Source organism: Danio rerio, chromosome 2, assembly GCF_052040795.2.
Source record: "Danio rerio strain M-AB ecotype USA chromosome 2, GRCz13ab, whole genome shotgun sequence".
Taxonomy (NCBI): Eukaryota; Metazoa; Chordata; class Actinopteri; order Cypriniformes; family Danionidae; genus Danio; species Danio rerio.
Window position 1 is genome coordinate 23,084,763 of NC_141022.1, and position 72,089 is coordinate 23,156,851.

At 37.0% G+C, this 72,089-nt stretch overlaps 1 protein-coding gene and 1 long non-coding RNA gene across 5 annotated transcripts; both read left to right on the plus strand.

Annotated features, from left to right (window-relative positions):
• The first annotated feature begins 30,542 nt into the window (after positions 1 to 30,542).
• On the plus strand, positions 30,543 to 48,995 carry ptbp2b (polypyrimidine tract binding protein 2b). Of its 4 annotated transcripts, NM_001100007.1 has the most exons (15): positions 30,543 to 30,650; positions 31,314 to 31,344; positions 31,543 to 31,603; positions 37,459 to 37,631; positions 37,799 to 37,942; positions 38,050 to 38,211; positions 38,333 to 38,443; positions 38,776 to 38,974; positions 39,661 to 39,720; positions 40,387 to 40,502; positions 44,257 to 44,290; positions 44,838 to 44,930; positions 46,964 to 47,180; positions 47,523 to 47,600; positions 47,677 to 48,915. In NM_001100007.1, the coding sequence occupies exons 1-15, from the start codon at positions 30,643 to 30,645 to the stop codon at positions 47,804 to 47,806; spliced, it is 1,617 nt and encodes a 538-aa protein (NP_001093477.1). In that variant the 5' UTR covers positions 30,543 to 30,642; the 3' UTR covers positions 47,807 to 48,915. The 4 variants fall into 4 exon arrangements, 2 of the variants coding, with proteins under 2 accessions (NP_001093477.1, XP_087095844.1); XR_015477849.1 differs by lacking the exon at positions 44,257 to 44,290 and having other exon boundaries at positions 30,570 to 30,650; positions 47,677 to 48,995; XM_087239718.1 differs by lacking the exon at positions 39,661 to 39,720 and having other exon boundaries at positions 30,570 to 30,650; positions 47,677 to 48,995.
• Positions 48,996 to 49,677: 682 nt separating this feature from the next.
• On the plus strand, positions 49,678 to 53,777 carry LOC147837070 (uncharacterized). Its single transcript, XR_015478413.1, has 2 exons — positions 49,678 to 52,260; positions 52,427 to 53,777. It is a non-coding gene; the product is annotated as an uncharacterized LOC147837070 (long non-coding RNA).
• Positions 53,778 to 72,089: the final 18,312 nt, after the last annotated feature.

Genomic DNA, 72,089 nt, shown 5'->3' on the forward strand with positions numbered 1-72,089 from the left:
ATGACCGCAGCTCGGCATTCTGGGAAAGAGTGGACCACTGTCCTGCACTCATCACTATCATGTCATCAGCTTTTAATGAGTCATTTCTGCTCGACACCATTCTTTTCTGACAGCTCTCTGGGGGTCCATGCGAGACCATCACTAACAGCTATAAACAGCTGTCATCTGAATCTGCTTTCATTTGAACAACACTTGAAGACTCCGAGGTCCAATTTTCAGTTTAGTTTGTAATTATTGGTTTGCCACAATTTAGCTGCTCTCAGCCGTCATTATGACACTTGATGGGATGCAGACTGAATGTATAGTAACAATCAATAAACAGTAATATAATATAATATAATATAATAACATAATAGAATCTTGGTGAGATATTTAGGCTAGATTAAACATTATTTAATATAATACTACTAAGAATATCAGTATTATTAACAATAATTTAGAGGTAAACTGCAATTTAATGTATTAAATTATTAATATAATATAATATAATATAATATAATATAATATAATATAATATAATATAATATAATATAATATAATATAATATTAGGGCTAGAAAAGATGTTTATTTCTTTGATTAATACTGGATCATTTGTTTGTTTTTAATTGATAATAAATTTGTCGGTACATGAGTAAGTCATATAAGTGAATGCAATAAGATTCATATTTCAGTTTGCCTTAAATGTCCAACATTTTTTAGATATTTTGATTTTTCTGTGCCCACTGTATCTACTAAGCGGATGTTTTGGACTCTGGACATCATTCACAGAGACTTTATAATTATCTTCCATCAGGCAGCCAGCTGGACTGTTGTCTGAAACTTTGGCTTGAGCTCTTGACCATGGAGTCAGTTTGTGCTATTTGTGAAACTACGAGGCCTGTCTCTGGAAGGTTGGCTGCCATCAATGGCAATTATCCCATCCCTCAGTGCGTATGATTGCCTCTGTGGAAACCTGAGGATTCTGGGGTGAAAAGATTAAACCAGTTGCCATCTGCCCATGTCAGCCTACTTGTAATGAATGGATTTCTTTGTAAGTGCTCACAGTAGGTGCATATAAAGCCGTTATAAGTTTGATTGGAAGTGAGAAATTTTCTACCTTTATATTTGGCCAGCTACTCGTTTATTATAACTTACAGAGGCAAAGGTGAAATACATGAATTATTTCTTCTGATTGGTTAGAGTGCTGTAATGCCGGCCTACTTTTACAGCAGCCATATTTTCCCCATTTCATTGTCTAAAGGGATCTCTATCTTTGCTAAAGTGTTATATGCCTTACTCTTGAATCAGAAAAATGAATAAACTTTCATTTGAAACAAAGTACTTGAAAATCTGACTGTAAAAGAAAGGTACAAAACTATGTTCTTTACATTGCATCTTTAAATTTGACCCTGGATTATAAAACCAGTCTTATGTTGCAGAAGTATATTTTTGGCAATGGCAAAAAATACATACTATGATCAAAATAGTTGATTTTTCTTTTATGCCAAAAATCATTAAAATATTAAGTAAAGATGATGTTACATAAGGAGATTTAAAAAAATATCCTACACTCTTTAAGATACCAATATAGACACTTCAGGTACAATTAAATTACATTAAAGGCAATGCAGTGGCGCAGTAGGTAGTGCTGTTGCCTTACAGCAAGAAGATTGCTGGTTCGAGCCTCGGCTGGGTCAGTTGGCATTTCTGTGTGGAGTTTACATGTTCTCCCTGCGTTTGTGTGGGTTTCCTGGGTTTTTCGTGGGTGCTTTGGTTTCCCCCACAGTCCAAAGACATGTGGTACAGGTGAGTTAGGTAGGCTAAATTGTTCATAGTGTGTGTATGTGTGCAAATGAGTGTGTATGGGCTTCCCAGTGATGAGCTGCGGCTGTAAGGGCATCCGCTGCGTAAAACATATGCTGGATAAGTTGGCGGTTAATTCCACTGTGGCCAACCCAAATTATTAAAGAGACTAAGCCATGAAGAATATAATTAAATTAAATTAAATTCATTATGGACCCTTCAGGTAAAATACAATTCAATTAAATTAATGTTTATTTCTACATAACTTTTACAATGTAGATTGTGTCAAAGCAGCTTAACATAGAAAATTAAACTGAAACTGTGTCAGTCCTGTTTTCAGAGTTGAAGTTCAGTTTAGTTCAGTTCAGTGTGGTTTCATTTTTACTGCTAAAAGTTCAAACACCAAAGAGCAAATCCATCAATGCGCAGCTCTACAAGTCCCAAACCAAGCAAGCCAGTGGTGACACTGTATGTACCTTTTGAAAAGCACTGCCCCAGTGACAGCACTCCTTTATTACTGTCTACTTTAAATATATCAAGATGTTATTAATAATTACTCCTAAGAACTTAATTTGTTCAATATTCTCAATAATAGGATGTTTTGAACACAGATTTTTAAATAATTGTATTTCAGCCACATGTCTGATCCTAACAAACCATGCATCAATGAAAAAAAAAAGTTATTCAGCTTTCAGATGATGTATGAATCTTAATTTCCAAAAATTACATGGTTTATGGTCTAAGGTCACCAATGAAGGAAATAACTACAATGCCATAAAGCATTGTTTCATACAATGGAGCCTTTTCTCAAGACTTTAATGGTCATCATAATCTTAAATCCTTCAAAGTTTGTAACATCTTATTAAAAAAAAAAAAAAAAAACGAATTATCGCTTATGCATGGTGTTTCTAATGGCGTCTAAGGGGCTGAGAGTAAATTTGATGTTATTCTCTGGCAGCGATCATCAGTTTCACAATATTGTTTTTCTTTTTTTTGAAAGTCTTGACAACACCATTGAGGAGTTTTTATATTATTATTTCAACACAAAGGATTGTAAAAAAATGTAGTTGTTGTACTCTCCCATTTACTGCGCTCTAAGTTTAACCAACCATGATGACTTCCGCTACTGAGAAACCCGGAAATATGAAAAGGGTCCGTTAAAATAATACTTTTATTGAATAAAATAAAAAAACTATTTACTATTCAATCGATTTATTTAAAATCTATTGTAAAATATACATTTTATACAGTATATGCACTCCCACACATTAAGAACAAAAGAGTATTTTGTGAGCATGAGGATGTGATTTACATTCACAGTCCTTCATACCAGTGGGCGGAGCTAATGAGCTCCTGATAGGTGGACTTTGTCTGTACATTTTCCTGTAGTTCTGCTATGAAATGCAAAATTACACATTGGTGAAAACATGCTACAGTGTGTTCTTTATTTTTCACTTGTGCATACTCAGTGAGTAGCTAAATCCTCTTATTTTGTGTAAAATTTGATCAGTTACTGTTAAAAATAAGTTTTCAAATGGAGGAAAAAATGAATGCACTACACTTCCCTAAACACACCATTGCTATATCAGAGATAGAAACATTATGATGCTGCTTACTGTCAATGTCGAGGGTTATTTGTTTTCTGACCAAATGATGTAATTTGGTTTATTTGCAACGTTAATACTTATGTTTTTATCTTTATGTATATTGTGTTTTCACTATTTTAAAAAGCAAAAATGTACTCAAGACATGCTGTATTGTGAATATAATCTCACATGGTGCCTAAAACCCCCTTCAGTGGCAACTTTAATACTATCCCTTGAACATTGCTTAAATACAGAATTCTTAAATTCTTGATATATGTAATTTTCGCCGTATTTAGCAGTGAATATACTTCTAAAAACAAAGAGCATAATTGTAAACTCTCTCTTTTGTGATAAGATAGTTTTAACAGAGCATATGAGAAATCATTTCATAAGGCTGGATGCTGTTACACCTGCAGTTATAGAGAGAATTCTGCCTAGTCAGCATCAGCTGTGAAATAAATCTCCATGTGAACACTCAGCACTCCTTTCCCCCATTTAAATAATGTTTTTCTGCAATCTGTGTTTACACCACAGTGACCACAGGGGAACAAAGTGGACAATTTTACACTGTGAAGGAAGCTCAGATCTACAGATTGATTAGGTTTAGCCTTCATAAACTGCACAGATTCTTTTCAATGGCCATCAGTGGAAAAAGATGCTAAATGCCAATAGCCAAAAATGACAGTTTTAACAAGGGCATTTCTTACTTTTTAACAGAACTGTCTTTACATGGAGCTCCTAGTTGTTGACCGGCTACATTCACAAGTAGTTACATTTATATGGAGCCTACAGCTCAACATTTACAAAGATTGAAGACATTTTGAATTTTTCTGGTTAAAACTATATTCACCTTTTTAGGCACTTTTTCGTGATTGAACTGTCTAAATTAATTGCATTGGAAACAATATTGATTTTATCAAAAGAGTGATGTGTGAATCTGACATTCTTAACAACTTGTAAAACAAATCACATGATTGCTAAAAAGTAAAAAAAAACATTTCATGTTACAAGACAAAAATAGTGAAAATGATGCTAAGATCATTATAAGAATTTACTGATACACAAAAAATATTGTACTAGAGCACAGTGCTATTTTACTTTATTTGTTTAAAAAAAATTCCATTTAAGATTTGATGTAGTGATGGGTTGTTCTTGAACAATTTATTCATTTTGAACGAATCTTCATCATGACTAGGGAACTACGAGTCTTCTCAGAGAGTGATTCGTTCATCTGCACGTGCGCACATTTGTGCAGGTGGTATCGTTCATTTCAAGTCTTTCATCGCAGAAAAGCAGAAGCCAATCATATGCATTTAAAGCCGGAAAAAGAATTGATCCGTTCATCTCTCGAGTCCTTTATCGGGTTTGAGTCATTCGTTACTCACGGGCCAATCATATGCGTTTAGAGCTGGAAAAAAAATTGATCCGTTCATCTCTTGAGTCCTCTATCGGGTTTGAGTCATTCGTTACTCATAGGCCAATCATATGCGTTTAAAGCCAGAATAAGAATTGATCCGTTCATCTCTCGAGTCCTCTTTCGGGTTTGAGTCATTCATTCAGACTGTGTCACTGTCACTGTGAACGAACCACTGACATTTGAAGACATGAAGAGGTCAGCTGAGCAAAGAGACAACAATACCTTCATAGACAAAAGAGCAGGTAAACATTGAATTATTATTTTCTCCTTCTTATAGTATTCTGTTTATGACTTATTTGTCATGTGATCAACCTTTTGGGCTAGTTGTAGGTGTGTTTGGAAGCAATTCGTAACATTATAATAATATTTTGGCAAATTGAACTAAATAAACGAAATGATTCGAAAAAAGATTCGTTCATCTCGATGAACAAGATTCAAAGATTCGAGTCAGTAAAATGATCCAAACTTCCCATCACTAATTTGATGTAGGGCGAATTTGGGTAAACTACACTCTCAGAAATAATGGTACAAAAGTTGCCTCTGGGTTTGTACTTACTGGTACCTCAAAGGTATAAATTAGTACCTGAACATTTCAAGAGTTACACTTTTGTACTTTTTTGGTACTAATATGTGCCCTTTAGTTACAAATACGCTTTTGAGAACACTCTCAGCTGTCACGGGGGTGGTACCTTTTCAAATAGTACACATTTGTTTTTAAAGGGTCCATATTGGTACCTTAAAAGTATATATTAGTACCTAAATATTTTAAGAGGAACATTTTTGTACATTTTAGGTACTAATATGTACCCTTGAGGTATTATAATGGAACTTTAAGATACAAATATGTACCTTTTGAAAAGGTACCACCCCAGTGACAGCTCGAGTACCTTTATTTTCAACCCAGGCTCATTCTGATTACTTACCCCTATATACATTTCTGGAGAGAGCAAAATAAGGTCCCAGGAATTACTTTTTTTGCAGTTTTTGTTTTCGCAAATCCACCAGAGAACGCTGTGTGCGCTTTTTCAGATTTCAAATTTCTCTCACGAATATGAGTCGCGCCTGCTGTTCTTGTGTAAATCCACTAGAGGCTGCTGTCGATTGACTGACAAACCAACCGAACCCCCCACCCTCCCCCTTCCAAACCAATAATGTTTTACAAAACACAGATTGACCCAAACCACCCTCTTCCCTAAACCCAACCGCAGTGTTTTGAAAAGCAATCCAGAAAAAGAAAAGCCTCCTTTTTACCCCGTTTTCAGATTTTACCATTTTCTCACCCTGTTATTTATTTTATTTTTTGGCTTTTGTTTTTGTCTTACCTGCTTCCTGAAACTGTTCTTTTCTGGACTCAAACCCTGTTGTCACAGTCAACGTCACTCTGTGTCTCAAGTCTGCCGACATACAGTACATGTCGAGCTATCAGACAAACTGGTAACAGTGGGAAAGCTGTTTATACAGAGGTAAGTGGTCAGCTCGTAAGCGAGAAAAGAAATACTGCCCCATGGCATTTGTTTAAAACATGAAATGCAGCCATACATAGCTCTGGCTACATAATTCGCGATCTCCAAATAATGTATAGTGGGCTACGTTTTTAGAGTGAGCCTATGTTGCTTATTTCTGTGTGGACTTTTTTGTTTTTGCAATTTTAACTTCTGCCATTTAATTCAATGTCTAATTTAACACATTAGAACAACACATTAGACTTCAAAAATCAAAGATATTTAAACACTCACTAAACACACAAGAAAAAAGATTATGTAGATATGACACCCAAAAGAGCCATGTCATTATTACCTTTTTGTGCCAAAAAGTTTGAATTTGATAATTTGGGACATGACACTTTATAATCTGGGACATATGTATTTATATAGGCCTAAAACTGCTTACATGCCTAGGCTCACACAGAATCTGTGTGTGCAGAAATCCGCAGATTTTTATCCCATCGTTGAGTTTATTTATTTACTTGTGTAAATGTAAGTGACGTTATCTTTATTCCGTTTTTAAGTTAATTTCAGTAATATTATTTATGAATATGAAAATATTAACATGATTTATTACTAATACAGTTTGTAAATTAATATTTTCTGTCTCTTAGTAGATATATTATATGAGAGATTTGCTTTGTTTACCAATTATGTGGATCTAATTGGATTTGCATTGTAAACATTAAGTTAAGGTTAAAAAGGAATTATTTTATTCAGTTATGATTCTCTCTTACATTATTAATGCCAAACACAATACCATTCATTCATTTTCTTTTCAGCTCAGTCCCTTAATTAAGCAGGGGTCGCCAAAGTGGAATGAACGCCAACTTATCCAGCATATGTTTTACACCGCAGATTCCTTTTAAGCCACAACCCAACACTGGGAAACACCCATACGCTCTTGCATTCACACACATACACTGTGGCCAATTTAACTTATTCAATTCACATATAGCGCATGTCTTTAGACTGTGGGGGAAACCGGAGCACTTGGAGGTTATCCCACACGAACACGGAAAGAACATGCAAACTCCACACAGAAATGCCAACTGACCCAGCCGGGGCTCGAACCAGCAACCTTCTAGCTGTGAGATAATTGTGCTACCCACTGTGCCACAGTGACACCCCCAAACACAATATCGCCAATTATTAAAAATCATAAAAAAGACAAGTACAGCCATTAAGAAAGTTTTTTTTTTTTTTAAATCTATAAAATGCTTCAGTGGTGAAAAACACTTTTGTTAGAAGTTAGGAAAATGATTGAATTAATTCAAAGTTCATTCATTCTACGCAGTGCAAGTTTATTCTTGCTGTTCCAAGCAAGAATGAATGCTATCATCCTAAAGTACATTGATGTTTTATGAAGAATTATGAACATAAAAAAGTTTTATGAGCATATATAAAAGCCCCCCCTCCACGGCATAAAGCAGTAAAGCCTCGAATCAGACTTTCCCCCAATGGCTCCTATGCTTTTTGCAAAGAGAAAGCACGGTAACATCCTTGTACTGGTATAATGAAACACGTCAAGTGTATCTTGAGTGTGCTAATCAGTAGGCCACCATATGGATTTTTATTACAGAAACTTTAATTAACATTTAGCTCATCTGTGGCTTCATTAGTTCCCAGATGTCTCTCTGCATCTCTGCAGACCCCGTGGTGCTTGTGCTGCTGGTTGCAGGTGTTGTGAGTCTGGGTTTCTCCCATGCCTGCGGCTCTGTGGATCTGGAGGAAACCAGCCCTCGCTGTAGGTTTTGTTCTTTTTCCACTAACACTTTTATTCTCTCTTTATCTTTCAGCACTCATATGCATATGTAGGAATTTTTTCCTCACTGCTTCAGCCCTGAGTCCCACTGCTGAATGGAGGGACCCAGTGGCGCAGAAGAAAAGTGACGACATAGTAAAATTGATTGCAACAATTTATAATGTGTTGGCTGCAGTGGCGAATTCTGGCATAAGCAATATATAGACATGCAGCATTTGCTTGAAATGTATACTGGGTAACTCTTTCTGTACTGTGACACCCTGTTTCACTTGTGCTTATCCTCTTGCTCAACAGAAAAAGGAAACAGGCAATTAGCTGACTTTACTTTAAAAAGTGAGTAAATCGGTTGCCTTAAAATTAAGTAAATAAATTATGTGCATAATTATAACAATTAAGTTAAAGAGAAATAGTTCACCAAAAAATTAAGTTCTGCCATCATTTGCTCACCCCTTCACTTGCTCAAAAGCTATTAAAGTTTCTTTCTTCTTTAGAACATAAAATAAGATCTGGCTGCTAGGGCTGCACAATATTAGAAAAATCTAATTTTGCAAAATTTTATTTTTCTGCGATAAATAATACCATCTGAATACAGTGTCAAAAGATAGTTTGAATAGCACTATTAGATGTTTTTAGGGAGTGTAACAGTATTTAGGTATAGCAATTAAATAATCAAAAGGCAAAAAATACTGTTTGATACTTTGTTTTGTTTCTAATTCAAATATCTAAAAAAAAAAAAAATTATAATTAAGAGTTTTTTTTTCTTAAAACAAGCTATATTATCTGCCAGTGGAGTAAGTAATAACGTTGTTTTTGCTTTCAAATGTAGATATTTGGACTAGAAACTAGACAAAAATTCAAAGTAAGAAAACCTTAAATTCAGTAGAAACACAGTAATTAATTCTTTAGCTCCTGGTCAACTATAATCCAGACTCAATATTGCATATCTTGCAATGTGACTATTGCAGATGCACAAATTGCGATATCGATGCTGAAACATTATATTGTGCAGCCTTATGGCTGTTGCGACCCTTAAACTTCCATAGTATTTTATTTGTGCTATATGTATACCAGTGGGCATTCTTCGATTATATTCATGTAAACAATATATTTGGATTTATCAATCAGAATAACTCTGTTTAAAAAAAAAGAAAAACAGGTGTCTTTGTAAACAGGGTGGAAAAACCCAAAATACTGTAGTAAATTATAATAAATACTAGAGTGTTTTGACCACACAAAAGTTCTTTAATTAATCTGTTGTGACAATTCTAATATAATAAATTAACGACTATGGAAAAATAACCTTCATGCTGCAGTATTTGAAACAAGTGCTTGCAAGACAGGGAAATCCCACATACACCACCCACAGATTGCTCCCGCACATGCGTTTGTGATGCGGCTGTAAAGCACTGGCCCGTCTCCTGTTAACCATATCTGGCCCAAGTCTGTCTGTAGAGTCTGGGCCATTTCTGGCAAGAATTCTTCAGTGAGGCAGCAGAACGCAGCTACAGCCTCCATAACAAATTTAAAACTTTCTGCCTCTGCATCAGTTTTTCTTGATGCATTTGATTACACACAGTCAAGCACCCATTTCAGGTCGACGCAGGAGGAAGATATGAGTTAAGGCAGATATGGGTTTTTGTTCATTTGTCAAATAAATAAATGAATAATTTAGCCTACATGCTCATCGTGCAAGTTCATTATTATTATGTGAATAAAAAAAGCGATTCAAAAATATGTAAATTAATTGACGGTCAATAACAGGTTATGACGGAATTTTTACAACCCTCTCTGTCAAAATGACAGACAATTACAAAGTCTAACGCGACCTCTAATATGTATATATATATATATATATATATATATATATATATATATATATATATATATATATATATATATATATACAGTGGCGTACCGGATGGGCCCGCGTGATTAGGGGGCCCCGCGTCGTCGCGATTTTCAAAAATTGAAAATCCGGCAAATGCAATAATCAAACTCTTGGCAACAACTGTGGTTGGAACCTAAGTTCACAGGTGTGTACTCTCTGCGGTGGACTACTTCATTCTGATTGCTTGCCGCCGAACCGCGTCATAGCTCATACCATAAAGTTAACTTAATTTTAACTCTCCTAGACGCCCACACAGGAGAAGATGCGCCACGCTGTTTCTCGCCACCGATTGAAATTGAAATAAATGACTTCTGGCTACTTTGTCGCTCTCACCGCTTTCAGTTCGGGATTACTCCTCAGTTTGTGAAGGCTATCTGCGTTGTCGCTCCACCCCGCCCCCCTTTCCTGCTCCTTAGTTTGTGATCGCTCCTCAGTTTGTGAAGGCTTTCCCGTGTTGTCGCTCCACCCCGCCTCCTTTCCCCACTCCTCAATTTGTGATAAATTTAATGTGGGAACAGAACAAAAGAGCACAAAACTGGAGAGGGGTCTGGATGCAGACTGGTGCAGTGCAATCTGAGCTGCATCCAATGCTTTTAAATACACTCACCTAACCCCACCCCTTACCCTACCCGTCACAGTGACGTCACTCACTCCATTGATAGCATTCTGTCCAACATTGCATCGCAAATTGAAGCAATCTCAGCTTGCATCAAAAAGGCTGCATCCAGATACTATTGCAACTGGCATGTAGCTACTGATTTACTTAGTTTATCTTATGAGTGAGCCATTGAATCATTCACTCATCTGATTCTAACTTCAATTCCAGAACTTAACAGCAACACTGTATGCTTTTTAGCTTGAAGATGTTTGGTGGTTGGCGGTGTTTCTGCAAATACTCTGTCTTGTATAAAAGTGATAGCACATTTACGCTGAGTATGCGTCTGTGATTACCTGTGGCACTGCTGAAATTAAGAGGAAGCATTATTGCTCTAGTTTTGCTTAAATATAAGTGTGTGTACTCTTTAGCTTGAAAAGCAGTTGTACAGGCAGGGTAATCCCACATGAGTTAAAGCCCTGTAGCCTCCTCTAATGCAGCTGTGCTCCTGCCGCAACCCACAGGCAAAACCGAGAGACCATATTGATCATCTTTTAGAACTTTAGTAGATTTTCTCTCTTGAACATTATAAACCCTTAAATGAACGTACACATTAGGGAAAAGTATCCACATCTAAAATTACAGTTCTTTCTCAGATACGCCAGCTTCTATACACTGAAAAAGGAAAAGACAGTTTTAGTTATTAAAAGTTAATTTTTAAATTGGTCTAATTGAGAATTTATTTAAGTTTGGTTAAAAGCAAATATTGACAAATAACTCTTAGTATTTTTTTTACAAACAACATTTTCTCTTGATAGCCAAGTGTTGACACCCATTCAATGTTTGCTAAAGGTAGAATTATTGTGCGTTTAAATGTTTTTATTGCATCAAAATTATTAAATTAAATATTGCATTAAAATGAGATCACAATTGTCTTAGTTCATTTCTATTTGATCTTGTTTTAACATTCTGTTACCTTTGTAGTTTGCTCTTTTTGTGTTTAGTCCTTGGTTTTTGATTATGAGCTTGCTCATTTCCATGGTTACTTATTGTTGTCACCTGTGCCTCATTTAGTTCTTTTGTTTGTTCTCTGCACATAGTCTCAATTGGTACGTAACGATAGTCAGTTGTTGTCGTTAGCCCTATTCAGACAGCAATTGTTTCTTAAATAGACATTTGTATAAGCTAAATCTCCATATTTCCTCAGTGATTAAACACCTGCTTTTGGATGAAGATAATTTCATAGTGGATGTCTGAGCTTGTAATTCTATGAACCCAGATTTATGAGCTATCATTTGAGGAACTATAGAGATTTTGCTTTTACAGATGTCTCCATGAAAAAGTCTTTGGGGAAATTGGGGAAGAAATAAACATATATATATATATGTTGATGTCAGAACTATAAGCCCCCCTGTTTATTTTTTCCCCAACTTCTGTTTAACAGAGAGAAGATGTTTTCAACACAATTTTTTCAGACATAATAGCTTTACTAACTCATACTTATTCACTGATTTATTTTGTCTTTGCCATGATAACAGTAAATAGTATTTGACTAGATATTTTTTCGAGACACTTCTATACAGCCTAAAGTGACATTTAAAGGCTTAACTAGGTTAATTAGGTTAACTAGGCAGGTTAGGGTAATTAGACAAGTTATTGTATAATGATGGTTTGTTCTGTAGACTAGATCGAAAAAAAATACTTAAAGGGTAATTTTCAACCTAATTTTGTCCTTAAAATGGTGTTGAAATTTAAAACTGATTTTATTTTAGCCGAAATAAAACAAATAAGACTTTCTGCAGAAAAAAAAAAATTATCAGACATATTGTGAAAATTTCCTTGCTCTGTTAAGCATCATTTGGGAAATATTTAAAAGAAAAAAAAATTAAAGGGGGGCTAATAATTCTGACTTCAACTATATATATATATATATATATATATATATATATATATATATATATATATATATATATATATATATATATATATATATATAAATATACATATATATATATATATTTAACCCCCTGAATATTAGCCCTCTTGTTTTTCCACCACCACATCCCTCCCTCACCCAATTTCTGTTTAATAATATTTCACGGTATGCGCGTTTGAACCTGTGTAGATTGTTCACCCAAAAACTGAACTAATTAATTTACTCTCCCTTTAGCTGTTTTAAACCTTTATGCATTTCTTCCTTCTGTTAAACACAAAATAAGATATAAGATAACAAAGTAGAGTAGACTACTTTTAAATGTTGCATTTGAAAGCAGCTCCCTAACTTCTTTCTGCTTCTCTCCACCGCACATCTTTCCTCGGCAGGTGTTTTGACTGTGAACATCAGCCCGAAACATCAGATCCACATTGCCGGCGCTCTTGGAAAAGGGAATTGAGTTCAGCGCTTTGCCTTCTCGAGTGGAAGATGGAACGTCATATGCTATCAATGGACGAATTATGACAAAAGAGCCTCTGGTCGCATTCGAGATGGCAGAGCTTCCCATCAGTCGGGTCTCAGCGGTATTTGCTCTATACGTGTCGGCGAGGTCACAGATGTGGTGCGGTTTGGATGCTTCTGAGAGCTTCAAGCAAACACAATTTAGCATGGTGTCAGGGGCAGTGGCACAAAGCTGGCTGGATTAAGGGTCTGTCACACTCTGTCTCCCACAACAGGATAACAAGCAGTGCTCAAGCAGCTTCCCCTCGGGGGAAACAGTGACCTGCCGTTTGGTGTGGGGGCTACAGATGTCCCCTGTGTGCAAACGATGCAAATACACATCAACGTTTTTGATTACAGCCTGCTATGTAAAAAGCTGAATGTACAGCATACATTTCTGTGATAATAGTGTGGTCATTTAAAAAACAAATTATATGTTATAAAGTTAATCAAAAGTAATAACATAGACATAGTTAATAACATAATAACATAGTTTCCGAAAAGGTTTCTTTGGGCAGCATTCCAAGAAAAGAAGGCTCAAGGTATGTCCGAATCCCAATTCTGCTTTACTTCCATGGAGCTAACTTTTTCAGATTGAATTTTGAAGTCAGCGTAAACTATAAGACTTTGCCGCAACTTTACAGTTATTAACTGCAAAAGTGGCCACAAATACCATGTACATCTTTACAGTTTACTACTGTAATATGCAGTAAATTGTGGGCAATTCTAAAACTTTTACAGTAACTAATTGCATATTAAATCTATTATTTTACTGTTAAATTACAGAAATGTACCGTAAAATAATAGACGTTGTTACATATTGAGTATCTTATTTTGACAATAATGGAGTTTATTTATTTACCTGTGTGTGTTGTATCCTCCCTTATCTGTCTATTTCTCTCTAGCCACATGAGCTGAGATCAGGTGCAGCTGTGAAAGGGGTGGTGCCATCATAAAAGCACGCTGTTGGCGCTGTTCATCGAGTTTTCTTCCTTGCAAATCGCTTTAAGTTCTCTGTGTGGCAGTGATATCTTTCTGTCTGAAACCCCTTTTTTCAAAGTCATCTGGTGAGATACTTTGCTAAATACGGTAATAGGACAGTATATTCTGTTTTAGCTGTTGCTAAATGTTTACTTACTGCTGAATCATCAAAGGGAAAGCCTTTTTGTTTCTCCACATTTTCTACTGTTTAATGAATAGTCAGGGAGGGGATTGTTGTTTTATTTGCAGAACTTTATTTTCGGATTAGGGAAGAGATCCAATATAGGTAGCTTACTTTGTTTTGATTGTTGTTTTGGCTTTTTGTTCCCTTGTTGTTCCCTTGTTCTGTTATCCCTTTTCGACAACTTGGCTTGTGTGTGTGTGTGTGTGTGTGTGTGTGTGTGTGTGTGTGTGTGTGTGTGTGTGTGTGTGTGTGTGTGTGTGTGTGTGTGTGTGTGTGTGCTTCGAGAGCAAGAAAAGGGGACTCCGGGTGACCTCTTTTAATAGACGGTCATCCTTATCTTTAAGTGTGTAGCATGATGCATCCGCTACGTAACAGACGGTAAATTAATAAAAAGTACCGTGATTCAATTCTGCAGAACATTTCTGTAATTTACAGTTCCTGATTTTAAAGTAATTTCTGTTATTTAACAGCAGCTATTTCAAGTTTTTTCCAGCACCCCAGCTGCGAAAAAAAGTAAAATAATGGATTTGTGGTTTTCGACTGTATTCAAAGTAATCAAGTACTGCTATGTAAATTGTGTTTAAAATAGATTGCTCATCAGTGCCTATGGCCTAGTGGTTAAGTGCGCTGACAAATACGCCATGGGGCTCATGGCTACCCGAGTTCAATTACTGGCTCGAGGCCCTTTGCTAACCCTGACCCTCCAAGCAATTTGCTGTGAATTATCTGCACTTTTCCGTCCATTAAAGGTTAAAAACCCTAAAAAAAGTTTATAAAATAGATTGATGAATGAGGATAAACGTTGCAAACAATTTTAAATGGATATAATGACAATCAAAAATAAAAATACTGTTGTACACAATCTCATCACTTGTTTGGAGTTTAGTAAATTCAGTATTAAATAATAAAAAATACATAGGTTTGTACTGCTAAAAGTTCAGAACGGTCATACTGTAAAATGTGCTAAAGGGCATTTTAGCATAAAAAGAAGCTGTGATAATTCTTTTTTACTGCGTAATGATTGCGGTAGGGCCCTGCCACCAAAGCACATTTATTTGTAAGTTACTGTAAAAGGGAGTTATGGTAACTTGCTATCAACAGTGCTCTCAGTAAGTTACCTCAAAAATACATGTCTAACAGTTTAGACGTATCATTCACTGCCTTTGAAATCCCACAATCCTGTGTGTTCCTATGAGCTAAAAAAATGACTCAAATGTCTTGAATCAATGCTCTGGTATTATTTCATGTGTGAATTTATCTCTTTGATGATCTTTCCATTTTTGAAGACATAACTAGAAGTTAGTATTGTAGTAAGCAAATATTGCCTTGTATGTTTGTGTATGTTTTTGACCAATGTTTGACCAAAGTTGACACTTCTACTGAGAAGTTAGTATTTTAGTAAGCAAATATTCCTTTTTTGTTATCACCAAAGCTCTCTCTATCTTATCTTTTTACAGTAACACTACCTTCAGAGTCACAACATGATTGGGCAGCGGGGTGAGATGTCTGCTGCATAAGCTTTTGGCCACCAATCAAAATGTGGTATTGTTGAAATGCAGTGTGTGGATTTTTATAGTCTCTTAACCATAATTTTTTCTATTTCTGAATCACTGATATTTACATTAACCCTTTGGAACATGATTTGTACCCATTTTACTCATGGGATTAAACCCTGATTGATATTGTACTATTTCCCAGAGATGGGTTGCGGCTGGAAGGCCATCCACTGCGTAAAAACTTGCTGGAGAAGTTGGCGGTTCATTCCGCTTTGGTGACTGCAGATTAATAAAGGGACTAAGCTGACAAGAAAATGAATGAATGAATGAATGAATGAATGAATGAATGAATGAATAAATGAATGAATGAATGAATGAATGAAATTCTACTACAACACATTGTGTTTGTCTTTTATGCCAAAATAGTTAGGAAATTAAGGAAAGATTATGTTCCATGAAGCAATTTTTGTTAATTTCCAATACAGTAAATATATCCAAACTTTTTTGGTCAGTAATGTGCATTGCACTTCATTTAGGCAGCTTTAAAGGTGATTTCATCAGTATTTAGATTGTTTTAAACTGTCAGATTACAGATTTCCAATAGTGGTATCTCTATGCCATCCTATAAGAAATCATATACATCAATGGAAAATGGATTTATTTAGTTTTCAGGTGATGCAAAAATGTAAATAAATGTATGAAAAATAATCATTGTGCCTGGTTTTGTTGTCTAGGGTTACAATTATTTCCTCATACTTACATGTAGCTTATACACTGTATATGTGCACCAGTATTTAAAAAAACAAAAATAAAATCTACACTGTAAATCCTGTTTACTTACTACAGTTTGTAGGCTGCAATCTAAAATGTTTCTAACACCTTTTTTTTACTCATTATACATGGACTCCCAGGGAGCGTAACACATATCTTCATTTCTGCTTGATTCTCTGGTGTTGAAATCATTATGTTGTGAACAGTGTTGCAATTGCTCTCATGTGGTTCTAATGAGTATTTAACACCAGTGGAGTTTGCTTGACCTAACAATGAGACCATATGCCTGACATGCAATTATGCATCCTATAGGCGACAGTAGCGCTTGTCGCATCGTGGCAATTACAAAGAGGAGGAAATACACAGATGACAGTATAAATAAATGCAGCAAATAGTAAATCAGTTGTGTAATTTATTCATGCTGCGGTGCATTGCTGGAAACATATTTATGACTGCGGTATGCAGACATCATCGTGCTGTTATTATTCATGTGAAAAAAAATATCTCAGTTTTGGCATGATTATGAAGAAACTTACTTTATGGCTGGGGATTTAAAGGGATAGTTCACCTCCAAAAACAAACACACGCACCCAACACTGGGAATTATATTATGTTATATTATATTATATTATATTATATTATATTATATTATTATATTACATTATATTAAAAACATAGCATTGTACAGTGCCAATTATTTTGTTATTTTACAGAAGCAGCCCAGTTTTCATATTAATTTCACCCCCAGCCCTATTATATAGAAACATTGAAGTTTTATGCTCTAAGAAAACTACAAACATTTCCCCCTGCAATAATTGAAAGTCTTGAAATAACCTTCTTCATTAGATGCCAACAAGTTTGGTACAAACGCATCTTTTTTTAAACAAGGACAGATGGGGAGTCATTAATGTGAGCCCACGTCCATTAGCCATCATATGCCGCTGTGCACAGTTCACGTGTGTGTGGTGAAGCCGTCTGCCCTTCCACACTTGCCCTCTCTGACACCTTTTCAGGTTACAATGCGCTTGAAATGAATTTGTGTGGCAGAATGAAGAAACCAGGCTCCTGTTTGTGAAGAACTACCCTCCAGAGATGTAGGCAGAGGTGAAGAGGTTAATGAGATTTATTTGTACAACAGTTTTTTTTAGCTGAATCTCTCCATGGAAACTGCTTCAGTGTCACGCACCCATGAAGATAAAGACGTGTTTACATGTTGTAAATTATGAGACAAGACACGCCTCGCCTAACTTTAAAAAATGTGCAGAAAAGTGTTTGTGGAACACATTGTTATATTCATCATTCTGTCTTCACAGGCACATATATCTAACACAATCTGGACTATCTATACCATATATATGTATATATGTGTCATAAAAAACAAGCCATTGAGATTTAAAGTGTATTTTTAAAAGACATCAGTCATGAAAATGATTGTGTGTCGGTATTCGACAGTGTGTGGGTCTTCACAGATAAATGGTTCTCATATTTTCATATTTTTGAGAATGAAAGAAATCCATCCACATACTTTTTTGTGTCTCAAACCTTGTATAAGCTTGAAGAAGTTTTGTTTTAAAAATTTTTGTAAATTATTGTTTTGTGGCACGGTGGCTCAGTGATTAGCACTGTTGCCTTACAGCTAGAAGGTTGCTGGTTCAAGCCTCGACTGGGTCCATTGGCATTTCTGTGTAGAGTTTGCATGTTCTCCCCATGTTCGTGTGGGTTTTCTCTGGGTGCTCCGGTTTTCCCCACAGTCCAAAGACATGCCGTACAGGTGAATTGAATTACCTAAATTGGCTGTAGTGTATGAGTGTGTGTGAATGCTAGAAGGTATGGGTGTTTCCCAGATGGAAGGGCATCTGCTATATAAAAATTTGAATTTCAAAGTGTCATAATAAAAGTGTTATAATTTAAAGAAGACAACCACTATTTAAGATATATTACAATTTACCACAATCAATTACTGTTTTTAACAGTTGAGTAGTGAGTTAATGCTTAGAAAATTGTTGTGAAAACATCAAGTCCGTAGCCAGCCTGTTGAAAGGGTTGGTTCTTTTTTCTCGAAAAGTGGAGCTTTTGCAGTTATATGCCTCATTTTCTATTTACCTATAAGATTTAAATACTGCATTTTAGTCACATTTTAAACACAATATTAGCTGGATTAGCTTGTAGCTTATCCAAAATTCATGGATGTAATGTAATGTAATGTGAATTTATATAGCGCATTTATTGTGTATGGCCATACTCCCAAAGCGCTTCACAATGATAGGGGGTGGGTGGGGGGGGCGTCTCTCCACACCACCACAACAGCCAAAATAACAACAACAGCCACAATAGTATATAATAGTTTATAAATTACATGAATTCATTCATTCATTTATTGTCAGCTTAGTCCCTGTATTAATCCGGGGTCACCACAGCAGAATGAACCGCCAACTTATCCAGCAAGTTTTTAGCAAGCAGATGCCCTTCCAGACACAACCCATCTCTGGGAAACATCCACACACACACACACACACTCATACTCTACGGACAATTTAGCTTTCCCAATTCACCTTTACCGCATGTCCTTGGACTGTGGGGGAAACCGGAGCACCCGGAGGAAACCCACGCGAACGCAGGAAACACATGCAAACTCCACACAGAAATGCCAACTGAGCCAAGGCTTGAACCAGCGACCCAGCGACCTTCTTGGGATAATTTACTAAAACTTATAGAGTTGATAAAAACAGAAAAAAAAAAAACTGAAATTGTGGTTTGACGTAAACAAATTTTCATTAAATATAAGTAAAACAAAGGTTATGTTATTTGGGAAATTAAAAGGTAGTCATAATATACATTTAAAAATTGATAATGAAGTAATAGAAAGAGTATATCCAATTAAGTTTCTTGATGTTGTATTGGATCATAAAATTAGGCGGAAACCCCAAATATATAGTGTGATATCAAAACTAGTAAAAAGTGTAGCAATAGTTTATATAATATGTCAAAGATAACAAAATAATAAAATATGTCTCATGTAAAGCTCAAATGTCTCATGTAAAAAGGAGAGATAAGTAGAAGAAATAAGTTACAGACGAATGATGTGTGTGGTAATGGAGTGGAAAAAATAATAAGCTTGTGCTGCATCCCGCTTCATTTTGAGCAATTTGAAATGTATTTTGTGTAAAAGATTTTTTTATGGATGATATTTCTATTCAAAATAAATAAATCAAATCAAATTCCTTTTAATATGGTCCGCTTTTGGTGCTTCACACCTTTTTATTGGTCTTTTTTGTATCAAGAATAAGGTTCAAGATTTAGTATAAAATTTACTTTTAAAATGTTTTCTCCATTTAAAAACAGTTCATCAGATTATACAATTAAAAATGGCCAAAACTGATTAAATAAAGTCACACTGAAGCGACAGCCAACAGAGGATTCCACTTTATTATCCACGTTATTTTCACTATTTATGATGATATAGCAGCAAAAATAGGTCAGATGAGCTTATGTATGTCACAAATTCTGGACCCTTGTCACTGAGGAGTGGATTTTCTGAACCAGGCAACGGCCCTGAACATTGATATTGACTATTTACTTTACTTTTAATTGAGTCTTTGTTCAATTGCTCGAAAAACACAAAGTTCCTTTAAAAATTCCAATTTCTTAAAAAAAATAATTCTCATAATAATCTTTAACCTACAGCTTTTCGACAAAACTACCCTGCTGAACTTCTCATCTCTTGAACATTCAATTGATTTCTTGAAATGCATTAGAATATAGCAATTACAGCTCGCAAATCACTTCCATTAGTAATATCACCCTTCCCCCAGCGAACCATACACACACTGCATTCTTTCTCTTCGCTTGTCTGCTGATAATCTCAATCTCAATTACCCCGAGGTATTTTTCTTGTACCTGGAGAAAAGGATCTGCTGTCTTGTACTGTATGTTAAAGCTCATCCATCAAGCAGGGTCAGGAGAGAGTGAACTCAGCCCATTATAGCAGAGCAGTGGATGGCAGGCCAGCGGACCAGATCTCAACACTACTGTCCTGTCTGCAAGATGAGCTGGTGGCCTGCTGAAGGAAGCAGGGCGGAAATGTGAAGTGCCCTGACATTTCCACAGACACGTCTGAAATCACAAGCCGTCACTCCCAAAGGCCACTCGGCTCAACAAGACTGTGAGTGTAATATCTGTGTATTCACCTGGTAATGGCACTTCCTTTATATATATATATATATATATATATATATATATATATATATATATATATATATATATATATATATATATATACATCAAGAGATGTTTTCTTCTGGGGCCAATAAGTATGCAATAAGTAAATAACAAGCAGGAAGGTTATAATTCTGATTGTAATCAGAGTAATATTTACACAGGAAAGTTATTAAAATAATTTATAATGTAATTAAATGAAAATACTTTTTCACTGATAAAGAGATTACTTTAAAATACTCAAAATGTACTTTCATCCGCATGTTTTTGAGTCCAAATAATCTATTAAACACCTCAATAATTTGTACAACAGATTATAAAAACACTAACAAATGAAGAAAACAAACATCTTCATCAGTTTGACGACACATGCAAATACAGAAACAATCTACAATAAAAAAACAAATAGTGCAGATTATAAAAATTGTTGACTTTAAACAGGAGCAGTGTTGCTAACTTAGTGACTTTGTTGCTATATTTACCAACTTTTCAGCCCCCTTTGTGGCAATTTTTTAAAAAAACAACTAGCAACAAATCTAGCGAATTTTTGTGTGTTACTGGAGATTTTCAAAGACTCGTTTTTCCGTGCTGTACCGTCCCTACTCTTCTTAATGAGCTGCGGGTTATGCCATCGCCCCCTCCCCCACCTCAAACTGACTGACTGACTGACCAATCCACTGACCCACCCTCTTCCTTCCCTAAACCCAACCAATAGTATTTTCAAAAGCACCGGTTGATCAGCTCACCCACTTCCCTAAATCCAACCAATGATTTTAAAAAGCAATCCAGAAAGAAAAGTCCTCGCCTGATTTTTACCACGTTTTCAGATATTACCACATTTTGACAATGTTATTTACTTGTTTATTTTATTTATTTTTGTTTTGTTTGGATTTTGTTTGCCTTACCTGCTTTATGGAACTGTTCCTCACCGGACTCAAACCCCATTGTTGTGGACACCTCCTCTCTGCATCTCAAGTCCCCTGATGTACATGGCAAGACACTGGACAAACTGGTAACAGCAGGAAACGGAGGTAAGCAGCTGGTAAGCGCAAAAAGGAACGGCGTCATACCGCCTTGTAGCGGTTGTATTAAAAATGAAATGCAGCCATACATACTTTTGGCTATATAATTTGCGACCTCCAGAAATGTATAGAGGGCTGCGTTTCCAGAATGAGCCTATGTTGGCTTTTTTTACTTGCAGCAAATTTGAGCTCTCTTGGCCATCGTGCATACGTTTGCATCGACAATAATTCTGAAATAATCTCATGCAATTAAGACAAATTCAGACAATTCACCCAAAATTGAAAATTTACTCACTATTTTCTTACCCTCAAGTGGTTTCAAGCCCTAATAAGTTTTTTAAAAGAAGGCATTTTGAAATAAGCATAAAACCACTAGAAAAAACAAGTCAATGGTTACAGGTTTATAGTTTCTTTTAATTATTTAAAAAGACAAACAGGTTTGTAACAAGTAAAGGGTGAGTAAATGATGACAGAATTTTCAGTTTTGGGTGAACTATCCATTGATTAAGAATGCACCAGAGATTTTAAATTACCTTAATTCAAAGTCATACAGTACACACAAATCAAATAAAGTATAGTAATGTTTCTATTTAGTCACAAGATTGATGTGCACTATGCACTTCATGAACACACCTTAATCACACTGTTTCCATTGCGAAGGAATTTTGGCTATATTTTTGAAAGTACATACACAAGCGGCAGTGGTCTACAGATTGACTGCAGACAAACAAGCAAGAATTGATGTATTCTGTTTGCACATACAGTGCTGACAAATAGCATCACACATAGGCTAATCAATTTGAAGCATTCTTAAAAATTAAAAATGAGACACCCATAACAGATTGAATGCATAACAAAATCAAACTGTAAGTTGATACATGGAGGGCACTTTAATGGCATTGAGAAGTTATTATATGTGCCATAATCAATCTATGTAATGTAAATATATCCATGTAAATGTACCTAGTAATTCATGTTCTTTAGAAAGTATTAAAAAATTGGTGTCTGGGATGAAGCCAGTCCAGAGACTGTAGTGAACACCACTTTTGTGCGTTAAAAACTGTAACAACAATTTTGTTCCCTAATGTTTTTCGTGTCAGATTAGGATATGCATTTACTATGATGCTTGCGTGTTGCGCTGCTGAATTTAATGACAATAAGTTGTACTGTTTATAGTAAACAAACACTGATGCAATACAGTAGGCGAACTGAATCAAATTTGCCGTATCTTGGAGCTTTGCATGATTACAACTAAACCACTAAAGTCACAGAATGTTTTGAAAATGTTTTTGGCTCGGAAGTTTGAATGTCTTGGGCATGTTACTGTCTAGGGAGTATGAGAGAGCTCTCAGATTTCCTTCAAAATATGCAAACAAAGGTGTAGGGAATTGGAACTCCAATTGAATTAAAATGAACATGAGGGTTAGAAATTGAGAGGCTATTGAGAGCTTTCCCATTTCAAATTGGGAACTGTTGAGCAAAAAGGCTTAAACCTTGAAACAGTAGTTTGTACATTTCCACTTCACAAGCAGATCTGAGACTGTCAATGTCAGAAGAAGTTGACCATAGACATCTGTGTGTGTTTGTCTTTCAAAATCAGCACGATGCTGGAGAGAGAACTCTGTTGTTGTGGTATTTTCTTGGAGGTCAAAGAACAATAAAGCAGCAAAATGCTACAACCACAGGCCCAAAGACGACAAAGACAAAGAGTGAGAGAACAAAGACACTGAAGCATCTAATTGGAATAAAGAATTGATTAATTTAACCATCGTTGAAAGGATCTATTCAATACAGGCCACAGAAGAATGACGCACAGGATTTAACTTAATCTTTAAAGGGAACTATTAAACCTTTATTGAGCATTCTAATGAGATCTTTAATTAACATCTATAAGTAATTTCCAGAGTTGGTATAATTTGATTCACAAGTGAAAAGTAATCACAAATTGCTTAGGCTGGGACAAAGTGCTTGACAAGTTTACGACTGGTTAAAAATGTTAAAAGTTAACTAAAAGCTTTTTTTAATTGATAACCACAGATTCTCCAAAAAACTTAAATAAAGCTAAAGTTATTTAAATATTGGAAGAAAATATGAATGTGCTGTAAAAACATATAATATTTTCTTGGCAGTTTACTGAAATCATTTTAAATTGGAAATAAAATCTGACACTAGATTCTGAATAAAAATTGGAAACAAAATCTAATGAGGAAGCAGAGACTGGGAATGCAGCAGTGGACTCACCCATCACCTAAGCTGAGGTCACTGAGGTAGTTTGCAAGCTCCGCAGTAGCAATGTAGCAGGGGTGGATGAGATTCACCCTGTGTATCTTAGGTCACTAGATATTGTAGGGCTGTCTTGGCTGACACGTCTCTACAATGTCGCATGGAAGTCGGGGACAGTACCTCTGGATTGGGCAACAGGGGTGGTGGTTCCCATTTTTGAGAAAGGCGACCTGAAGGTGTGCTGGAAAAGTCTATGCCAGGGTACTGGAGTGGAGGATCTGGCCGATGGTTGATCCTAGGATCCAGGAGGAACAATGCAGTTTTCGTCCAGGCCATGGCACACTGGACCAGCTGTATACTCTCACCAGGGTGCTCAAGGGTTCATGGGAGTATAGCTAACCAGTCCACATGTGTTTTGTGGACTTGGAGAAGGAATTCGACCATGTGCCTTGTGGCATTCTGTGGAGGGTGCTGTGGGAGTCTGGGGTCCAGTTCGGGGCCACAGGATTTCATCTCTGTTATTCGTAGACGATGTTGTTCTGTTGGCTTCATCGAACATGGACCTTCAGCATGCAATGGGGTGGTTTGCAGCTAAATTTGACGTGGCTGGGATGAGAATCAGCACCTCCAAGTCCGAGGCCATGGTTCTCCACAGAAAAAAGATGGTTTGCCATGTCCAGGTTGGAGGAAAGTCCTTACTCCAGGTGGAGGAGTTCAAGTATTTCAGGGTTTTGTTCATGAGTGAGGGAAGGATGAAGCATAAGATTGACAGGTGGATCGGTACAGTGGCAGCAGTAATGCGGTCAATGTACCAGTCCGTTGTTGGTAAAGAAGGAGCTGAGCCGAAAGGCAAAGCTTTCGGTTTACCGGTCAAACTATGTTCCTACTCTCACCTATGGTCAAGATCTTTGGGTCAGGACTGAAGGACAAGATCTTGGATACAAGCAGTCAAAATAAATTTCCTTCGCAGAGTGGCAGGGCACACTCTTATAGACAGGGTGAGGAGCTCTTTCACCCGGGAGGAGCTCTGAGTAGAGCCGCTGCTCCTCCATATTGAGAGAAGTCAGCTAGGGTGGCTCGGCATCTATTTCGAATGCATCCTGGACGCCTACCTAGAGAGGTGTTGTAGGCATGTCCCACCGGGAGGAGGCCTCAGAAAAGACCCAGGACATGCTGGAGGGACAATGTCTCTCGGCTGGCCTGGGAACGTCCCGGGATTACCTCGGAGGAGCTGAAGGAAGGGTCTGAGAGGGGGAAGTATGGAGTTCTCTCCTAAGAATACTGCCTCCACGACCCGGCCTCAGATAAGCAGGTGAAAATGATATGACACATGACAATAAAAATCTGTAAATAATGTCAAGATAAGTCATTTTTATTTCTATAGTGCTTTTTGCAATGTATAGTTTATCAAAGCAGCTTAAGACAGATAAGAGAAGGAGGTTGGCAGACCCTACTGTGTGAGGCTATTCTGAAATTCTGCAAAGAAAGTCAAGCAGAAACTTAAAACCTAAAACTCACAAGTTCAATGAATGCAATAACTGTGAAAGTGATGTTATGCTGCGTTCACACCAACCACGAAAAGACAGCCTGCGGTGCGATACACGCAAATGGCGTGGCGCGAATGACGCAAATTGCGTGAATGGCGCGGTGCAAATAGCGCGATACGTGCGATTGGCGTGGCGCGAATTGAGCGTTTTGCGCGTTTGACATGCTTAACGCGTTTTACGCGTATCTCTCAAGTTCGAAAATCTATACTTCATTGGACAATTGCGCCACGTTAACCAATCAGGAGCTTGCTCTTGTGGGAGCGTGATTGTGACGTATCGCAGTTCATCATGAGCTTGGCTCAGTCAGAAGCACCGCTGAAAGCCTCTATCATCCAGGTTCAGTTTCTGTTTATGGGCTCACAAAGCTGGATGCACCTCTGCAATGATGTTGTGGACTCAGACACGACCCTAACTGTGTCAACGCTGTTTTTCAGCCTTCATAAAACACATAAACACTGTTATTTTCTTCATAAAATCCAAGTTAGCCATCTGGCAATGAAGCTAGAGTCACCGGGCAGACAGAAGCCCTGCCCATCACGCAAATCCACGTCTGTTCTGAAGTGAATTTGACGAGCGAATGAAGCGGGGTTTAACACGCAAATGAAGCGTGGTATGGCGTGCAAATGAAGCGAGTAAACTCAAATGTTCACGCGGCAATTTATCAGCACGTTCCGCGTCTGGTGTGAACACAGCATCAAAGATGGGGGTTAACATGTATAATTTGCCCTGGAAGCATGCTTTCGATTGAAAGAGCATTATGTACTTACAACCTATATAATGTTCAAACTCTGTCGTGCTTAATAATATTATAAAAATGCAGTTTAATTATTTTTTTTTTTAAATAGTGGCGCAGTAGGTAGTGCTGTCGCCTCACAGCAAGAAGGTCACTGGTTCAAGCCTCGGCTGGGTCAGTTGGCGTTTCTGTGTGAAGTTTGCATGTTCTCCTTGTGTTCGCGTGGGTTTCCTCCGAGTGCTCTAGTTTCCCCCACAGTTCAAAGACATGCAGTATAGGTGAATTGGGTAGGTTATATTGTCTGTAGTGTATGAGTGTGAATGAGTGTGTGTGGATGTTTCCCAGAGATGGGTTGTGGCTGGAAGGGCATCCGCTGTGTAAAAACATGCTGGATAAGATGGCGGTTCATTCCGCTGTGGCGACCCAAATTAACGAAGGGAATAGGCCGAAAAGAAAATGAATGAATGAATGAATACTGTTGTCATTGTTTGTTCAATAAGCGCTTGATGACTACGGTTGAATAGTATAATGACAGTCATTTACATCAACTAATTAGAAAATTCAGAGAAATATATCATTTGCATAATCATTTGGAGCAGTATATATATGTTTATATGCCCTCAGTTCAATTAGTAATTGGTTTTGCTTTGTTTCTGAGTTTGGGGCAGTTTTTTTTGTTTGGATTGTTATCTTTGTTTTGTTTGCTCCGTAAACCACACTGCACTCCTCTCCTTGTCTGATCAACTGTAACAGTAAAACGCGTTAGGCATTTTTTCCTGTCAACAATTAAATACTGCATGAAACTGACAAAGGTTTTAAACCTCAGTGTTTTAGTGTGTTCTTTTCCCTTATTACTGACATACAGTACACATTAATAACCACATTTCATTCATTTCAGAATTTGTTTTACAAAGAGTCAGAATGCTTTCACAAAGCTGATGCATAAATAACAAGACTCGTATTGACCAAATGAAATCGAAAACACTGAAGGCATGGGTGAATGGAGAAAGCGGGGAAATAATAAAAGTTACATTACAGAAGGAAGCCGGATTCAAGGTCACAGTCAACGATATTAACTATTAATTGAGGGTAAAAAGCATTCTCTATTAATATGAAATGAATATTGACAAAAGGGACTGAAACACAAAAGACTCTGTTGCTGTTTATGGTTTTGTTTGTGTCGTTATTACCTTTCCCAGTCCTCTGGGTCCATACAGGCCTTCTGAGAATGTTGTAAAAGGCTTTAATCAACAGAGGCAAACAGATTGTAGTGATTACGGCGGGGTCAGCAAGTTCACAGTATCGAACAGATCACCTGAGTTTAAGCTAAATGAGATGCACAGCACCATTTGAATAATTAAGGAAATGCTATATCAGGTAACCATGGAGGATCGAGCCCTGCAGCACACCTTACGGTAACCACAGAGTCATGTAAATTCACACTGTGACCTCTTAACAATAGCATTAGCTCTGCCAAGTTTCTGCAAGGTTCACAGAAATTGTGGACACCCGCTAGGATTGGCAGTTTTCCACAGACAGCCGAACTGGAGGAGGAGGGTTAGGTAAAGGTTATATGAAACACTATAGCCAGAAGGTCCACTTCTCTCATCAATAATCTGATTCAGTGACAAAGGACTGCAAGCTCCCAATTCACTTGGTGACCAAAGGCCCCAGAGGCAACAGTCACATGTGCTGGCTATTGGAAATCAATACAGGGTATATAATGATGCTCAGGCCAAGCTGTTACATTTGGTGCAGAAATGTGTAGTAAACATCTTCTCATCTGTGGTCAGTTGAAGCCGGCTGGCCCCCTTCGTCCAGCAGATGATTGCATTTTCCCCGTGGGCTCTCAGAGGAGTGAAGTGTGATGATCTTACGACAATCTGCAACACCGTTTAAAGGGTCACTGAGCTGCTATACTGTTGAGCAAAACAGAAATGTTCGCTCAAGCTCATGTGATGTCCACACTTCACTTTTTTTCAATTTCACGTTATTGACATTGCAGTGTCCACTTGTACAAAAAGTTATTTTCATGGCTAAATTTAAGTGCTTATGTTAAAGAAATCGGTTTACTTCATTTACGGCTGGGTATTCATGGTCTTCACTACAAATAATTCAGAGTATGTGATTTATTTGTATAATTTTACAATTAATACAAGTTTTTTTCTTTCAAATTGATATAATCCACCACCACCATTGTGCAGCAACTGCATGAATGATGTGAGATTAGACCGAAAAACAAAGAAAAAAACAAAACAAGAATATTTACTGTTTATTTTCTGCCATTTTTTTTAACCTTAAAATACAATACAATGCAGTGCAGAGTTCAAAATGTTCAGAATTCAATATACATGTAAACAATGAAAACAGAAAATTCTTATTTAAATTGTCATTATGTAGAGTACAAATACAGAGCCAATGAAATGCAGTATTTTTGAGTTTTTATACAGTAAGTTAAGTCCTATTTTAACAGTTTTTGTGACATACTGTATAACGTTCAAGTAATATTGTTTTAATTCACCAGTTATAAACTAGTATACTTAAATTGGTAATATCACCCAGATTATTGTATGGATATTGATGGTTTTCATTTGGGTTTGAGGTGATTACTACAATTATTCATTCATTCATTCATTCATTCATTCATTTTCTTGTCGGCTTAGTCCTTTTATTAATCTGGGGTTGCCACAGCAGAATGAACCGGCAACTTATCCAGCAAGTTTTTACGCAGCGCATGCCCTTCCAGTGTACCCATCTCTGGGAAACATCCACACATACACTCATACACTACAGACAATTTAGCTTACCCAATTCACCTGTACCGCATGTCTTTGGACTGTGGGGGAAACCGGAGTACCCGGAGGAAACCCACGCGAACGCAGGGAGAACATGCAAACTGAGCTGAGGATCAAACCAGCGACCCAGCAACCTTCTTGCTGTGAGGCGAACGCGCTACACACTGCGCCACTGCGCGGCCCCATTACAATCATTATCTAAATAAAACTATTTATTAATTTTGTGATTATGTGTAACATGATATACATAAATCAAGGGTTTTCAGATTTTGTCCTATAATAAATAAGATGTGGAGAGAGTTAGGTCCATGAGGATTGAAAACCACTGTCATTCATGTAGTCTAAATGACAAAAAGTCAGAACTTACTGAACTTTTAACCACTACACAAAGAAAACAGTACTGTACTGGTCACAAGAATTCTCTTAAAAACACACAAAACAGTTTTAAATCAGCTAGTTTAGGGCTAGTCTAGGTAGAGCATATAGCCATGTGAATAGTTTTTTTATGTAGCTTTATTGAATAGGGTCATATTCAACCCTAGTTCATCTGGATTAACTTAAGCTCATTCTTTGTGTCTTTCCCAATGGGCTGAAAGTTATTTATAATATTTTCGTGAATATGCTAGTGGCCTATAAGACATTTGTACTGTTTGCTGTAATGCACTAAACTAAAGGTATGTCCATCTTGAATATTTCAATTGGTTTTACTTTGGGGGAAGTTTGAAAGGGGTTTGACCCACCCCTCACTGTACACAAAGGTTTAGAATTTGTTCCAAACATGAGCTCATTTGTCCTTTTTTGACTGCTATGCCATTATAAATAGTGAAAATAACCAATTGAAAAAGTCTTTAGGACTGAGCGAAATCCTCTGTTGGCTTCAGCTAATCATGTATGGCCAATGCAAATAATTATTATAAGTCCAATGTCAAGCTGTGCAAGAAAACATACAATCTGATTTAAGCGAAGTCATCTTTCGCTATTGTTTTTAAATGGAGGAAACATTTTACAAGTAAATTTTATTTTAAATGTTGAAAAAAAAGACCAAAAAGGTGTGAAAAGTGGCCAATGTTAAAATTAATTTGAATGCTAATTTGGCTATTGTTATTTGACTAATAAATGACAAAAAGCTAGATTTTAATTTAAATTGTTTTTTTTTTCTAATGATATATAATGTAATAAATTTGTAGGTAAAATGTATTATTCATGTTTCTTTACATCAAAAAACGCAACAAGTAAATCTAGCTAAAACTAGTGCTTAAAATGACACTAAAATGCAGTATTTAAATGATAATAATGTAAATAACTGCAAAAAGGTCCACTTTTTGACAAAAAACGAACTACCCCAGGCTGGCTACGGCCTGTATAATAAACATCATGTAAACAAGCCAGAGCTAAAGCGCTAATTTATAGTCATTTGGAACTTTTCATAATATTTTTTCTAAGGTCCAAAATTGCTATTTAAGTATTATTACAATAATGTTAAACAATGACGTTTCCATCCTTGTTCTTATTGCTATTTTTGTGGATGATGAACTTGTTTTCACGGGTCTGTCACCCAGACCGCGCAAAGCGCGTCTGTCGCTCATCAGTTCGGCAAGTCTCGGCTGTGTTCGGCTGATTCCGCGAGTAACAAACGCTCCACCATTTTGCATAGTTACGCGCGTGTTGAAGGCTCCCCTGCTCCTGTGATCAGTATCACACCGTGAAGAACGTTTTCCCTGCAATGGACGGGTAAGTCTGCGCCTTTTGCAGAATATTTGCTAATATGCCATTTCTAAGCATAACCTAATCTGTATTTGAAACGATTTTAGTCGCGTTCTGTGAAGGCCGCTCGACACACCGGTGAAGCAACAGCCAACACAGGCTAATAATAACAAATGCGCGTTAACCTTACCTGGGTGAATCAAATTATGCCGCTAAATAGATCAGATATGTTTTACGAATACTAAATACGAACTCTCCTAATAATGCAACATCGGTCTTTGAAATGCGTCATGCTATTTGCGCAACAAATGTATGTAACGTTAATGTAGTTTAGCTGTGCGGCTAACGGTACTGCTATTATGCGGGCGCGTCTCCATTCCCTTTGTCTGAAATATAACGGGCACTCCATGTCCGCGAGCTGAATATAAATGCATTTGTCGTTTTCATTTATCGATTGAGTTTTATTGGGCTTAATATTATTACAAAACTGCTCCCATTCTGTCCGCAGTTAAGAGGACGTTAAAATGGTAATTATTTTATGTTGTGCTATTATCTTGTAATAATGTTAATTATAATTTCATAGGTATTATGCGTTCCGATGTGGTATCGATGTGTATGTGATTGATTGCAAGGGTATTGGATCAAACATCCATAAGTTACATGCATTTTTTCTGTTTTTCCTCTCTACAGCATTGCAAGTGATGTTGCAGTTGGTGTGAAGGTAAGTGGTTTGTCTTCGCACGACTGTAACGTTTAGATATTGTTATGAAAATACATGCAAGAAAAAACATGGATGCATGAACCCCCAGATCACTATATTATCATAATGGATTCTGTGATGTAAATAAAGGAAATAAAAACAAAAATATGACTTAAAATATTTAAATGTTTTGCTGAATTTTCATTTCTGTCTTTCTAGAGAAGCTCAGATGACTTGCTGTCTGGCAGTCTGTACAGTAGTCCAAATTCTTCAGTCACTGGTAAGAGAAATAAATGTGGGCATCACATTAGAATCTGAATGCATGAAATGCACAAAAATGAATCTGAATTCATGAAATGCACAAAAACGAAACATACGCTACCTGCACATAGATAGTGTCAAAGATTGGAGTTTTTTGTCAGTTACAAAGTCTACACACACACACACCCATTAATTGTTCGGAACATTTTTAAAGTGCCTTTCATTATGCTAATATGTTTTTCCAAATAATATCTTTCATTCAGTATGCAATGTAACTGGTTGTGAATCTGAAATGTTTGCAGAGTTTAAAAAATTTAAGGGTGCACAACAAATACATTTGTTCTGAAATTATTCTGAACTGCTAAACAGACATGTCAGCATTTCCAGTTTTGCATAATGCCAAAATGACAAAAGTGTTTTTTAGTTTTTGCCAAAAATCATTAGATTAAAAGTAATATTTTATAAAGAAATTGTATACGTTTTGTACTGTAAATTAATCAAAACCCAATTTTCATTTACACACCTTTGAAGATGATTATTAAATACTTTTTTTAACCCTCCAATTTTAGATGTTCAAATAACTTTATCTTAGCTAACATTTTTTTCCAAGTTTTTTTTCAACATTGTTGCTAGCAGCAGGAAGTACATTGCATAGAAATGTTCTGTAGGCAGGTTATTTAAGTGGACTTTTCTTTTCCAGTGAACGTGTGTGGTCTATGCATCAACAGATAGAATAGAGCAGAATATTAAGCTATTTTAAACTTTGAGCATGGCACACACTTCTCACTTTTGCACTTTGGTTGACACAGCAAAATTCTATTTGGCATATACGTAGTGGAACAGCATAACCACTTTTTCGACTTATTTTTGGACAGTTTTCCTACTGGCCGAAAAACTGAAACCGCTGTTTTCAGTAACTAAAAATTCACCACATCCCTAATTAACATGATGATAGTTACATGATGATAATATTTCAAATGTAAAGATAAAGCAATGTACCAAATTGTTAATTTAAATGTAACTACATAGTCATTATAGGCCACTTAATATTAAGTTGGACTGAAGCATTTGTAGTCAAGGCCAAACATTTTATTATTTAACATCTCAAAACTCCCATTAATATCACTAAATCATACTTGAATGGTTGAATCAGCACTTTTTCAGCAGTGATAAAATGCATCTGATTGTCCATTGTGTTCATAAACTCTCATTTTTCTCTAAACATCAAACTGACAAATGTCTTTCTCAAGTCATGATTGCGATGAAGGTTTGAGTTAAACTAGCTCTTCATTTAGTCTTTGGACTTGAATTGCTATCTTAAACATGTACATCCTGTCCTACAGTGTGTTATGTGCGATGAGGAGCTCCACAGTTAAAATTCAGATATGGGTTTGGACTTTTTGTTTGAGACATGCACTTTAAACCAAAGATGCCAAAGTAGGGCCCGCAGGCTAAAGTTGTCCCATGGTAACCTTTGATTTGGCCCACCAACACATCTGAAAGAGAGAGAGAATAATGGGCAGCTGGTTTGTGCAAATGCATTTGACCGAGATAGTCGTTTTGAATTTAAGGTAATGTTTTTTTCTTTGTTTTTTTACTCCATTGTGTTATAAATGGAATCGTTTATGTCTTTACTGTAATAAGTTCATTATAAAATATTCAAAATGATACTGCATTAGTTAATAAGATTTAAAGCAATGTTTTCTAGTAATTTTTTTAATATTAGGCAAATTTAACATAATATGGTTTGTATATTTGCCTTGGTCCCACAGCCCTTAATCAAGTTTGGCTTTTGGCCCTTTATAAGAAAAAGTTTGGGCACCCTTGCTTTAAACAGTAGACCAATTACAGACGAATAGAACATCTGCCCAAAGCAGCGTAGGAATCTCATAAAGAAGCAGTATAAAAGGATAAAAATAGGAATAAGGATAAAAAAAATAGGAACATTTAGGATAGCATTATAGGGACATTTTAAAGTAAGAAGCTCTGGTTTAGTTCTCTTTTTAAAACAGCTAAAACACCCAAGCTTAGTGCATTCCATGGCAAGGATTTGAAAAATATGCAACAGAATGATTTATTGATAACAAATAATTTTTATTTCACCAAGCAAATGGTTTTTAACATGCAGTGTCAGCAACACTAATGCAGTGGCAGGGTAATACTGATGGAACACGGTCACAGGTGTTTTTATATTTATTTGAATGTTTTATTAAATGTGACTCAGCCAATCATAATCAAGGACTGAAAAATTCTGTTGCCTAATCTAATCATTTTTTACAAGTGTGAACAATCTGTCTTGATCTGCTGATAATTGAAAATGTTACTATTTTGTGTGTTTCAGTCCTTTTAATGATATGGCAATTAACTAAGGTCACTCATATATATATATATATATATATATATATATATATATATATATATATATATATATATATATATATATATATATATATATATATATATAAATATAATAAATTATTATAAATAAAACAGTGCAAATGGATTTTGAGAATGCATCCTGCTTGAATTTACCATAATATTCAATATTAATATATAGCTAAAATATTACTATAGATTTCACATTAGGGATCTTGATTAAAGGAACGCTCCCCTTGTTTTGGATATATTAATTTGGATAGGCTATTAATGGATAGGCTAATTTTAAAACTCCCCTAGAATAATGGCAGTAAAGTTCCTTGATTATTACACCAGAATAAAAGTCAGGGTGCACCAGAAAGCAGGAGAAGGGGTGTGTTTCAGGACACAGATTAGCTCAAATTTAACAGGGAGGGAAGACAAAACATTTCCATGCACGCGAAACACTCGCTCTTTTTCAGCAATGCCCATGCGGTCACTTATCCATCGATGTAGAAAATTGATGTAAAAATATAATTTTCGTAATTTAAAAAAAATATTTGCATACTGACCACCAGGTAAACTTCCAATCAAAGATATATGTATATATGTGCATATCTGGCACTGGATAACCAGTCTTCCACTGCACCCTGGTCCCACATTTATTTTAAAGGGGTGCTACCCTGTACTAAAATGGCGGCTCTATTGATGCATTCCTTCAAATAGACAACAATGGCATAGGTGACATCTAATGTAAATATCTATGATGAAGCTTAAGTTTTTTTTTTAACAGAAACGCATTAGGTTGAATCCATTTGGACCAAAAGCCAACAAACCAACAAATACTGGATTTGAGAATTTTACAATTTTTTACTCTCTTTTTTACTTTTTTCTATCAATAATTTTTCAGTAAAAAATTCATGCAAATTGTCTTGGGGTTGTACTAGATGGTATGCTTTAGTTTAATTCACATATCTGGCTTTTTTCACTTGCGTAACATTGCAAGACTTCGCCTTTCACTATCCCAACAAAGTACTGAAGTGCTTGTACATACTCTGGTTACATCAAGGATTGATTATTGCAATTCCCTCCTATCTGGTATCCCTCTTAACCAACTTTACAGATTACAGCTAATCTAGAACTCAGCAGCTAGGATGGTCACCCACTCGTGTGCTTCTGAACACATATCCCTAATTCTCTTTCACTTGCGTTGGCTTCCTGTTCTTTTTCATGTGCAATATAAAATTCTTCTGTTAACTTACAAAGCTCTTCACAACCTGGCACCCGATTACCTCTCTGATCTTTTATACTGGTACACTTCTCGGTGCTGAGATCTTCTGCGGCTAAATTGTTATCAATTCTAAATTTAAAGATGAAATCATTTGGTAGCAGGGGTTTTAGCTGCATAGCACCATAGTTATGGTATTCCCAGCCTTTAGATATTCATCAGGTGGACTCTTTCTCCAATTTTAAATCCCAGTTTAAAACCGTTCTGTTCAGAATTGCTTTTAATGATTTTTGCTTGGTTTAACATTGTTTATTATTCCTCTGTCTTGTTTTTTAATTTGTGCCTGTGACATATTGTAAGGTGTTCTTGAGTGCTTTGAAAGGCACCTATAAATAAAAGGTATTATTATTATTCTTTTTAATCATGTAATTTTCTCTGTAATATACTTTTAAAATTTTAAACTTTTCTAAAAAAAATGAAACACATAAAACAGTGTATACAACTAGAGATTTTTTGTTTTGACACATTAAAATATGTGGCTAAGAAGTAACTATATTTGATTTTTGTGGCAAGCAAAACAAAAAATTCCATTGGCCCAACTGGGGTTTAGCCATGTACAAGGCCAACATTTTATTTATAATGGTTTTAAAAGGGTATTAAAATATCTCAAATTTGACTTGATGAAACCTTCAGAAACCCTGGAAAGTATAGTTTCTAGTCATATTGGCCAAAAACAGCAACTTTGTATTTTGCTTCAATCTTAGAACATGATGTAACTACAGTAGAGTCAAGCTTTAAATAGGAAAATTATGTAAACTCCTTGGTCACTTTTGAGTGTAATGCTAATTGTGTAATTCAATCTAATGATCTATGCTAGGGTTGGGGGATGTCGACCAATTTAGCATTGTACGATGTCTAATGTGAAACAACGCAATCGCCATATGTGGCAGTGAATTAATTGAAGTGCAAGCGTGAAAGGAAATGATTGACGCAGTGTACTGACACTGTTACACATTACCTGATTTAAAAGATCGAAGAGTCATTACATAGAGACAAGATTAATTAAATATCATGTTGAACAACTATAGTGAGACGCGATTCAGCGATATATCCTTAAAAAACTGTCCGACGTGCACTGCTCTTTGGGGTTTTGAGCTCAAAGCACCTGCAGGCTGCCTGGAGCTCAAACGTTGTATGCTGCAGTGCTTGCCTGTGTGTGGTTACGTGATGTGCGTTTTCAGTGGTTAAAATGCTAGATGAAACGCCAGTGTGGATGTGGAACATTATCATTCTGAACAGCAATTTTAAAGCTAAGACGTATTAGTGTAAATGGGGCCTAAAGCCTGGTTTATACTACTGCGTCAAGTGATCGACATGACCTACGACGGATGCAATGCTCGTAGCCGTGCATTTATACTTCTGCATGCTGTTTCTGTTGCTCTGCAATAACACTTCCGAACTGCTAGCTGGCAGTGAGGTGTTTATGTTCTTCTGGGACGAGTTTGTTCACTGGTGTTTTGTTTCTAAACGCTACCTTAATGTACACTTGGCTCAAACTCGCTCATTTTGAGGCTGGAATCGGCAGAAGTGCAACAACTTTAATCATAAGGTAAACACAAAACGACAGTCTCCATCCGGAACTCCTTTATGGGACTCTTGTAAACACTCGATGTATCGGGCTCGCACGCATCTCATCTCCGCCCACACTCGTCAGCGCTACCGAGCCAACCAATCACAGAGCTTACACTATGCGTCGTTGCGACATGTAGTTAGATGTTTTAAGAGGTGCACGTCAACATTGCCAACGGCCACAGCGAGGGCTATGCGTCCACGCATAGGCTGCACCGTATAGTATAAATCAGCCTTAAGTGTGTTTTTTTTTTTTCTTGAGCGGGTTGCTGCTGCGATGGGGGCAGGGTAGAGGATTGCGATGTCGGCTCAGCATCGTAATGTCTATCGGTCATCGGCAATGGATGATTGCATCGTCTATCGACCCAACCCTAATCTATGCTAAGCTAAAGTGTCCTTGAAGGACCTAAAAATTGGCTGAAAAGATTAAAAAATGGTAAAACTCAACGGTTTATCTTGGGAAGTTGTAAAAAGTCTATTTTCCAAAAAAAGGTAAAAGCTTTTTGATAAAAGCTAAAACTCTGTATTGGAATTTCCCTATATATTGACAAATAATACAGGTCAAATTGTTCTTTTTTTGCTCATTAGATAATGTACAAACCTGATAATACCAATTTAAAGTCACATTTTTAAATTCAACTGTATTCCTGATATACTTACAGCTAATGGAAGTGACAGTAAAAAACTGAGGGTGGAGGACAGCATGGACAGCCCACCATCAAGAGTTATTCATATCCGTAAACTCCCCAATGAGGTTTCTGAGACTGAGGTCATCGCCCTGGGATTGCCCTTTGGAAAGGTCACAAATATACTAATGCTTAAAGGCAAAAATCAGGTATGTGATGGGGTAACAATAAAATCAACCTTTACTGTGATGCAACAAATCTGAAATTCAATGAAGGGCCTAAAAACTTTTCACATTGGTGCACAAAGTTCATACTTAACTGCATTTGAGGAAAAAAAAAGGCTGTTTTTTCATTTTGAACACTTTCTCTCAATTAGGCATTTTTAGAGCTGGGAACCGAGGAAGCAGCTGTTACCATGGTGAACTACTACACAGCTGTTACACCTCAAGTGCGTAATGTCCCAGTGTTCATTCAGTACTCCAACCACAAAGAGCTCAAGACAGACAGTGCACTCAACCAGGTTCGCAAAACACCCTTTTAATGCTTGATGGTAAAATGTAGCAGCAGCGGAAGTGTGTAACTGGCATAGCTCTCATCTTAATCTGTTTCCATGCTTTTCTTCTGAAGCGAGCTCAGGCCGTGCTGCAGGCGGTGTCAGCTGTCCAGGAGGGCGGCTCTCCAAGCTCGGACATGGCCAGCAAGAGTGTGTTAACGCCTGCCCCCAGCCCAGTACTGCGAATAATCATCGACAACATGTTCTACCCAGTCACCCTGGACGTCCTCCAACAGGTCACTGCCCACAGCAGGCATCCATCTGGAATAAACTGCAGTTTTAAAAGAAAACAAGCCAAATGTATTTTTACACTCCCATGCCTCTGAATTAACAGGCCTTTGCACTGATTTCTCTTAGATCTTCTCCAAGTTTGGGACGGTCATGAAGATAATCACGTTTACCAAAAATAATCAGTTTCAGGCTCTTCTGCAGTTCAGTGACCCAGTAAATGCCCAGCAGGCCAAACTGGTGAGTGAACGAAGAGGCGGACTGAAAGCACCGCAAACTCCATAAATGTGTAATGATCTGCCGAAGCACTGTTATGAGATTTTTAATGTGATGGTTATGGCCACAGGCGAATTATGATCCAGTCATATGTTAGTTTAGTACCTTTTCTTTCATTTATGTGATGAAATGACTGCAGTTGTCATTACTTGTAGAGGAGCGATTTTATTACTTTTAGCAGGGCCCTACATTATGCTCCGGCTGTAATTATTCTTATCCTCGTTCACCCTTGTCATAGAATAACAAATGTGATGCGCTGTCTCGCTCTCATCCTCTATCTCTGTCTTTCAATAAAGTCCTTGGACGGCCAGAACATTTACAACTCTTGTTGCACTCTGCGCATTGACTTCTCCAAGCTGGTCAACCTGAATGTAAAATACAACAATGACAAAAGCCGGGATTATACCCGACCCGAGCTGCCAGCGGGAGATGGCCAACCACCAGTGGACCCGTCTATGGCCGCCGCTCTCAGCAAAGATTCCCCCTCCCTGCTTGGTATGTTAGACAACACTCACGTGTGTATGTAATGTAAATGTGGCTCAATCACACCTTTAAAGTCCGCGTGAACCGTAAGTTGTTGAGACTTTTATTTCAGTATGTTAAGTGTTCAGTATGTTCTACCAAATGAAACAGAATATTGAGTAGGGGGTGGGGCTTTCTTTTTGCACATCATTACGAATATTCTGGCTGAAGCTTTTAAATTCACGCTAACATAATAAACATTGCTCCAAAAGTGGAAGCAAATGGTCAGATTTTAAATTGAAGATTACCAAATCAGGCTTTATTATCAGTGGATTAAATTACAAAGATTTATTGTTCATTTGTACTTCTGATTGTTCACGAAAGCAATGTGCACTAGCCAAACACAGATTGTAAATTTTGATTTCACACGGACTTTAAGACCCATCTTCCCTGTCATTCTCTGACATGCATCATCATCTTCTGTCTGCATAGCTTCAGTTTCAGAGCAGGGTAGAGGTGTGAATGCTTTGCCTTTATTGTGTGTTATTCATGAAGAGTTTTCTAGTTCTTAGTGGAAAATGGGTCAATGGTGCCTGAAATGCAATCCTGTCTAATTGATGTGCCATTCAAACTCGTTCCTTTTACGTTTTTTTGCCGCTTCCACGGCCCCCAGTCTGTGTTTGATCCCGAAAGACTTTGACTGTACACGTTCTCCGTAGGTACTCCCTCTGGAATGGTAACTTCCTACTCTAGTGGTGGAGGGTTTCCATCTTCTCTAGGTACCTATGCTTCCATTTACTTTCCTTTTTTTCTTTTGATTTTCTAACGCTGCTTGAATGCGCTCTTCCCTCTGAAGGACAGGGACTTTTCCAGTGCTGTCAGAATTGGCAGGGCTTTCATGTTGAAACCACCCCAACCATTTGTCCTGACTTGACATGCAAGCTTCATAAACAGTGTCGCTATTTGTCAAAGCATAAATCTGAAGCTGCAACAATAAGCCCTTCCATTCTGCATTATAGGCCTGACGTAATGGATTGACACGCACACTAATTAGGGACCTGTATTTCAGACAGACTGGCAATCCAAACTGCCAAACACCAGTTCCCTTAGCTAAAGCAGAGCTGCCTATTGAGCGGCTAACTACAGCAAGCAGAAGGGCCCCAAAAAGCAATTTGGCTTTCAGATATTGCTCCAGAGCTTCAGTCTGTGTGAAATCGGTTCAGATAGCGATCTGCCTAGCAGCAGATATTGACTCTGGGATGTGGGTTTGCCCGAGGTGTGTGGTTTTTGGCTGGATAACTGGATGTGCTTGGTGTGGTGGGTGCAGACAGGTAGAATGCATGGCCACAGGGCAGATCCGGCTGAGATGCTGAGCTGTCGGCTCTTCTGGGCTAAGTGGGCTGACAGGGTTCTTCCTCTCCATCTCTCTCTCTCTCTCCCTATAGGGGCCATCAGCCCTCTGAGCGCAGCAGCGGCGGCAGCAGCAGCAGCAGGGAGGGTAGCGTTGTCCGGTCATTCAGTACCTGGCGGAGTGCTACTGGTCAGCAATCTCAATGATGAGGTCAGTGCACTCTCAAAACACACACAAACACATCCCTGCTCTCTCTGTTCAGTTTTCTCATTGTGTCGATCAGGTCACACTGTATGTCTCTGGTTTTATATGTTTAGTCCTCATCTGTTAAAGATCATTTTTTTAATTAAAGGGACCTCAACATCACCTTCAAAATGTTTAGCAGCAGAGCAGCGTTAACTTGTTTCTGTTGTTGTGTTGGCATTTAAAAAGAGGAGTTCTTGGTGATGTCATATTGTTAATTTGATGATTATTCAATCATTTATTGATATGATAATTGTTAAATTCTGAGGCTGGGTAAAAATAGCAATTTTTAGAATTCGAATTATGATCTGACAGATCCAGTGAGCACATCAGTGAATTAAGTAAAAGTAAATTGTTATACACACAGGCGATACAGTGGTGCAGTAGGTAGTGCTGTCGCCTCACAACAAGAAGGTCGCTGGTTTGAGCCTCGGCTCAGTCGGCGTTTCTGTGTGGAGTTTGCATGTTCTCCCTGCATTCGCATGGGTTTCCTCCGGGTGCTCCGGTTTCACCTACAGTCGAAAGACATGCGGTTTAGGTGAATTGGGTAGGCTAAATTGTTCGTAGTGTATGAGTGTGTGTGTGGATGTTTCCCAGAGTTGGGTTGCGGCTGGAAGGGCATCCACTGCGTAAAAACGGGCTGGATAAGTTGATGGTACATTCCGCTGTGGCGACCCTGCCCTAATAAAGGAATAAGCCGACAAGAAAATGAATGAATGAATGAAATTGTTATACACATAATACAATTGTTGTAACTATTTTATTTATCGTGTGTTTTGATTGCCAAAATGTTAAAATATCTACAATGTGAAAATAAAAGAATTGCACCTAAAATGTTTACTGTGAAAGTCTTCTGAAGAGACACAATTATTTAAAAAAATTTCACTGCAATTGTTACTAGTTGGCACAAACATTTTGGATTTTCACAACTTTCATGATGCCCAAAATATTTAGTTTTTTTGAATCCGCTTGTTAAGAGTGACATCCATTCGCTCTATCAAACTGTATGGGGTAACTCAAAATCACAATCGCAATATATATATATATATATATATATATATATATATATATATATATATATATATATATATATATATATATATATATATATATGTATATGCCTAATATCCAATGGCCAGAAAGTAATAAATTTTTTATAAATTGTTAAAATTTGGGTATTTGTTATGCAGCAAGTCCAGAGACTGTTGTGTACACTGATTTTATATAAAATTCACTTTAATGTGTGATAGAATTAAAAATGGCCGTAAATTAATATTTTCTAATTTCAAATGAGTAGCAGCTTGGACCAGAAAACAGTATTCCATAAATCACAGATACGTCACGACTTAACAAGCGTATATATAAATCAAACGCATCTGCTTTTAAAAAAAAATCTGTGCTTGAATATGGATATTTAATTAACAAAACATTAAGAAAGTTTTAAACAAAAAGTAGTTATTTCTTTTTCAGATTCAAAATAGTTCCAAAACATAGATTGAGTCGATTGCCATCAACACTCTTCAAACTTGCACATGCACTTGAACAATACCTTTGTTTTTGTTTTTTTTTGTTTTTTCAGTTTGTTTTTTGGTTGTTAGGATCACGCAACTCTTTCTAATGGCAATTTGTAACTTTTTGATTTGGTGGCCAATTTGAACAATCTTATTCGAACAATCTCCCAGTAACGGTTGGGTTTAGGGGCGGTGTTGGGTAAAATTCATACATTTTCGTACGATTGAACTTTGTACAAATTTGTACTAATTAGCCACTAAAATGACAAAACGTAAAATAGTTAAATTTCCTCATGCAATCAGGCTGGATCTCGAGTTTACCTACTATTTTTCAATAATGCTTCAATGTGCCCGTACTGTTTAAAGATTGAGCTTGTACGAATTTGCACTAATTAGCTAACTAAAATGACAAAACATAAAATAGTTACATTTTCTCATGCGATCAGGCTGGATCTCGAGCTTGCGTACTATTTTTCAATAATGCTTAAATGTGCCCGTACTGTTAAACGATTGAACACGTATGAATTTGTACTAATAGCCACTAAAATGACAGAACATAAAATAGTTACTTGTGTACTATTTTGTGTAGGTTACTTGTGTACCTAATGTGTTCTCAAGTCTAATGTGAGGGTGAATAAATGACGAGATGATTAATTCTTTTGCGTGGATCATGGAATACGTTGTGTCAGACTAGTACACAAATCAGTACCCAGCACTACTAATTGCATCGTCAGGACTTCCTTTATTGCATAATACTTTAATCAGATTTCTGCGTTAGATTTGCTCTCTTGCTAAACATTTTGAACCTGACTTCAAAGTCATTTCAGTCACTTTTCTGATGTGCACTAGATTCAGAATGATTTATTCAGTCCCAGACAATACAAACTGAGCAGGTGACTTGTCTTGACACGATTTCAGATTGACCTTTGTCTCATTTCCATCCTCAATGTATATCATGTATTGTGTTCAATGTTATTTCAGTATATTTGCAGATAGCAGTGAATTGATAGTCAGTAATGATGAATTAAACCCTGTAGCTCTTTATGTTCTCTATTGTGACATTTACTTTATACTTGCAGAAATATACTGAAAGCATTCTCAGTAAGGTTTTCGTCAAAATGGAGGGTCTCTCTGCAGTCTCTCCTCTGTGCAAATTTTGATCACTGTCTCTCTCTCCTCTCTCTTTATCTCTCCCCCTCTCTGCTCTCTCTCTCTCTCTCTTTCTCGCACCTTTTCATGAGCGCTCTGTCTGGAAGTAATATCTAACTGTCTTTTCTCTCTAAGCTGTATCTCTCTCTTCCTCTCCTGATGCTCCACTGCCTCTCTCTAAGCTATTCAAAGTTGGTATGAAACATGGTAGCTCCACCCGCCTCTGTCATTTCTCTCACACTTTCTCTCTCTCACTATGATTTCTCTGTCTTTTTGAAGTGTCCCAGTAATTTCCCCATCATGGTTTTTGTTTTCCCAAACACTTGTGGGTTTGTGGAAGTTTTCAACATGACGTGCTCTCTATTGATGCCATAACTCTGCAAGGTGGTTTTCATGCCTACCCGCTGCATGACCCCGCCCCCTTTACAGCTATAGGCTGCTTTGTTTTGTTTGGTTTTCCCCTTTAACGCTTTTTCTTCTCGTACTAAAGCTTTCCACTGGCTCTGCATGCTTTGTCCTCTCAGCGTTTTTGTGCTGCAGTTAGTCTGAGTAAATGTACCCTGCCCACGTTCGGTCTCGAGTGACTACGTTTGGCACTGTTAAACATAGTCGGGGGAAGCAAAAGCAAAAAAAGAAAAGAGAACCCTACCATTTTCTGACCAAACTCCTGCATTTCCTGTGTACTGACCTGTATATTATTTTTGTTCCCCCTTCCAACTTTTGTTTCTTATTCATTTCTTTATTTTTTTTTGTTTTTCTTTTATCCCACGCTGCTTCCAACCCCTCCTTCTCCCTCTCTCCTCTTCTGTGATTGGTTGGCCCTTTCTCTCCTGCAATCCTGTCTCCCCGCCCTCCACCCATTCATGCTTTGTGCCTGAACCAAAACAAATGTTCCTCCTCGGACCGACTTGCCCCAATTAACTGCCTTGACCCATGCTCCATGACCACCTCACCATTCTACGGGAAACCACCCTCCGTTATGGATGATCTGTTCATCTCCGCTCTACCTCGACTCTTCTCTCTTCCTGTCTTACGCTGCTTGCTCTTCTCTCCTTCTAAAGATGGTTACGCCCCAAAGTCTGTTTACCCTCTTCGGTATGTTATCGTTAGCAATCTACCTCTTTTTGTTGATCTATTGTTAATTTCATTTCAGTTGTTCTTTTGTTTACTCTTTCATTTGCCATATCTCTAGACTAGTTGTTAATAATCTGGCTCTAATGTAATTTCCAGTTTCATTTGTTTAGTTCTATTATGCCAAAATTTCAGCTGATGAGAAAATGTCCAGTTTTTTTGGTTGATTTTCCTTGGCTTTTGAAGCCTCTGTCTCTATCTTGCTCTATCTGTCTCTCTTCATGTACAGCTTATATTAATGCATGGTTGATTATTTTGCATGTAGGCTTTTGATTTTAACTTTGCCATATCACATGAGCTTGTTTTTTGGAGGGCGTTTCAGAATAAGTTGTGTCTGTTAGAAACACTGTTTTGGACTCTTTGGTGTAGATAATTTGGAAGATTTGTACCATCATCTTCACCTTTCATGTCAGAACCGGAGCTTCTGAAGCACTAACTTGTCCTTCCTGGTTCACTCCTCTCGTCCTCCCTCCTTCCCTCCCTCTTCCATCTGCCTCTCACTTAACTGAAGGTGTCTACGGTGACGTGCAACGCGTGAAAATCCTTTACAATAAGAAGGACAGTGCTTTAATCCAGATGTCTGATGGAAACCAGGCCCAGTTGGGTAAGCGGACAGTGTTATTTTTGTGTTTGATGTTTTTATTATAGGGTTACTCCATCAAAAAATAAATAAATAAAATAAATTGCGTATTTTCACACTGTAATTTCTTTCCGAGACCTTTTTTTGGGAATACAAATTGAGATATTTTTGGTGAAATCGGAGAGCCTCCTCATCTTCCATAGACAGCAAGGGTGCCAGCTCATTTAATGTAAACAGGGTGTCTGTGGGGTCTTAAAATGTCTTAAATTTAAAAAAACAAAATTTTTGGCCTTAAAAAGTCTTAAATTCACTGAAATATTATGTTGTAGGTCTTAAATCATTTTAAACAGGTCTTAATTTTCCTATATCCATGAAAAGTTACCCAATCGGACAAACATCCATCCAATCACCAGCAATACAAAAGTTTATTTACCAATATGGTTTAAGTATCTTCCTTACAATAGCATTTGTTTTCAACAGTTTTTTTTACGTTTTAACTAGGCCATTAAAAGTCCCCTTAGTGTTTAGTCCTGTGGAAGTAAAAAAATTCACTCATAATGGTCTTAAAGAAGTCTTAAAGTCTTAAATTTGACTTGATGAAACCTGCAGAAGCCCTGGTAAAGGCATGTACCAAATACATCCTCAAAACATTCCATATGCCTTCAGTGGACCTATATTATCAAGCTACAAGCATCTTTTTGTGTGCACATAAAACAAAAATGACAACTTCACAGTTTCTTCTCCTCAGTGTCAGTATAGGGTGCATGTGCACGAAACACAAGGGAGTCAGACGCATGGTCAAATGCGACAGATGAATGTGTGGACCATATACTGACACTGAGGAAAGGCATTATTTTTGTTTTATGTTTACAGAAAAATATTCTCGTAGCTTGAAAATAGTCTGATTGAACAACTAAATGCATGGACTATCTCGTTGTTAATGATGGTTGGGGAAGATCTCAGATTTCACCTAAAATATGTTAATTTGTATTCTGAAGACCCCGAAGGTCCTATGCTTTGTTCACACCAGATGCGGAACGTTTAAGTTTAATCTCTTCATTCGCGCGTCAAAATCCTCTTCATTCGCGTGTCAAATCTGCTTCAATCAAACGTTTAATTCACTTCACAACAGATGCGGATTCTCGTGATGTGCAGGGCTTCTGTCTGCTCGGTGACTCTAGCTTCATTGCTAAATGGCTAACATAGATTTTATTGAGAAAATAACTGTGTTTATGTGCTTCATGAAGGCTGAAAACAGCGTTGATTTGTTTGCAGCAGTGTCTGAGTCCACAAGATACTTTCAGAGGTGCACCCAGCCCTGTGAGCTCACAAACTCCTTCAGAAACTTAACCTGGATGATGGAAGCATTCAGCGATGCTTCTAACTGAGTCGAGCCCAGTTTGAAGGATTTCCCCCCGAGACACCAACAACAAGCTCTGCATCATAATCACACCCCCACAAGAGCAAGCTCCTAATTGGTTAACACGGCGCAAATGTCCGCTGAAGTTCAGATTTTTGAACTCGAGCTATTTGTGCTATTCGCACTTTAAGCGCGTCAAACGCGCAATTCACGCCGCGCCATTCACGCAGTTCAAGTCCTTCGCGCAGCAGGATGTCTATTTTGCATGTCCTTTGCATTGACTTAATATGTAAATCACTCATGCTTGATGCTTCTTCCGCATCTGGTGTGAACACAGCACCAGGGATTTGGAATGGCATGATTTTTTTTAATTTTTTTTTTTATTTAGGGTGATCTTACACTTTAATGATGCACCAAAATCAATATTCTGAGCCAAAAACAAAAAAAAGTTGACGCTTGTTTCATGTTACAAGCAACAAAGCACAAGGGTCATTTAGCACAGACTAAATAAAATAATCTTTGAGATTTAATAATCCATAACAATATCAATTATAATTGAGACTTAAATATTGTCATCCAAGTGTTGAAATCCACACAGCTGCTTTATTGTGTGCATGAAATAGATAAATATTCCATCAGAGAAACATGAATTCCATTTAACTGTTTTGGTCAAACATTTTGTGTCTTCTTGTTTTAGCCATGAGCCATCTGAACGGGCAGAAGATGTATGGCAAGATCATTCGTGTGACCCTTTCGAAGCACCAGACGGTACAGCTACCCAGGGAAGGTTTAGATGATCAGGGCCTGACAAAGGACTTCACTAGTTCTCCACTGCACCGCTTCAAAAAGCCTGGCTCTAAAAACTTCCAGAACATCTTCCCCCCTTCAGCTACACTTCATCTCTCTAACATACCGTGAGTATGCAGGAGAACAATAATTTGTTGATTACGTTAGTAAAATTCGTACTGTATTGCTGGTAAAGCAGATTTGCGATGTCCTAATGAATGCAAGTGGCCATTTTTCTGTACATTTTTGTAATTATTGTATTATTCTGGCATCATAAATCTTGGACCTACTGCTGACCATCCTTTTAAATGAATTGTCAGTTTTGTCCCTCGCAGTGTACCAGTTCAAATCTGAGATTAAAATGTGGCTACCAAGGAACATTTGTTTTCTTTTTTATTGGTTCATGCATCATGATAACGTTTTACCATTTACTCTGAGGAAATGCTAATAAGTGCTTGTTTCCCCTCCAGTGACAATGTGACAGAGGAGGATTTACGACTGCTCTTCTCAAACTCCGGCGGTACAGTGAAAGCGTTCAAGTTTTTCCAGTAAGAACCTTATGCTTTGCGTTTTCTCAGTTTTATGTGTTTGTTCCTAGTCATCACTGTTTGATTTTTCTGCTAGAGATCGCAAAATGTCTCTGCTGCAGATGGCCACGGCCGAGGAGGCAATTCAGGCCCTCATCGACCTTCACAACTATGACATGGGCCGCGGCCACCGTCTGAGAGTGTCCTTCTCAAAGTCCACCATCTGAGGACCCGCTGGTGCTCTCTTACCTTTCCTCTCTCTCCCCCAGGAGCCTCAAGTCCAGTTCAGTTTTATTTGTACCAGTCATTCCTTAACACCATATCAAAAACTTCAATGAGAATGGCCCTAAAGGAACACTCGCTCTCTATCTGCTCCTGCTATTTGTGTTTGGCCAGCTGTTATTCTGTTTTAGGATGGATTGACAAAAATGTGCCTTACTTAGCAAAATAGCGTCATCTTTTTTGCTCCCATTGACACAGGTTATAGTAGTTCAGTCACATTACACACAGTGTGTTATTTTTACAATCACCTGGCTTTGTTGTTTTGATGGTTTCTGAAAGTGATATTTAGCTTTTGCCCAATGTGTTTTCATTTGGTCTTTGATGAAAAAATTGATGAAGCTTTGAAAGCTAGGCGACCTTTTTTTTAACGTCTGTTGAATCTGAAGATAAGTAAGCAAATTTGATGGAGCGTACTCCATTTTGTAAATGATCTTCTGCATTTTTTTATTATTTAGGGCTGTAGTATTATTTCGTTTTCTTTGATCAGGCATCCGAGGTACTTTCTGTGATTGAAACCTGTGGTAAACAAAACACTGGCAGGGGGGAGCATCGTGTGTGACGTGTAGTACCTGCTTTGATATTTCTCACTTTTGCTTCAGTGAATTCTGTTTCCCGTTTTTTAGATGAAAATCCGAGCATGTGCTGATGGATCTCGGCAGTTGCATGTGTCAGATTGACCATGTTTGATGTTGTGAATTCACATTAATGTAGGGACTGTTGGGACCAAAGTAAATGTGCCTTTAGTCTTACTTTATTCTGCATTGTACAAAATGTTTTATTCAACCTCGGGAATATTTTTATCAACGGAGACTTTCCAACAGACATCACTCACGTGAAAGATCCATAATTGTCTTTGATTGTGGTTTTGATAGAGAATCGCTCGCTGATTCTATTGCAAAATTACCCTTTTTCTTCTTTTTTGTGGTTTAGACCTAAGAAACCAATGGGAGTGGGGGTGTTCTGTACATTTTTTACATGAATTGAGTTTTTACATCTTTAGGAATGTAATGTTCAGTATAGAAGCGGCACAATTAAAAGTTCATTTTTCTACCAAGTTTGTGCTTGACGGTCCCTGTGTGGTGTAGTGCTTTTATCCTGTAGCATGCTGAATAAACTCTTCTCGCTCTGCATTCACCTCTGCCTCTCTGCTGTCTCTTTCTCTTCCTGTACTGTCCTCTGTATCTCACTTAGCTCTTTTCCTCCGATTACACTCTTTCCAGGCTCAGGAAAAACACTCGCCAGAGTATCAATACACACAATTGAAGTAAAAAAAACAAAAAACAGAAAGGATGTAATCTTTGGCTGATTATCTAACTTTCCCCATCACGTCGTCATGTGTTTTTGTTTCATTTTCTGTTTTCATGCTTATCCCTGTATCTTTGTCCACTTTGGTCACTTCAAGTATGAATTGAATATCAGTGTGCCGTTTTTGTGTCCCCACAATTTTGTATCTGAGAGCAGGGTGCTTGGTTCACAGATTGGTAACTGTGTTTAGTTGCATGCAGTACAATGGAAAAACGTGCTTACAGTATCCCGCCTTTCAATATGTGACTGATTGTGCATTGAAGTGGTTGTTTGTCTGCTGGAGAAAAGACAATCAACTGGCACCGATTTAAGCTGAGACACGAGTTACATAAATTGCAGCTTGCACCGTTTTTCGTGAACCAGTATAAACCGAAGCGTAGTGCTAAGAATCCTTCTGGGAGAGTGTTTCTTTTTTTGTTAAGCATGCTGTCTTTTTTTGAAGAAAGAAAGCGGCTTTCACTGACTACAATGGCTTTCCTGTAGTTGAACATAAAGGAGATTCAGTATTTTGGGCTTGTGTTGCCTCAAGCTTTGGGTGCTTAGAATCATAAAATCTGGATATTTTGCAGTGTAGAACAGTGTGATAAGGGTGTTTTCTTCAAATGCTGTAGGTCTTCTTGAAGCAAATAACAAACACTAAAAAAAGAAGCTAGTAATGTTTACACCAGTGGTTCTCGACACCTTTTTTGAGTCAAAAGTCAAATCAATGCAAATCACCTGGCTAATTATGTGCTGAGACCTAAATTACTTCAAATATAACACAACTGGGGTCTCATTTATAAATATGGTGTACACACAGAGCAGGGGTAGAAATGTGTATGCCAATTTCTATGCAAAAGTTGTGATCTATAAAAACTAAAATAAAAATAAAAAACTCCTAAGATTTACTTAATAAAGTCCCTGTAACTATTTGCACATGCAAAATTTAAGTAAATTTTATATCATGTACAATTAACTTGTCAATATTTAAAATGTACTTATTTTTTTTAGGAGTGTTAGGTTAAACATTAGGTAAAAGTAATTGATTTTCTTCAATTTTGAGCCTATATTTAGCTGTTCTTTTTTGGCAGAAGGAAAATTGCTTTCATCAGATTAAGTTAATTTGTTATTAAGTTAAATGAGTACATTTGAAAGGAATTAATTAAATTAAGACACTTATTTCCACTGACTTGAAATGTGTTATTTCATTTTATTTTAAGCAAATTGAACCCAAGAGCAAATTTAGGGATCTCAGAACTAGTGTTAGCAAAGCTATGTTTTTCTGAATGAACCTTAATGTTGGTATAAAAACTGGCAAGACCCAAAACATGAGTACTCTTCTGGAAGGTGGTAACCTTAAAACAACAACAAAAAAATAATCTTCAAACTAATTAGGATTAAATTCTCACGAGATTGCTTTTATTTTAAAAATATTAATCTAATTTAATCCCATGCAAAACTAGACATCGATTACTACATATACAGTACAATAATATTACTAGGTTTGAAAATATTTAAATGTTACAAGTAAATGAAAGTTAATATTTAACTTTTTCCACTCGTTTCATTTAATACATCAAGATAATGTTTAAATGGTGAATATTTTGCTTAGAAAAATCTAGTTATCTTTAAAAAAATTATAATACAATATAAAATGTTGACAGTATATTAACTAGATTTTACCACACCAAAAAGAGTTTTTTTTTTATTATTATTATTGGTGATGGGAGAATGTGGTAATCATTTACCTTGAAGATTGACTTAATTGAACATCTATTAATAATCATATGGCCCATGAGCATACATAAATAAACATGTTGTCCATGTTTAGGAAGGTTTCTAGGTAAATTTTATACATCAGATCCCTGGTCAGTTATTCAAAATAAATCTGGAGATAAAAAAAAACAACAACAACAACAAGCATTGTGTCTATCTGCCTTCATCACTGAAGGCCAGTTTTGTTCTTAAATCAAAATGGTCATGTTTTAGCTGTTTATCTGTGCAATAATGCAAATATCTAATCATATAACCATATGGCAGCGATATTTAGACATGGTCAAGATGATCTCCTACTATTTAAACTGAGCATCAGAATGGTGAATAAAAATCATTTATGTGACTTTGCACATTGCCTGGTTGTTGGTGCCAGAAGGACTGTACTTCAGAAACTTGTTTTTATGCTTTTTTTTTTTTTTTTTTTTGCACAACTGCTTAGAGCAGGGATCACCAATCTCGGTCCTGGAGGGCAGGTGTCCCTGCAAGGTTTAGCTCCAACTTGCCTCAACACACCTGCCTGGATGTTTCAAGTATACCTGATAAGACCTTGATTAGCTTGTTCAGGTGTGTTTGATTAGGGCTGGAGCTAAAATCTGCTGGACACCGGCCCTCCAGGAACAAGCTTGGTGACCACTGGCTTAGAGTTTACAGAGAAGAGAAAATGCTAATTGAGTTGTGGGTAAAAATACCTTGCTTATGCCAAGGGTAAGAGGACTGACCAGATTGACCAGACTGGTTTACGCTTTTAGAAAGGCATTCGTTATTCAAAGCACTCACTTCCACCAAAGTCTACAGAAGAGTATATCTCTCGCAACATGTTTAAGACTGAACCATGTGAGCTACAAAAGCAGACAATTTGCAAAGGCTCCATATAATTGCAATACAACATTGGAAGTTGCATTTGGATGATAGGGTAGAAAAGAATTTGGAATTAATGACACAAAATGAATCCACTCTGTCTTAAATTAATATTAGTAAGCTTTGTGGTAGTGTAGTAAAGATGCGGGGAAGATTTTCTTCCATGCATGGGAGCTCTTATACCCACTGTGCATTGTTTAAATGTCACAGCCTATCGGAGTATTATTGCCAATCATGTCTGTCCTCTACGACTACAGTGTATTCTTTTAATGAAGGGTAATTCCATCAGGATAATACACTATCCCCCGGTTTAATAAAATGTAAGCCTGAGCTGTTTCAAATGAAAAAAAAAAAAAAAACTATTTGTACTGAATGATCTGCACATTTTTAGATTTTCACATATTTAGTTTTGCTTGTGTGTGTGTGTGTGTGTGTGTGTGTGTGTGTGTGTGTGTGTGTGTGTGTGTGTGTGTGTGTGTGTGTGTGTGTGTGTGTGTGTGTGTGTGTGTGTGTGTGTGTGTGTGTGTGTGTGTGTGTGTGTGTGTGTGTGTGTGTGTGTGTGTGTGTGTGTGTGTGTGTGTGTGTGTGTGTGTGTGTGTGTGTGTTGTGTGTGTGTTGTGTGTGTGTTGTGTGTGTGTGTGTGTGAGATCCGAATTAGATTTGCAGTTTTATGCAAAAGTTTGGCCACCCCTGATAATTTTCATTTGACTATATTTTATACCCTAGGGAAAAAGCAACATTACTGATCTGACATATCATTTATTTAATCAACAGATGCAATGCAATTTAAGTCTTAAAAAAACAGATGTGCAAACATTTGCACACACCAACAGAATAATGACCTCTTGCTGAAATAACAGCCTGTAGATGCTTTTTATAGTCAAGGATAAGTTCCTTAATTCTTGCTGAAGGCATTTTGGTCTATTATTCCTTGCAAAATTTGTGCAGTTCAATCAGGTTTGATAGGTGCTGAGCGTGAACAGCCCTTTTTAAAGCAGTCCATAGATTTTCGATGATGTTCAAGTCTGGGGACTGGGATGGATATGCTAGAACAGTGGTTCTCAAACTTTTTTTTATCAAGGACCACCTCAGAAAAAAATAGTCTCCTCAAGTACCACCAAAATGAGCAGTATTGAAATACAGTAGCGCAGTAGGCCCAGTAAAGCAGCTACAACTCTGCACAGTTAAAAAATGTGGCAGATTACCTCAGAAAAATAGACTATATGTCATAAATGTCATATTATATACATAATTTTTGATAAATTTTGAAATGTGTATAACATGTACATGACATTTCATTCCTCTGTGTGCCACTAGAAGGAAGCCTGCGTACCATTAGTGGTACACGAACCACAGTTTGAGAACCACTGTGCTAGAACATTGTTTCATGTCTAACCGTGAATTCCTTGGTTGATCAGGCACTGTGCTTTGGGTCATTGTCCTGCTGAAACATCCAATCCTGGCGTAACTTCAGCCTCTTGACTGCTTTCTGAACATTGTTCTTCAGAATCTGCTCATGCTGGGTGGAATTCATGCAACCTTTAACTCTGACAAGGTTTCCAGTACCTGTTCTTGCCACACATACCTACAGCATGATGGACCCTCCACATATTGTACAGTAGGGAGCATGTTCTTCTCCAGAAATGCTGTGTTCTTTTTCCCTCATGCAAAGTATCTATGGTTGTGGGATCTGCCCACAGTATATTTTTCCAAAAAAATGTATGTTGCAATTAATCAGCACTAAATGACTACAGGTTTTGAAATCCACAAAAAAGACTTTTGCATAGTCTATTTTTCAGTGTCAAAATACTGCTACACTACGCATTTCTGTCTGAACAACAAGACATTATCTAGCTTTCTATAGAAATCAAATGGCATATCGATGATATCTCTTATAGAGAAAGCAAGTTACTATTCAGTGTGGTGCCCAAACCTTTGCATGAAACTGTATGTGCTAAACTGTAATATCACATTTGCAAATAAAGCACCGTTTCCATACAGCGAGTCAGAAATATTTTTTATCTTTCCAATAAGCTAGCACCTAATATCAAAAAGAAAAATTGAATTTGCTATTTCTGGAAAAGCCACTGTTAACCTTTTTTACTGTCGGCTGAAGACTAAATGCAATGAACACTCAATGGCTATTGGAGGCATAAGACTGCTCTTACATTCGCAGCGCAGACATTCAAGACAGTTCTGGGGAGTAATAATATGGGAACCACTGTGATGACTGATTTTGACTGAGGAATTTTAGAATGACCAATTTTTTTTTTTTTTTTTGAATGTCTATTTATGTCATCTCATCAAACCTATTATTTATTATCACATGATCTGTTAAAATCACCTGACTGTTTTTTGATGCTCATACTGGAATTTAGATGGATTGATTTCCATCAGTTTAGGCATTTTTTTTCTTATTAAATAATAAGTCTGTCCTACTCAGTTGTAGGCATGGAATAACGGTTTTCAAGGTATACCGTGGTTTAGCTACACCATAACTATGGTATTTGTAAGAATTTTTAAAAATGTTTTTATTTTTTAAATAGATTTTTAGGGCAACAGTATCTCCAGCAGAAAAGATATCCCAAGAAGTCTTTTAAATTGTAAAGAAATCTTTGTTTTTGAAACTAATGAAGTTTTATAAACTAATTTAAAGAGAAGCACGTGATATGATCGATTGCAGCTGGCATCACATCAATAATTATAATAGTCTGATCAAATATCACTGCTTGACCAATCAGATGAATTCTAGTCTCTAATAAATAAGCGAATTCATCCTACCTCCTGATCTTTATTTTTGAAGAAACTCTCCATCTACCCCATCCACCCCTTTGTTCCTTTACTAGGGGGAGCTGCTACATGCTACATGACCAGGCAGGAGCCCTGGGCTCAAATATCTCTGAGCTCAGGGTTCTCTCCTGGGACAGCATGCTCAATCTGCAAATTTATATCAAGCAGCTAAGAGTGACCTCTTGATATGAAGATATCAAAAGTCAATGATTCATTTGAATTATTTGACCTGACATGTTTACTCTTTTAAAAATATTATAAATGTTTCTCATTATAAATGTGTTCAATGGGGAAAAAGTTTTTGTTTTTTACCTAGACATTTAAAAAGAATATATTTTAGAGCAGCAATCACAGTACAGTGAAACCATGATATTTTTATCCAAGGTTATAGTGTAAGACTCTTATACCGGCCCATGCCTACTTAGTTGGGTGCACACATTTTTTATGCACATTTGTTTAACATTTTGAGCATCTTGATATTTTTTTTAAAGCTTTTTAAAAATACAATATTTCAAAATGCACATAGAGCTCATTTTTTTTCGGCGTAGTCCCTTTATTAATCTGAGGTCACCACAGCGGAATGAACCACCAACTTATCCAGCATATGTTTTATGCAGCGGATGCCCTTCCAGCTGCAACCCATCTCCGGGAAAGCTACAGAGTTCACTATACTCAAATTGCCACAGTTAAAAGTTTTAATTCCACTAGAGCACCTTTGGGATGTGGTAGAGCAAGAGATCATGGATGCGCAGCAGACAAATCTTCAGCAACTGTGCTGTTCTCATGTCAATATGGAGCACAATATCAGAGGAATGTTTCCAGCAGCTTGTTGAATCTATGCCATGAATAATTAAGGCTCTTCTTAAGTAAAAAAAACAACTGCGATTTTTGCAGTATTAACATATTGAAGGCCAAAGACTACACGCTTTTAATAATTTCTAGGTTTTTTTCAATAAAAAATAGTTGCTTGTTAAAGTCCAAGGGTGCTGTATTGTTGGCCACTACTGTAGCTACGTTTGCTTCGAACAAACCATATTGGAATATTTGCTAATTTAAATTCCTGAATAAAAAAATGCTCTTTCGAACGTGCTAATTGAACCTAACCAGCCTGCACTAAAGCTTGTGTTTTTTCCCGAAGCTTTGGGATCTTGTTATTGTGTTTGCGAATATTCTGGATGTCAAAGCTCCCTTGAGCAATCCAAGCCCACTCTGCTCATTGTGTTGTTGCAAGGCCATCTGTAACTCTCCACGTAGCCTTTAATACTCTTCATGCCTGGTGAAAAGAACTGCTGTTTCTCTCTGCTCCGAGAAAAGGCTGCCATGAACAATTTTCCGTTAGAGAGCAAGTTGTATAGCCCATCACAGGTCAGTTCAAAGAGCAACAAGGCAGAAAAACTCCTAGCATTGTTTGACTTGCCAATTGATCTGTTTTCCTTCAACAACTGATATAATTGTAGCACAAATGTAGACAGCTACAGTGAGACTTCATGCAGTGCTAAATAGGAGTCTTCAGTTGTACTGTGACAGAACACATTTTCACATGCCCGGTCTGCTCTAGAGCCCGTTTTTCCACTGTAAATACGGAAATAGTGTCATTGTCTTGCCCTTCCTCTTTCTTTGTAGGTCAAAATGATTTCCCAAGGAGAATTAAATATTTAGGAGTGACAAGTATGATCATTCCACTGTCTTTACTTTGGGAAATTGGCATGGTATTAGAGGTTGCACTGGGTTTGAATTATTAAACAGTTCTCTGATACTCAGCAGATTTAATTAGCATAGCGTAATTATGACCCAAATGTCAACAGACTCCATGGTTCTCCATATATTTAATATATCTCCAACCGATCTCCATATATTACTCTATTTTACCTTTAATCTCTTGCTGTTATGTGTGTCAGTTTGACAATCTCGCTCTTTCTTCAAGGTTTGTGCAGCCTAATGTGAATTGGAAAACAGCGGTAGGGCGTAAACTAGATGTGAAGTTCAGATCTAGAAAAACCTTGAAGAAAACCCATGGCTTCTGTTCTAAAGTGATAGTTAATGAAAAATTTAAGTCTGTCATTAATCCCTCACTTAGTTTCAAACCTGTATAAATTGCTTTCTTCACTGGAATGTGTGTATGTTTTGAGGAATATCTTGTCCAATATTTGTAATATAATGAAAGTTTATAATTGAGGATTGGAGCTGTGTTTAAATTAAAGAATATATACATGCATACATACACACACACACACACACATATATATATATATATATATATATATATATATATATATATATATATATATATATATATATATATATATATATATATATATATATATGTATATATATATATATTTCCATCCACTTGAATGTACATCACTCATTACTTTTCATGAGTGACCACTACTGACACAACCCTTATAGTAAAATGAATTGACATCTGGACGTTTCACTCATCATTCTTTGTGCCTGTGGCCCTATTTCAATTCGCATCGTAAATCTTCCACAGTTTCATGATGTAGGCCCAATTTTAATTCTACCACTTAGCCCTTCCACCTTACCCCTACCCCTCGTTTTGCTTTTTCATGTGAATGGGCAGGGGTGTCCCAGTTCTCTTTAGCTTGAAGGCGTAGAGGTAAGGTGAAGCGCTGGGTACCCTTGAAATGGAGCCAACACTCAAAACCAAGGGGTACAAAAATTTCCCAAAATGCATCAGCTACAATGGCAGCGTGGGTGAACATGAAAGTAAGGAGATGCACAAATGAGTGTATTTTTTTCAATATTCCGAATTTTACAACAAACAAACATAGGTTTTAAAACATTCATGATCATGTTTGTGTTTTAATGTCATGTTTTTTTTTTTTTTTTTTCGTTATCTATAGTCCCTATATAACTTCTGTATAGTAGTCCCACAACATTCTGTCACTCAATGACACTGGAAACCCCTGTAAAATAGAAAAGAAAATTCTAGTGGCTGGGAATGAGCTTTTTACAGTGTCTGTTAATAATCTTAATGTTGTTTTTATGTCTTTACATGGATGAATATGGCCATGGTGTAAATACACAGTACAGTTTCTTTATTTGTGTGTTTGACAGAGAAATGTCTACCTCTGTTTTGATTCATCAACATTTTAGAAGTGCTACAACTAAAAAAACAAAATATTATCACTGCCTGATATGTACATACAATTGAATGTATTCCATTCAATATATTTCCATTAAAAAATTATTTGTTAGAATCATTTATTTGTTTATTTCATAAAACTACTCTGACTCATTAGCCTTCTGATTCACTTGGAAAAAGAAAAACAACACACATTAATTTGCCACAAGAATTCTCAGATACATTCTTCGGGCATTTACTACTTCAATTGAATCATAAGGCCAATTCATAAATTAAGTTTTTTGTTTTTAGAGCAATTTTATGTGTTTTTTTTTTTTTTTGTGTGTGTGCGTGTGTGTGTGTGTGTGTACTCAAAGGTACATATTTTGTGAAATGACCCATTAACTACTTTATGCTGCTTTTGTGACTATCTTGTGTTGGACAGGTGACAGTAAATGGCAAAAGGATCGAAATAGTAAATAAACAGATTTGTAATTTCTCGGTGAGCGAATCCTTCAGAGCAGCTGTTGTTAGCATGCTGTGTTGTGCATTGCACAACAGTGTATCGTTTAGACACTGAGGTGAACGCTTATGTCCCATATGTCACCGACTCATGGCAGCAGCACAGTTTACGACAGAACAGCTCTGTCAGCGAGGACAGAACATGATACCGCATACAGGAGATTCACAGCTTAGCTCAGGGGCTCAGCAGAAATTTGAATGCCTGGCCTCCAAAATGACATCTTTTTCACTCACGCTGACATATCTAGAGCTGTTAAAATAAGCAGCGGAGAAAATGTGTACAGAACGTTTATTCACAGATTAAAGGCGAACCTCCCTAGATCACGGAATGAGGTAGCGATTTCCCAAATCCAATGAGCTTTTATCTGTATGCAAATGACATGATGGCCTTCTTGCATTTATTTTTAATGACTCAGGAGATTGGCTGTAAGTTGCGAAGTGTTCACCACTTGCGAATGTTTCAATTTCGCTGTTCAGATCATTGAATTATACCACAGAGACAGAGCGGCGTTTTATGCTCATATTGAAACAAAGAGCAGTTTGATTGGAGATGAGAGGCATACCTGCCTTTGTAGGTCACAGTGAACTTTGGATAACTTTAAAACTAGTTTAAGAAAATGTTAAGCAGATTTGGTCTGCAAGATATGATATAAATGATATACAGACATCTCAGCCCACCTACACTGATGCATGGAGAAAAGGAGAAATGCTTTGTGGACTATTATTCATGCTAAGTGACTAGAGCTTATATTCTGACGTTACAGTGGGTTGTATTGTTATGCTGTGTACAAAGAACAGCAGACATTGTTTATAATCTGTTTTCTTTCAGTACAGGGATTTGTTCTTGTGAAAGGACTGTCGTGCTTAAGGGAATAAACAGAACATCTTTCGTGTCCCAAAAATAAGAGTAAGTATGCAGACTTGTAAGTATGCAGATAATTAATTCCGATTTAATTGCTGTCTCAATTACAAAGCTCAAGTAGTAATGTTTTATTTATATTGAGGAAAAACAAGACATGAGATTCATAGTTAATCTGCAGTGTGAATCATTTTCATATACCTTTGAGATGTATGCAGAGGTCTAACCCAACACGATAGCACCACAACTCATAACTTTTTGATTTAGTGGCTAATTTGTGCTATACATACAATTTAGTACGATTTGCTCATCCCGCTATGGCGGTTTGTTTTAGCGGTGGGGTTGGGTGCAAGGCCTCCTTTCTAAAATTGTACATTTTGGTATGACTGGACTACGAATTTGTATGAATTAATCACTTACATTTATATAGTGCTTTTCTAGACACTTAATTCATCTTACACATTTTTGGAGGGAATCTCCTCATCCACTAGCAGTGTGCAGCATCCACCTGGATGACATGATGGGAGCCATATTGCATCAGACCACACACCAGCTGATTGTCAGAGAGGAGACATAGTGATGATACGGGAATGGTTAGGAGGCCATAATGGACAGAGGCCAGAGGGCAAATTTGGCCAGGATGTCGGGGTTAAACCATAAAGCCTGGTTTATACTTCTGTGTAAGTGATCGGTGTGACCCACGGCGCATGCAACGCGCGTAGCTGTGCATTCATACTTCTGCGCGCTGTTTCTGTTTCTCTGCAGTAACACTTCCGATACGCTAGTTGGCAGTGAGATGTTTCTGTTCCTCTGTGTCAAGTTTCTTCGCTGGTGTTTTGTTTTTTCTAAACACTTCCTTAATGTACAAGTGGTTCAAACTCATTTTGAGGCAGGAACCAGTGGACGTAAAAAACAAAAAAACAAAACTTTTTATCTGGAGCTCCTTCACGGGACTCCACACTTGTAACAGTTGCTCCAATGGACTCGCACGGCTTTCTGTCCCCCCACACTCATCAGCATTTCCAAGCCGACCAATCGCTTGTACGTTTCGACGTGTAGTCACATTTTTTGAGAGGTGCGCATCAGCGAGGGCTCTGCGTCCACGCGTAGGCTGTGCCGTAGCATACGCGTGCACTTGACTCAGAAGTATATATCAGCCTTTACTGTTTCTGAAGGACATCCTGGGATTTTCAACAACCACAGTCCTTGGTTTAACGTCCCATTCGAAAGACGGCGCTCACTGAGCAGTATTGAATTAGCCATCAAATTTGCCACAAATCTGACAAAATGTAAAATAGTTACTTTCTTTATGAGATCAGGCTGTCCAACCTCTGTACTTAACGGGCTTTATTTTAATGATCTAGGTGCAAAGTCTAAAGCCAGGATGCTAAAGCATTAAGGGCATGTCTGAATCCACTTTTGCTTTTTAAAGGCCTGAAAAATATGGTTTGCTCCGTGACGCATGGTCTAACAAGGTTGTGTTTATTCTCTTAATGAGTTATGGGTCTGTTTTGAGAGTCTCATCTCACATTCCTTTTAAGAATCAGTTGCGTCGCACCATGGTGCGTTTGCTTTTTACATGGTGACTTTGTAAGTGAAAAATCTGAACGCTTCACTTGCAAGTTAAACAGACAATCTGGAAGATAAAGAATGAACATCCTCCATTTGGCTTGTTTACTTTCACTTTACTTTCACTCTTTACTTTATTTTGTGGATAAGGAAATGGTGTTGTACGCACTCTATTTCTAAATTCAGTTCTAATTTCCAGCAAACTAGTAAATGAACAATAATAACGAAGTGTGGTCAAAAAATTAAGCTCGGTCTAAGTTTGTTCATATTAAAACAAATATAAATATGCATATAATAAATAATACTGCTAATAACAATATTATACAAATGCTAATTGTCATAAATGAACTGAGAAAGCCCCATAACATGAAGAGGGCATGGAGGCAGTGTTTTTTATATTTATGTAGAAAATAATTTTTTTGTAATATTTGATTCCTTTAATTCTTTTTCTTTTGTAAAGATATTTGTGTGTTGCTGTACATTCTGTGTGTATTAAGCAATATGTACGCATTTAAGGTGCACAACTAATGCGCTCTGTGCTAGACTTTAGACCTGCTTTCAGCTGGTCAATTGCACAGTCCATTTCAGTTCCTGAAAAAAGCAACCCGCCAACAATGTGCCTTAACACACCTCTTTTCTAGACCAGAACACTCATGAGTAGGCCCACCCGGAATCTTCGTGCGCAGAATTCGGTAGATTTTTAACCCATCATCAATTCTGTTTATTTACTTGAGTTAATTAATTTCAGTAATATTATTGACTAATGTGAAAATATTTATCTGATTTATGTACAATGCAGTTTGTACAGTACTTTTTCTGTCTTTTACTAGATTTATTATATGACAAACTTGCTCTATTTACCAAATAGAGTGGACCTAATTGGATTTGCATTTTAAACATTAAATAAAAGTTAAAAAGATATATTTTTTTATTTCATATATTAAGGTTTTAGTTATGATACTCCCAAAATAATTCCGCAGAAATCCGCAGACTTTTACCAAAATTCTCTGCAAAAATAGCAAAAAACATCCGCAGATTCCGTCTGGCCCTACTCATGAGTCCACAAAGCGGTGCAAAAAGATTTTCTAGTTAAACAAGGTGATGTAAAACGAGAACATTTGGGGTTTAGGGTTGCATTAGTCTGAAAATAGCAACAAATCACACTAAACAGGTAGGATAGGAACCATTATGTTTAGCGATATTTCCATAATTTGTTTGCAAAAGTTCAACTTAAAGTGAATATGCATAAAATTTTTATAAGATTGTGTTTTCATAGTTTACTGAAAGATGGTAATTCTAGCTTGTGTTTTTAGATCACCAAATACGGATGAGTAAATGAATTGCCAAAATGCATACAAAATTGACAATTTTTAGTTGAAGAAAATGTTGAAGAAATCAACCAATCACTCAATAAGTCAATCAACCTGTGGACAAAAAAAAAATAATGTAACAAATCACCCAATTAATATGCAGTGATTACTCGCTATAACGCGATTCACTTTTTGCGGCCTCACAGTTTCGTAAAATTTTTGTAGACCCATTATCAATCAATCTCCTTCATGTCATGTCTCCTGTATGGTACAGAATGCATTTACATAAGTCTACGATCGCTAGCAGTGTGAAGTGTCGTACTGGATACATATATTCTCCACACAATGTCGATGAAATGTTCTGCACTGTTAAAGGTACCTGCAGTAGCAGCCAAAAGGCAGAGAAAGATGCTAACCATCACACAAAAAAGCTGAATTTCTGGACATGCTAAAGGAAGGTAGAAGTTATGCAGCTGTATATACTATAAATGTTTTGTTAGGGGTTTTACAGCCTTAAAACATCTGTAATAATTGTAAAAAATAAAGCTGACTACTTCACGGATTTCACCTATAGCGAAACTCCCACGAATAACAAGGAACCACTTTACATCGAGAATCACATGCACAGTTCTGTTTTGTCTTCTACTTCTCAGTATAACAAGGATTAAATTGTAGAAGTGGGTTCAAAATCTGATTGCCGAAAAGAAAGAAAAAAGATTGAAAATGTAAAAGCTGCAGCAAAACTGTGGAGGAAAGGACAGGCGCAGGGGTTATTGGCATGAATGCTTGAAAATTGAACCGGGATTGTTTGCACCTCAATAATACTCGAGATGGAAAATTGAACATAATTTCGCTCACAGATTCTCAAGAAGGCGAGAGAGTTAAAATAACTGCATGTCATGCGCTGCACTGGGCTTCTGTGTGCCGCTATATATCACACAAACTCCCCTCCTGCTGTGTGGGCTTTGTGTACATTTGATGATAAAAAAAAAAATAATGAGAGAACTCCACGACTCGATGCGGATTCGATTAAAGACCTACTTATTTTTGACAATAAACTTTTAGCTCTATAGCTTGGTGCCTGCTAAAGAAAATCAAGTTTAACCTGATCAACAGATGATTCTCCCTATCCCTCATTTCGGGCTCATTTTGACAACGCTGTAAAAGCTAGTTTTATGGCCAATGTAAAAATAGGGATCGATGGAGAGGGAGGTTTTGCCACCGGATCGTTTCTCCTTTGGCCAACTCCAAAATTCAATCGATCTGTTCAAATCTGGGCTCAAAGAGAAACACGAAAGCTGTTCGCTCACTTGCCTATTGCTGATAGGCTGTTGAGGCCGTTTTATCCCCTTTTAAAGTAATCAGCCCCATAACCATCTATCATTACATTTGTCAGGGGAGCATCATTTAACATCTGCTTTCTGCGCAGGGAGACGCTCATGGCACAGACGGCTGGTCAGTCAGGACAGGAGGGAGCAAATGGTAGCATTCAGTATCTTCAGTCTGCCATCAGAAAGGTTAATGCCTCTGCTCTGTTGAGGAACAACCTACATCATTGCTCGTACTTGTTTTACAATGTGGTTTTTGATTTGAATACTTTGTTATTTATTGTTCTTAGGTTAAGTTATTTGAGTTTGCTCTTAAGTAAAAAAAGCATTTCTTATGACTTATTTGAAAATTCAAATTACTTACAAAAGACATGAGATTCATAGTTAATTCAGAGTCTATGTTCTTGCTCAAAGTCTTAAGAGTCTATTAAACAAAGCTTAAGTGGGCAGTGCTTGTAATCTATGTAATATGTGTTTATTGGCTACACTTTATGTAAAAAAATAAAAAATAAAACTTGTATAGTTATATGAAGGAATGATATTACTATAAAGGCAAATTATATACTTCAATCATTAAATGTTGAAACACATTTTATTCAGACATGTAGTCAATGCTCGACTTCAGTTACGAGGTTTTTATCTTCAGCCCCTGGTTTTCTTGTCTTTAGCTCTTGGTTGCTCAAATCTTTGGGTTTATCATCTTTAGATTTGGGCTTTTGAATATAGCTCCTGGTTTCTCATCATTTTCTCCAGGAATCTAACAATCAGCTCTTGGCTTCTAGTCTTGAGGTCTGGGTTTCTCGTCTTCATCTTTGGGGTTCTCAATATGAGCTCTGCACTTCTTGTCTTCAGCTCCTAGTTTCTTTTTATCAGCTTCTGGTTTTCCATCAACAACTCTGGGTTTCTTGTCTTCTTGTCTTTTGGGTTTCTCAATATCAGCTCTACTTTAACTCCTGGTTTCTCATTATCACCATCTTTGGGGTTCTCACCTTCAGCTCCAGGTTTCTTACCATCAGCTCTGGGTTTTTCAATCAGCTCTAGGTTTTTCATCTTCAGCTCCAGGTTTCTCACTTTCAGCTTTAGGTTTTTCATCTTTAGCTCCAGGTTTCGAATCATTACTTCCTGGGTTTCCTGTCTTCAGATCCAGATTTCTCATCACAAGCTCCTGTCCTCTTATAATCAGCTCTAGGCTTCTTATCTTTAGCTTTTGTTTTCACACAAATACCTGTTTTTTCAGCATTAGCTCTGGGTTTCTCACCATCAGCTCTGGGTTTCTCATCATCAGCTCTGGGTTTCTCATCTTCAGTTACAGGTTTCTCATCATTAGCTCCTGGGTTTCCTGTCTTCAGATCCAGGTTTCTCATCACAAGGATTTTCTCATCACAAGCTCTGGGCTTCTTATAATCAGCTCTAGGCTTATCATCTCCAGCTTTTAGATTCTCACAATCAACTCCTGGTTTCTCATCATTAGCTCCAGAGTTTCTGACCTTCAGCTCCAGGTTTCTCATTATCTGCACTGGGCTTCTCATCTTCAGTGTTGAGTTTTTCATCATCAGCCTCTGGACTTCTCATTTTTAGCGCTGGTTTTTTTTTTTTCATCACTGGGTTCCTTATCTTCAGCTACTGGGTTTTTTTTTTTTTTCTTTGGTTTTTCATAATCACCTTTGATCTTCTAAGATTCAAAGGTGCTGATGGTCTCAGTATTCAATATGGAAAAGAAACTTTTAGTCTTTTATACTCCTGTTGTCATCATATTGACTGATGAAAGTGGACTCCATTAGGAACTCCAGTAAACTCAACCAAGATGGCTGATGTTCATTTAAGCAGTAGAACCACACACACAGTTAACCACACGCTCTTCTGTGTAATGTCATGGGTTCTCATGGTGACCCATTTCACCTTCTCGTGGGTTATACATACATGAATAACAATTATTGTACATCTTTGTCCATACAATACAATGCATTTTTTAAACAAAAAAAACTAATTTCAAGAAATATTTCATCCAATTACCTGTAAAATAATATCAAATAAATAAATTAAGAGGCAGGAGAGTTGGGATCAGATAATAATATCTCTAAAAGTATGGAGCCGGCCTCACTGTGGCTTTAACGGACACTGTGAGAGATGTGCCGAGGCTTGGCAGAACAGTGCATTGGTGGAGAGAGCAGGCCAGGGCAAGCTCTGGTGTAATGGCTAACGAAATGAGATTAGCATTGGCCAGTGTTCCACAGACATCCTATCTCCACCAGTCTAATTGAATTCAAGCAGCAAACAAGGGTTTATATCTTTATGACTGGGAGGGAGACAGTATTGAAAACACTGACAAGGGCCATTGTTGCATCTCGGATGGGATTGTTAGTGCTTGTGCAGCAGTGTGTGTGTCATGGATCATCCTGCCACACACTGTTTTATCTCTTTTTTTAAATACACCTCCCCCATTGTAAGTAATCATAGATATTTGAATCTACATAATTCAACATTTAAATGTGATGAACTCATTTAAAAGAAACTTTTTTATTAAGTTACATATTAGAGTTGTAAAAACAAACAGCATCTTATTAAAAACAAGACAATTTTGGATAATGAAATGAAAAGCAAATTAAAAACAGGTAGGTGTCTTTGATTATTTACTTAATTATTTATTCTATAAAAACAATTCGAGGCATTTCTTAAATGAAAAACCCAAGTACAACACACTCTGTGAAGTTTTTCATCTATAATCATCATTTTCTATATAAAATAATTCTACACAATGTAAAGAACAACCTCGATATCTTGAACTTTTGATGTCTTTGATACATATACAGTTAGGTCCATAAATATTTGGACATCGACACAATTGGAACATTTTTGACTCTATACACCAACACAGTTGATCTGAAATAAAATTATGTTGCTTAAGGCTGATTTATACTTCTGCGTCAAACGCACGCGTATGCTACGGGGTTGACGCATAGCCCTACACCGTGGCCGTCAGCGTCGCTGACGTGCATCTCTCAAAAAATATAACTACGGTCGGCTTGGTGGTGCTGGGCAGTCTGGGATTGTTTACAAGTGTGAAGTCCTGTGAAGGAGCTCCGGATGGAAAGTTTTGTTTTGTGTTTACCTCATAGCTAAAGTTGTTGCTCGTCCATCGGTTTCTGCCTCAAAATGAGCGAGTTTAAGCCACTTGTACATTCAGGAAGTGTTCAGGAAAGCAAAGCACCAGGGAAGAAACTCGACACAGAGAAACATTTACACCTCACTGCCAACTAGCGTTTCGGAAGTGTTAATGCAGACCAACAGAGACAGCACGCAGAAGTATAAATGCACAGCTACACACGTTGCATGCGCTGTGGGTTACGCCGGTCACTTGACGCAGAAGTATAAACCAGGCTTTAAACTTCAGACTGTCATACGCATGCGAATGTGTCAGACTGGAAACGTAAGGTCGTGCATCAAGTTTTGCAGATCGCTGCTTTGGAAAGTTCAAGCTTGGTGAACTCTGACCTGCGAAATCGCATCACTTGACTGCGTAAGACTAATCAAGGATCAAAACATTACATATCTGGAAAGAAATTTTGAATATGAACCAATCGCTCGCTTTTTTAATGTCTAATCATCTTGTTTAATCCAGCCCCTTTTCGCAGCGCCGTACGACAGAATTTCGCAAGCTCAAACTCTAGTGTGAACGCAGCTTTAATTTGAGGGTATTTACATCCAAATCAGATGAACACTGTAGGAAATCTAAGTTTGTATATGCGCCTCCCACTTGTTAAGGGTCCAAAAGTAATTGGACAATTGGCTTCTTAGCTGTCCCATGGCCAGCTGTGTGTTATTCCATCATTATCCCAATTATAATGAGCAGATAAAAGGTCCAGAGTTCATTTCAAGTGTGCTATTTGCATTTGGAATCTGTTACTGTCAACTCTTAAGATGAGAACCAAAGAGCTGTCACTGTCACTATCAGTCAGGCAAGCCACAACAAAACAAACCTATCAGGGAGATAGCAAAAACATCAGGCGTGGCCAAAAAAACTGTTTGGAACATTTCTAAAAAGAACGCACCAGTGAGCGCAGCAACTTTTGGACCCTTAACAAGTGGGAGGCAAATTTGCAAAATGCTGTAATTCCTAAAGCGTTCCCCTGATTTGGATGTAAATACCATCAAATTAAAGCGGACAGTCCGCAGTTAAAGCACATTAATTAATTTCAAATCCATTGTGTTGGTGTATAGAGCCAAAAATGTTAGAACTGTGTCGGTCTAAATATTTATGGACCTAACCGTAATTTTAAAACTGAAGCAAATCTGACATACAATTGTTGTAGTTGAAATTTAATTGTCACACAAACATACTTATGCAAATAAGTACAGTATTTGTTGATTAATTCTGTGTGGTGATCTCTGACAAAGTAGGAAATAAGCAGAAGGAAAGTGAGTGAGTTTATTAATAACTACAGTATGCTGTAGCTTTTACAAAGAGTTAAAAAAAAGAGGAGTTGTAGACTAAATACTCTAATACCCAGCAGGCACACAATGCATAAGATGTTAATATTAGGTTAGGTGGTAATATTTTAGTTTAGGTCACAAATCATGCTATTAACTACAGCTTATTGTATCCTACCCAAAACCTACAACTTCTACCTTACTAACTAGTATTGTTAGGTAATGGTGTGTTAATACAGTGAACTGTGACCTAAACTAATGTGTTACCAGTTAGATTTAGGTTGTAATGATGAATGACCAAAATTCAATGTCTAGCTATTGTCTAAGTCTAGCTAGTGACATTATTTTGATGTCCAATAATGACGTCAAATGAAGGTGACATTTGGTTGATTTTAGGTTGTTTGAAAGTGACAATAATCCAATGTCAAGCCAACATCTTAATTCAAACATCTTAAACATCATATACTGACATTTATTCTTTAGGTATGGCAACCAAAATCTAATGTCTGATAGAATGTCTGAAGGAACCTTTATTTTGAAAAGTCTTTTTATTTTGAAAAATTACCGCATTCTCTCTGTTACATCTTAAGCCTGGTTTATACTTCACGCATGCAACGCATGCAACGCGCGTAACTGTGTATTCATACTTCTGCGCGCTGTTTCTGTTGCTCTGCAATAACACTTCTGAAACGCTAGTTGGCAGTGAGTGGTTTATGTTCCTCTGTGTCGAGTTTCTTCGCTGTTGTTTTGTTTTATCAGAACGATTCCTTAATGTACAAGTGGTTTAAACTCACTCATTTTGAGGTAGGAACCGGCGGACGTGCAACAACTTTAACCATGGGGTAAACACAAAACCTTCGGTCCCGCCCACACTAATCAGCGCTACCAAGCCGACCAATCACAGAGCTTTCGCTACGCGTTGTTGTGACGTGTAGTTGCATTTTTTCAGAGGTGCGCATTAGCGACGCCGACGGCCATGGCGAGGGCTATGCGTCCATGTGTGGGCCGTGCCGTAGCATACACATGCACTTAACTTAAAACAGCCTAAAAATCAGCCTTTCGGCACTTGAGTGCCAGAATTCAACCTTCAAGCAAGCAAAATGAGTACGAAACATATGTCTTTGGAAAGTTTCTTTGCAGTGAGAAACCCACAAACTGCCAAAGAATGGATCTGCAACCCATTTGTCAACAACTCCAACATGTATGTGCAAGAAGATCAACTGCAAATTGTCGAGCGTTGACCCGTCTGCTGTGATAACAGCAGTGATAATGCATGTCTGTCAAGCTTATTTACATTAAAAACACAATGGAAAAGTAGCCCATTAGAATAGAAATAGCTTTCTGTGTCAGTGGATATGCTCTGCATGAATGCTTTTTTTGTTTAAATCACATGATCTCCATCATTTAAAGAGCGTCATGCCAGTGCATTAAATTCAACCAATTGACTAGTCAAGTAGTCTGTGCAACCCCTAGTTCTAAACCTTGATCTTAATCTATCACTTACTGCAATAAACTGAAATAGCTAATTTTTATGGCTTTACAACTGCAATGCTTATTTTCTCAAGTACATTATGTGACTTTAGTCAAGCTTTCACATAAAGGGGTCACGAATATTCCTATCTAATCATTGGCGGGCATGTCTCAGTTGCCTTTTCACCTCTTCAGTCTTTCATAGTGAATGAAAATGAAAGGCTCTCTGTGAACCAGCCTTCTGCTAATGCCAATTAGTGCAGGTCAAAGGTCACGAGTCTATAAAGCACCACTCATGTTAGCTAATAGCTGTAATGATTATTGCCACATTCACATCTACAACTTTACAGGTACCAGCGGATAAGGCCGATCAAATTAGATTTGCCACACCCATAGATAAGTTAAATCCGGGGAAAACAGTGAAGTCTCAAAGCTAGTGAATAGTTCATAGATTTATTTTAGCCCAATGGGGGAAGATTGCCCTCAGAATAACATAAACACACTTTATAAATAATATGTTTCTGGTAAAATTGGTCCAGTGGGTGAAATAATAAGACGTCCTGCATGCGATCACTGAGGTGAATACAATCATTTTCATGCATTTATTAGCTTTCCTTTGTAATGTTCATAGCATGGTACCCTCTACTGGTTAGCTCATGAAATTTACACTTTTGTTTCAGATGCCTTGTGTTGGATAACAAGGTGTAAAAGAATGATGAAAATCTAGATTGTTGCTGTATTAAGGATTTTATATGGAAAAATCAAACGGGGAGTTTTAGAATGTATAATTTAGCGTGTATAGATCAAAAAGGAAATCTCAGAGGGCATCAATTGTTGATATTGGATGGAACAAAGAAGTGTTGTTAGAACAGAATAGACTATATCAGGATTTCTGAAATAGTGTATTTTGGAATAATCAGACTGTGAAGAAACTGTTTCTGAATATAAAAAGGTATGTCTCTTTCAAGGAGTGCTGTTCTGCCAGACAAATATGTTGAAAGCTATGGCTTAAAGGGAAAGTTAACAACAATTTTATTCTCTCATTCTCTAGATTAGATTGTTTTAAATTGAATTAAACAAAGCTAAACCAATTTCAGATATTTTTTATTTTATTTTTTGACAACACAATTACAAATGTTGACTTCAGAAGTTAAGAATTCAGTATTTGTTGGAATAACGCTGATGTTCAATCAGAATGAAAATAATGGAATAATGAAAATTTTTGTTATTCTAAGCAATTGTCAGCAATGTGTTAAAATGACACTACTTTTATTAAAAAAAGGGATGAAGTGTTCTAAAATTTCCCATTAGTTAATAAAAAAAAAAATAATTATGCATTATGTAAAAATGTTATTAAATAAAGCATAATAAAAAAACAGATGCAGCTTTTGCTTTTAATAATCCGTAAGAGAATGTAGAAATTAAAACTTGAAATGAATGAATATTAATAAATGCTACCATCATGCTAAAATAACATTGTAATTTACTAACCCTTATGCTATTTTAAACATGCACGAATATAAACATTGGAACATTCTTCAAAATATATTGTTCCATATAAGAAATTAAGACAAAAAGGGTCCGTTTCCCAAACAATGACATTTGTTCAGAATTATTAGCCCCACTTTGAATTATTTTGTCTTTTTAAAATATTTCCTAAATGATGTTTAACAGAGCAAGGAAATTTTCACAGTCTGTCTGATAATATTTTTTTCTTCTGGAGAATGTATTATATGTTTAATTAAGCTAGAATAAAAGCAGTTTAACAAAAAAAATTAGGGACAAAATGATAAGCCCCTTTAAGCTATTTTTTTGGTATTCTACAGAAAAAAACATTGTAATACAATAACTTGCCTAATTACCCTAACCTGCATAGTTAACTTAATTAACCTAGTTAAGTCTTTAAATGTCACTTTAAGCTGTATAGAAATGTCTTGAAAAAATATCTATACATTCAGTCATTTTCAGCTTAGTCCCTCTATTAATCTGGGGTCACCACAGTGAAATGAATCACCAACTTATCCAGCACATGTTTCACGCAGCGGATGCCCTTCCCGCTGCTACCCATCACTGGGAAACATTCATACACACTTATTCACACACATACACTACGGACAATTTAGCCTACCCAATTCACCTGTAACGCATATGTTTAGACTTGCGGGGGAAACCAGAGGACCTGGAGGAAACCCACGCGAAGAACGGGGAGAACATGCAAACTCCACACAGAAATGCCTACTGACCCAACTGAGGCTCAAACCAGCAACCTTCTTGCTGTGAGGCGACAGCACTACTTACTGCACCACCGCAATGCCGAAAAATATCTAGTAAAATATTAACTGTCAACAGAGCAAATATAAAATAAATCAGTTATTAGAAATCAGCTATTAAAACTATTATGTTTAGAAATGTGTTGAAAAATAAACAGAGGGGCTAATAATTCTGATTTCAACTGTAACTAGTGGCTGAACTATCATATTAAGATGCATTGTTTAGCAAATGAACTATGTAATGACCAGTGTTTCCCCAAAACCGTAGTTTCTCTGTCACATTTCCATCGTTTGAACCACATTCGTTATAACGTAAAACCTCCATAATGACACTCTAAACAGGGCAGAGTAACGACTTCTTTAGGGAAAATGACAACACACACACACACACTTGTGAAATAAATCCAATATTAGTTTTAGTAAAAACATGCACTTGTTTTCTATATTAACTGAAATATATATAAACAGCACATAGGGCCAATGTTTCCTTTACAAATATTATTGAGAATATTCAATATACTATGCTAAAACATAAAACTAAACTATGCTACTATGCTAAAATGTTTATGGTTGTAATTTACAGTAGGCTATTTATTAAGTAATAATAATAATAATAATAATAAGAAGAAAATAATAGTAATAATTATTATTATTATCATCATCATTATTTTATTAC

Coding starts and splice junctions, on each gene's coding strand:
- ptbp2b (NM_001100007.1), top strand. Junction 31,604..37,458: donor TCCAAATTCTTCAGTCACTG/GTAAGAGAAATA, acceptor ATATACTTACAG/CTAATGGAAGTGACAGTAAA. Junction 47,181..47,522: donor CTTCATCTCTCTAACATACC/GTGAGTATGCAG, acceptor TTTCCCCTCCAG/TGACAATGTGACAGAGGAGG.